Genomic DNA, 72,089 nt, shown 5'->3' on the forward strand with positions numbered 1-72,089 from the left:
AAAGGTATTGGCCCTAAAGTCTAGGGCCCCTTTTGGTATTTTTTTCATATCAATGCTTGAGCAAAGTACAAAGTCCGATGGTCCTCTTTGCTCAGTGCTCCCAAGCAAACCTGAGCCTAAGAGAGGTCTTGGCAGTTCTTATAAAAGCCTCAGGCCCAAAAGCAATACAGTGAAAAGCTTCATGTTCCAAAAGCATTTGGTCTCCAGTGCCAAAAGCTACTAGTGTAATCTGCAGCGCAATTTACGGGCGTCCGTACAGCCTACCATGTTAGCAGCCAACGCGATTTGCGTGCCTTGTTAGCAGCCCCATGCCAATTCATTATTTTTAATGTCTTTGCGTCCCCTAGGCCCCATCGAATGGGTCCCCCAACTTATAATTTTTTAATTTGTTAGTTTTCACTAGATCTCGTCCTGGCGGACATGCCACGTCATTATTTTGTGGCACAGACACCCATTCCATACCTTCCTGAGCCATGCCCATCTACAAGTAGCTTCTTTACCACTGAGATGGTAAAGACGACCATTGACAGGATGAATGTAATAGACTTGATCACCCCAAGTCGAGAATTTGATGCAACAAAGGTGAGAGAAACTGAAAACAACTTAACAACTCGAACAAAACTAAGAGAGAGACGACACGGCACGGCGAAGTTGCGCGCCCAGAGAGATTGGCCCCAAAGACCGGCCCTCTTTATGATTAATGCTTGGCAAAATACAATGTTTGAGGGTCCTCAACTCTACCGAGCTCTCACAGCTTCACATGGTCAGATTGAGGCCTTGACAATTAATTTTTAGGCTCATGGCCTTCTAAAAGCAGTTACATGAAAAGCAATAAGTCCAAAAGCATTTGGGCTCAAAGCCTTATGCCAAAAGCTGGCAGCACAGATTGCAGAAATCCATACTGGTGCCACGTCAGCAGTCAGCGCAAATTGCAGAGCTTCCATACTGCGCTGCTACGTCAAGAGTTCAACACAATTTTTAACCTCTATCGTCCCCTGGGCCCCATCAGATAGGACCCTATAAGTTTGAACAACTTATAAATTGAAATCTTTCATTTTCAATGGGGTTTGTCCAGTCGGCCATGCCATGTCATCACTTTGTGACATACCCCCTCTTGAAACAATTGTAATTGCCCTCGATTACGCCTGTAAAACCGACATAAGCCAGAAACCAGTTCAGTACACATTGACTCTAAGTAGTGACGCAGTAGATCTAACACTTTCACAAAGACGACAATCACTGAACATTCAAATCACATTCACATCACTATCCTCGTCGAGATCTTGGATGGGAATCATGATCTATTGTAACGTATTTAGCAATCGCATCCAGATCTCATTGATCTCTCGCGGATGTCTTGATTGACAAAATGTCAGTGCAGCAAAAGTGTTTAAGGATTTAGCTCGGATCTAGTACTCCGCACAAACACAAGGGACACTTTACTTCACTTGAAAGAATTGAGATACTGAAGGGTACTGCGGGGTATTGGTGGGTGCTGTGGGGTACTGTAGGTACTGATGGGTAATGTGTTGACGACAAAGTCGACGACGACAACGTACTAATGGGTTCTGTGTCGACGACGACGAGGCATTGATGGTTTCTATGTTGACGACGACGTGGTAATGATGGGTTCTGTGTCGACGACGACGAGTTATTGAGGGGTTCTATGTCGATGACGACCAGGTATTGATGGTACTGATGATCCTTGTGCTGAGCTAGGCAAGAGCCGAGCCAAGCCCAAGGGGTGCTAAATGTTGAGGTTTTGTGTCGACGACGATGACGACAAGGCTATGGCTGAATATTGAATCTGCTAGTGATGTCGATGGTTTAAATCTGCAACCATGACGAGGCTAAGGGCTGAATGCTATTGCCGAGGGCGACGACGGGCTGAAATCTGCTGGCTGTTCTGGCTGAAAACGCTGATGATCAAGGGCTGAAAACGCTGATCATAAACGCTGGGTCATGCTGAGAAAACGCTGGGGATCAGTTGGGTCATGTGGGTATTGCTTGGTGCTACTGCATCTCCTTGTCTTCTCTTCTGCCTTCTCCAAGCGCCCAAAGGTTGCCTTTATAGGTGCATAAGGCTAGCTTGAGCAGGGCTGGCTGAAACCCCACGATTTGGAATGCCAAGGGTCACTTTAATAAAATAAATGATGTAAGAGGCCGTTATTCCATCTAGGTAATTTGTGACAAAGGAGCGGAGTAACTCTCTTCTTGTGCAATCCCTGCTGCATCAGATTCAACCCGGTGATCGTCGGGAACTCTTGGAATAGTTGAAGCTAGACCAAAAGCCTCATGGTAAAGTTTCAAAATCTGAGGAGTATTAGCTAGGTCCTCCTCCTCCATCCACTTCGCATCCAATGCTGGATAGTTCTTGAAGTTAACTAAGAACCGCCGTAACATTTTACCTTTCACTTTCCTTTTCTTGTGAGCCAGTATCAGTTTTGGAATGAGAATCTCCTCGGTCTCTTCCACATCAGGTTGCTCCTCAGCCTCCCTGTCAATTGGCACCTCACCTTTGAAAGGTTTCAACAGACTTACATGAAATGCATTGTGAATCCTCCAAGTATCTGGTAACTTCAATCTGAAGGATATATCATTGATCTTCTCTTGAATTTGGAAACAGCCATAATATCGCATACTTAGCTTTGGAAAAAGCTTCTCCTTAGTCTTTCGCTTTCGTAAGGCATGCCTTCTCAAATCGTGAAAGCACCCAATCATTCTCCTTCATTAGTTGCAAGTCATGTTGATGCTTGTCTGCTGCCTTCTTATGCCGTGCTTGGGACTTCTCAAGAGCCTCACGCACCTTGGCAAAAGCAGTGTCCAGATGTCGTGTGTACCGATCTTCTTCAAAAATCTTATCTTTGGTGCTTAGAAAAGGTGGAACCTTCTTAGCACCCTCGATTACCTCAAATGGTGCCTTCCCCGTCAACATATGAACTGTGGTGTTGTAGGCAAACTCCACCAAGGGCAAATAATTTTCCGGCTGAGCCTGCTGATCCAAAATTTATGACTTCAACAAGTCCAAAACCATTGAATTGGCTATCTCAGATTGCCCGTCAGTCTGTGGGTGGAACGAGGACGAGAACTGTAAATGCGTGCCAATGTTCTCTCAATTGCCCTCCAAAACAAACTAGTGAATCGGGGATCTCAGTTTGAAACAATGGACTCGGGCATACCATGTAATTCGGAAAATTTGCGAGACAAATAGTTTGCCAAATGAACGGCCTTAACTCTCTTCTTTACGGGAACGAAGTGAGCCTGCTTATTGAATCTGAAAATGACTGTCCAAATGCCATCATGCCCACTTTGAGTCTTGGGTAGATAAAAAATAAAGTCCATAGTTGTGCTTTCCCATGGTCGAGAAGGTATGGGTAAAGGCTGTAGAAGACCTTGTGCCTTATACCTGTCAAACTTGACCTTTTGGCATACGAAACAACTACGAACAAACTCGTCCACATCCTTTTTAAACCTCGGTTAATAGAAGTAATGCTCGACACCTTTCAAGGTGGTATCAATGCCACGACGGCCCAAAAAATGTGGACAGTGGCACTTTTGTCATAACCTTTTCCCTCAACGGCTGTGTAACACACAACATTGTTTTCCGCATCAAGTAGCCTTCCCGTATAGAATAGCCTACAACTGCCTCCGCACTCTATATGCGGTTAAAGATGTTTGCAAAATAAGGATCGGTGGCGTACTGATCTACCTTATGCTCGAAGCTTCTATGACAAATCGCCAAAATAGCCAAAACCTATGGCTTGCGAGACAACGCGTCTGCCACTAAATTATTCTGTCCCTGAACATGGACAATCTGGAAATGAAAGTGTGACAAAATATTAGCCCATCGCATCTACTTTTGTGAGAGCTGCTTCTAAGATAGGAAGTAGCTTAAACTCTGATAGTCGATGAACACAGTAAAATCGGTTCCGAGTAGAAAATGTCGCCATTGTGTAAGAGCATGAATAACTGCCAAAAGCTCTTTGTCATAAATCTGTGCAACTCATTCACGACGTGAGAACATCCTACTCTCGTAAGCTATAACATGGCCCTCTTGCATCAAGACTGCTCCTAAACTGCGACCACCAGCATCACAGTAAACCTCAAAGGGCTTTCAAAGGGCTTTTGCAAGTCTGGCAAAGCCAACATTGGACCCATTGTCAACTTTTCTTTGAGAGTCAGAAAGGCTGCAATTTCCGACGGTTCCTAAGTAAAGGAAACCTTTTTGAGTCAACACATGCAATGGAGAAGCTATCTCTGCGCAAACTTTCGAATGAACCGCCGATAATAAGAGAATAAACCCAAAAAGCTTCAAACTTCATGAACATTTTGCAAATCAGGCCAACCACGAATGGTCTCAACTTTTGCCGGGTCCACCTTTACACCTTCCACTGAGACGATGTGTCCCAAGAAGTGAATCTCTTGCAAGAAAAAACTAGCTCTTTTTCCCATTTACTACTGTTATGTCCCGCTGTCACGTGCACACTTCACTTGCGCTACGTGGACATGCTTCTGCCATAGTCTAGCATGAATCTTAGCTTAGGACCGAGCCTGACACCTTTGTGAGCCTCTAGCAGGATGTGCATGTCCAGGCCGGTCGCACTTGCATACCCTCTCTTGCACATAACAGTTATCCCATCATGAGCATTTTTCAGAGCATGGAACCCTTTTTTCCACAGTACACATCTTTCACTTATTTATTAATAAGTGACTTTTGTTGGAAAAGTAGGTAGGGAAAATTGCCAAAGAATCTATAAAAGAAACCCATTGGGCACTCAGTAGAAGCAGAAGACAGAAGGAAACTGAAGTGCACAAGTTAGCCGTGGAGCAAATCAACTCCAATAGTGTTTTCTCAGCAATTTGGCCAGCGTTTGTGGATCCATCCTCAACGTTTTTCAGCCAGGAGTCTAGCGTTTTGCAGATCAGCCCAAGCCCCAGCCCAAGCCCGTGGTGGTTTGCAGATCCAAGTAAGAGCATTAGCGTTTTGCAGATTTCAGCCCAGATCTGCCAATATTAGTACTTTCAGCCCATAGCCTCGTCAGATTTGACCCGATCAAGCAGCAGATCCTCGCCGCAAGTCTCCGCGTGTTGCAGATCTACCGCATTCAGTTTTCAGTCCCAAATCAGCCTAGCGTTTTGCAGATTCAGGCACATCTGCCAGCGTTTTTGCATTCCCAGCCTTGCCTGCGTCAGTGGTTGCAGATTAGCCCCGTAGTGGCGTAGACATTGCAGATCAACAACAGTTAGACCTAGCGTTTTTGGATTTCAGCCCTAGCCTCACGTCGTCGTCATGGCGACATCGTCGTGTCCGTGACGATCGTCGTCGTCGTCGTCGTCGACATCAACATAGTACCTCCAGTCCCCAGCGTTAGTAGCATCAATACCCATTCGCATCAGCATCATTGTAGTAGCATTTGTGTAAGAATAAAGAAAATACTTTCTCTGGCAATAGAGCAAGGGGGTCCCTTGAGGGTTGGGACCCGACATCCCTGTGTCATCTCTTTTCTCTCTCTCTCTCTCTCTTGTCTCTCTCTTTCTTTCAGTTCAGTTCAGTTCTTTCAAGAGAAGTAATGTGTCCCTTGTGTTTGTGTGCGGAGTACTAAATCGGAGAAAATCCTTATTCTCTTCCGCTGCACCTGACGTTGGTATCAGAGCTGTGTGTGTGCTTTGGCTTCGCGAACTCAAGAGAAGAATTATCAAGTACGAAGAACCTCAAGATTCAAGAACCCCAAGAACCCAAGAAGAACCATCAAGAACCCAAGAACCCAAGGAACCTCGCCCAATTTTTTTTTCCCTGAAGAATCTTGGAGTCCCGACCATAGACTTACCAGATCCCGTCTTCATTGCCATGCCTTTGAAGAAGATCGACAACGGATACACGAAAACTTAGATCTTGAGTACCAAGATCTCCTAGCCTTGTATGCGGATATGGAAGGAGTTGGAGACAAGATCCCTAACCTCTTCTGCATTTGCATTCGCCCACTTCCATCGACAAGACACCATTGGATTTTTCTCCGAGCACCCTTACCTTTCAGCTTCACCCGCAATGTTTTCACGACAGGACTATTCGAGTGGTAGTGCTTGCTTGCAGGTAGAGTGAGCACGAAGGCTAGTATTCTGTGACAGTAGTAAGGCTACCTAGTAACTCGTATGGTCGGTGTTTACATGGCAGCAGTACCTACATCCAAGCCCATGGCAGTTTGTAGATCCCAGTCAGAGCATTAGCGTTTTGTAAGTTTCAGGCAGATCTGCCAGTGTTAGTACTTTCAGTCCACAGCCTCGTCAGATCCGACCCGATCCGGTAGCCGCAAATCCCCGCCTGTTGTAGATCTGCCGCATTCAGTTTTCAGCCCCAAATCAGCCTAGTTGCAGATGAACAACAGTTAGACCTAGCATTTTCAGATTTCAGCCGTAGCCTCGCGTCGTCGTTGTCGTCGTCATGGTGACATTGTCGTGTCTGTGATGGTCGTCAGCATCGTCGTCGTCGTCGACATCGACATAGTACCTCTAGTCCCCAGCATCAGCATCATTGTAGTAGCATTTGTGCAAGGATAAAGAAAATACTTGCTTTGGTAACAGAGCAAGGGGCCCCTTGAGGGTTGGGACCCGACATCCCTGTGTCGTTTCTTTTCTCTCTCTTGTCTCTCTCTTTCTTTCAGTTCAATCCAGTTCTTTCAAGAGAAGTAAAGTGTCCCTTGTGTGTCCATGTGGAGTACTAGATCCGAGCAAATCCTTATTCTCTTCCGGTGCACTTGACATTGGTATCAGAGCTATGTGTGTGCTTCGGCTTCGCAAACTCAAGGGAAGAATCATCAAGTACGAAGAACCTCAAGATTCAAGAACCCCAAGAACCCAAGAAGAACCATCAAGAACCCAAGAACCCAAGGAACCTCGCCCATTTTTTTTTTTCCTGAAGAATCTTGGAGTCCCCACCATGGACTTACCAGATCCCTTCTTCATTGCCATGTCTTTGAAGGAAGATCGACAACGGGTACACGAAAAGCCAGATCTTGAGTACCAAGATCTCCTAGCCTTGTATGTGGATATGGAAGGAGTTGGAGATAGGATCCCTAACCACTTCTGCATTTGCATTCGCATGTAGCGTGCATCCACTTCCGTTGACAAGACACCCTTGGATTTTTCTCCGAGCACCCTTAGCTTTCAGCTCCGCAATGTTTTCACGATAGGACTATTCGAGTGGTAGTGCTTGCTTGCAGGCAGAGTCAGCACGAAGGTTGGTATTCTGCGACAGTAGTAAGACTTCCTAGTAACTCGTATGGTCGGTGTTTACATGGCAGCAGTACCTACATCCGTAGTATCCACCTGTTTGGAGGAATTTTCATTGGTGATGCATCCACATCATCAAAAGCATTCTTCAGTCAGCATCAGAAGTACATATAGGAGTTAGGCAGTTGTGCCTCACTTTTAACTGGGGTGGATGTCACGTGCGCACTTAACTTGTGCTACGTGGACATGCTTCTGCCATAGTCTAACATGAGTCTTAGCTTAGGACTGAGCCTGGCACCTTTGTGAGCCTCTAGCAGGCATACCCTCTTTTGCACAAAACAGTTATCCCATTATGAGCATTTTCCAGAGCATAGAACCCTTCTTTCACTTATTTAGTAACAAGCGACTTTTGTTGGAAAAGTAGGTAGGGCAAATTGCCAAAGAATCTATAAAAGAAACCCATTGGGCACTCAATAGAAGCAGAAGACAGAAGGGAACTGAAGTGCACAAGTTAGTCGTGCAACAGATTAGCTCAGCAGTGTTCTCTCAGCAGTTTGGCCAGCGTTTGTGGATCCATCCTCAACGTTTTTCAGCCAGCAGTCTAGTGTTTTGCAGATCAGCCCAAGCCCGTGGCGGTTTGAAGATCAAAGTAAGAGCATTAGCGTTTTGCAGATTTTCAGCCTAGATCTGCCAGCGTTAGTACTTTCAGCCCATAGCCTCGTCAGATCTGACCCGATCCGGTAGCAGATCCTTGCCGCAATCCCCGCGTGTTGCAGATCTGCGGCATTCAGTTTCCAGCCCCAAATCAGCCTAGCGTTTTGGAGATTCAGCCAGATCTGCCAGCGTTTTTGCATTCCCAGCCTTGTCTGCGTCGGTGGTTGCAGATCAGCCTTGTAGTGGCGTAGCGACTGCAAATCAACATCAGTTAGACCTAGCGTTTTCAGACTCGCGTCGTCGTCGTCACGGCGACATCGTCGTGTCCGTGACAGTCGCCATCGTCGTCGTCATTGACATTATACCTCTTGTCCCCAGCATCAGTAGCATCAGTACCCATTAGCATCAGCATCATTGTAGTAGCATTTGTGCAAGAATAAAGAAAGTGCGAGAGCAAGGGGGCCCTTGAGGGTCGGGACCCGGCATGCTTGTGTCTCTTTTCTCTCTCTTGTCTCTCTCTTTCTTTTAGTTTAGTTCAGTTCTTTCAAGAGAAGTAAAGTGTCCCTTGTGTTTGTGTGCGGAGTACTAGATCCGAGCAAATCCTTATTCTCTTCCGTTGCACCTGACACCCGCTTACAGGAGAAAGGATCTAGTCTAAGACGCTGTCTGGATGGGCGTCCAATGTTCCAACGAACTAGGCCGATGTGGCCGGCCACTATTATAAAAGGGAGGCCAAGGCCTCATTTGTAGTTATCAACCCCCACCGGCAGAGTGCCAGTGGTTAGCCCATGAGGCTAGGAGTGCACGAGGTCACCGTGAGGAGGTGAGGCCGGGTGGTATGGGACGCTCGGTCGTACAGGTGCACGCCTACGTCCTCGGAGGTTGGCCCCAGCACTGGGGTGCTACCGGATGGTGGATATGGTCGAGCGATTCGTCCGGCGCGTGTCTGTAGGCGGCTTGTGTTGCAGGGAGATCCCCTCCGCATGTTCGTTTCATGGTATCAGAGGCGGCGTGGAGTAGGATGGACCACATGCACACCTGTGGATCGGTTCGCGTCGGATAACCTCAATTTTGCGTAATTTTTAGTGATTAATTATTGAAATTAGTTATTTTTCTTCTAGTTAGCATGTGTGCAGGTGAAAATTTATGTCTGCTAGCAAATTAGTACGTGGAAATGATGAAAATCGGAGGCTTTTTATTAATTTTATTGATTTTGGATGAAAATTAGTGAATTTCTTATTAATTTGCTGATTTAAGATTAAAATTCAGCATACAATATGTTCTTTAATCTTTCTTTGTAACCTCCTCCTCTGTGTGAAGCGCGCACACACACACACACACACACACACACACACACACACACACACACACACACACACACACACACACACAGAGAGAGAGAGAGAGAGAGAGAGAGAGAGAGAGAGAGAGAGAGAGAGAGAGAGAGAGAGAGAGAGAGAGAGAGAGAGTTACCTCTCTCTGCTTGGTTCTCGAGGAGAGCATACGTTGTGAATCTGCAGAGGAATGAGAGCGTTGGCGTTGGCGTTGTTGGAGTCCAACGTGGATTTTTACCCTGAGAGGGAACGTTACGTTCCTGCCAACGTCGGCATCGTGAACGTGCTCTTCCCAGTGTGGCAACGAGCCTTCGCATGCTTCGCACTGTTATAGACTTTGGCACCCTAAGTCGATGACACACGAGAGAATCACTTAAAATACTCACAATTTTATCACACTTTCAAAACAAAGTCGACATGGCCCGACATAAATCCGTGCCCAAAGGTATTGGCCCCAAAATTTGGCGCCCCGTCCCTTTTGATATTTATTTTAATCTTAATGCTTGAGCAAAGCTACAACTCCCGCGGGCCCTCTTCGCTCAGATGCTCATCAGCACATTGAGGGAAAGAGGGGCCTTGGGTTCTTATTTAGAGGCCCTTTGCCTCAAAATCAAAAGCAAGTACATGAAAAGCTGCAAACTCAAAAGCAACTGGCTCAAAATCAACGAGTGAAAATATCAAAAATCCGTACAGCCTGCCACGTGGTATGTCATCGCAAAACGCGGGGATCGTAGTGCTCATGGCAGCATGCCAACGTAATCTGTGGAAATTTGTACAATTTTGCCACGCATTGGGACTGCCACATCATGAGTATGTGACATACCCCCCTCTTGAAAGACTTGTATTGTCCTCAATTACGCCTACAAGATCAAACATAAGCCATAAACCAATTCAGTAGACAGTGACTCTAAGTATCGACGCACTAGACGACACAAATCGAGCAATTGTCTAAAGACGACAGTCGGATCACATCACATCACATCACATTCAAATCATATCACATAGAATCCATTCAGATCTAGGGCCATGATTCCTGGCAACGTATTTAGCAATCGCATCTAGATCCACATCGGACCTCACTGACGTCGGATTAACTAATTCATATTGCGATCATGTCTTAAATGCTGCAATCATTTCATAAATCATTCCATCTTTCAATCCTGCACTCAAACTCAATCACATGTGTGAGTAATCAAAAATCAGATTTCCGAGGATTCCAGTTCATCAATCACACATTGAGTTCATACTGAACAGAGTGTTTCAATTATGCAGTCTAGTCATCTTATGGTTGTGTAGCCATCTCATCCCTCGGGAATTCTTGATGCGCTCGCCACAGTTTTCAAACATATCATTTATCATCACATAAAATTCATGATTCTTATCGTTATCAGGTTCATTTTGGAGGTGTCGTTGCTCTCGATCATCTCATTCTCAATTTCATCTATTAGTTGTACACAAATCTTCCAAGCACATTATTATAAATCAAAATCATCTTCGGGAATTAATGTTTCAAAATTGTTCATTCATAAAGTCATAAAGTAGAAATACTGTCAACAAATTAGTTTTTTTTTTTGATTTTTCTATTGATTATGTGTTGTGGAGCGAGTATCTCCTCGCCGAGTTCTATTTCAGTATATCAATCGTATTCTTGTGCTTTTTGGGGCACCACGTAGATATGTCCTTATTGCCCACAGTCAAAACACTTTCCTGTCTTGAGGTATTATTCTTTCTGTTTCTTTGACGGTCGGGGACATGTATCTTCTTTTCTCTTCTTCTGTCATCACTTGTCGAAGGTTGATCTGTTGGATTAGTCAAGTTACCTGAATGCATAGCAAACCCTTGCTTAGCATGTCCCATCAATTGTTGTATGGACTCAGATTTCTGTAACAAGTAGTAATCTCGTATCTCTTTGGGTAGTCCACCGCAAAATCGTTCGATTTATTGCTTAAAACTGATCTTTTTAAAAGATGAGACAAATAGAAAAGCATTCCAAAATCTCTCGCAATAAGTATTCAAAGTATTTGCCTTGGCCATCCTAAGATGATTCCAGGCGCTAATATCATCACATTCGTACTCTTGAGTGAACCAAGAGAATAAAAAGTCCCTTAAACTTGAACCACTTTGTCAGACTTATTTTTGCAACAGTGGACCACCATGTGCGTGTATTTCCTTTCAAATAGGACTAATCTGGACTGCTTTGAGTAGCGGCCTCCAGAAAAAGCCATGTCAAACTGTTGAATTAAAGCGAGGGCCTTGTGTGCATCTTGAAAACTTGAAAAGGTATCAAATTTTATCGCTTGTCCGCCCTCCTTCAATTCTTTTGGTCTTCTTGCTCTCATCTTCGAGAATGTCGTATTGATTGGCTATGTAGAAGTGCTTCCTCTTATAATAAAACATGTGGACATTGGAGTCCAAACTCTCAGAAGAGGACGAATCCTTCTCAGAACTGTCATAAAATTTCCGAGATCTACGGTGGGATCTGCTTTTCTTGGCCTTCTTGTTCTTTCTATGTCTTTGGTTCTTCACAAGAGGAAGAACCGTCGGAACTTTCAGAAGAGGACGAGGATGAATTGGACACACCCTCGAAGCGTACACGCTTTTTGGCTTTTCATGCATTTGCAAACGAAGACTGTCGACCCAACTAACCAGGGTGATCTGTTCCCTTGTTGCGTCGCTTTGGAAGCTTCATGGTCTTCAAAATTTGGTTAACTCGTCGTTCGATCACATCATCAAGTTCATCTTCAATGTACATTCGTAGAGTAGGTGGTTTCTTTAGTGCAAACTTTAATGGTGAATCAATGGCTGTACGCCATTAGGAATGCACCTCATCAATCGAGCGTCGGGTCAAAAATTTCACGTACTAGAGATCCTCGAATACTGTAGCATCTGCTTGGCACATGCATCAACCTGCTCTTTGACATTGCATCTCCATTTGTTCATACTCCGTAGGCCGTGGAGGTTCGTACTCTTCTTCCAATTGCCCATTTGACTTTTTCGTACTTTGACCCGATCCGGAATAGTCGAGTGGGTTTTTCTGATTCTTGCGGGATTCATCACTTGAATCCATGTGTAATCTGGGGTTCTTTATGGATTATACCCTGTAAGGCAGAGCCATGAAGACGGGAGCATGCCCGATGCGCGATGCAGCAAGGGTGGGAGTCGCTAATAAGTTTAGGGTCGGGACATGAAGATCCTTTAAGAGAATTTCAAGTAAACTTTGGAGGACTGGTATGCTTTGAGAAAAGCACATGCTTGAAGCTCTAATACTACCGTTACAGACTTGAGCGTCCCAAGTCGAAAATTGGGCACGACACATGAGAGAATCACTTAAAATACTTCACAATTTTATCACACTTTTAAAATAGACTTGAAACGGCTCGACGTAATTATGTGCCCAGAGGAATTGGCCCCAAAATCTGGTGCCCCTTTCGGTATTTATTTTTATATTAATGCTTGAGCAAAGTTACAACTCCCTCTCTGTTGCCTTGGGTTCTTTTTTAAAGGCCCTTGGCCTCAAAATAAAAAGCAGTACTTGAAAATCCGCAAACTCAAAAGCAACTTGTCCCAAAGCAACCATCGAAAATCGTAGAAATCCGTATAGTCTGCCCCATGGGGCATGTCAGCGCAAAACGCGGGGATCCGTACTGTTGCCATGTCAGTATCCCAATGCAATCTGTGGAAATCCGTACACTTATGCCACGTCATCAAGACTGTCACCTCATCAGTATGTGATGCACAGCCAGCCACGTGCAAAAGGATCATCCTCCACGCAGCATCTGCAAACTATTCAGGGCAAGATCTTTTAATTTCTCCTCTTTAAGTGGCCTTTATTAAGTGTGGCCAAGGACACTTTGGATTAAAAAAAAAATAAGTTTGAAACGTGTAACTTATTAAGAATTCACTTATAAAGAGTCAAAAATCTGCAGAGGAACTTATTTTTAGGCTTCCTGCTTCTCTCTCAACGCTCCTCTCTTGCGCTCATGCGCTCTCGCCATCACTTGCCCACCTTTGAACGCTTGTGCCGATGCGTAGAGGACCTTAGAGATCAATTTTTTGCGACCAAAAAGTGCAAAAAAGGCTCGTTTTCGCTTGAAATTTCCATCTTTTACCGGATTTTGCCATGGATTCTTCCAGCTCGGGTGTGCAACATGACGATGCTCCAAGTAACATTCAAATTCCATTCACACATGCTTTGTACACATGGATCACAGACACTTTCGAGAGCCTCGACCAACGTATATTTGCTCTAGAAAACGCGAATGTTTAGAGGAACATTCGCTTGTCCTCTCTTGAAGGGACAGTGCAAGGGTTTAACGCCCGGATTACCGCTCTGGAAAATACGGCTCAGTCGATGACTGTGCGTATTTTTGAGAAGGATATCTATCTCCAGCAATTGCGAATGCAGATTGCTTCTTTTGGGCGCTCACAGGGTGGTCCTACCGCCACGATTACGTACGAAACCCCCAATTTCTCTGGGGAAGAGGAGTGTACGAAAATGGCCGTAAATAATTGGCTTCACTAGTGGACCACGTATTTTGATCTCCATGGGGAGCATGATGAACGGAGGATTCAGGCGCTTAGTTGGTGGCACTACATGACAAAGAAGCCTATGACGTGGGCCGATGTGTGAAGTTCAAGAAAGAATTCGCCAAGATGGATCCTTTGAAAGCCTACGCAAAATTGCAAAGTCTTTTGATGAAAACACCGCCTTTTGATAAATACACAACAACTTTCAAAGAAGCGCTCACCTTTGCAAGGTGGATTCCACGCATGCTGTGCACATGTATTTTCTTCTCATAGTTCGCTCCATTTATTAAATGGAACGTCTTGGGCCCTGGCCTTTGCCACTGCATCCTCGACATCAGTCAAGGCTTTATCTTTGATCAAGGCCCAACAATAGTCTTTGTGCACATGTATTTGTTGGGTGTGCACAAAGACTATCGTTGGGCCTTGATCAAAGATAAAGACCTTACTGATGTCGAGGATGCAGTGGCAAAGGCGAAACGACCTCGATTCTAGCAAAGGTCCAAATCGCCGTCGAGAACTTCTCAGGAGAAGAAGAAAGCCAAGAATGCTGCTATTGCTATTATTCAAGTTGAAAATCACTTAGTGCATAATTTGTGTACTAATTGTACTTTCAACACCAAAGTGTTTGATAAGCACGATCTTCTCCGTTTCCCCAAGAAGATGAATGGTCACGACGTGACCGTACTCCTTGATAATGGAAGCTCACACAATTTTGTGAATGCAAAATTGGTGCGAAAATTGCGCCTGCAGACTTGGGACAGTGACCACGAGTATCGCGTGAAGATGGTTTGACGAGGATACAGATGTGTGGAATCAGATGGTTTGTGATTTGACGTTCGAGCTAGTTGATTACAAAGAGAACCTGGCTTTCCACATCATGTGCCTGGACAAAGCAGATTTATTATAGAAATTCCACTGTTTTATGATAAACAAGACACGTTGTATATAGACTATGTCTATCACTGTCTTGTTTTTGTTAAAGAGGATACGCCTCATGTATTTTCGCTTTGTAATCATATTTACGTAATTAATGGTTTTGCAATACCAATTGTTATTGCTTTGGAAATGTTTAAGGATGTAAAGTCTTTTGATGTTGACTTTTATTAGTGTATATCATCTGCTTGGTTTGATTCATTAGTGCTTGATACTTCTGTCATTGAATTTTATAAACATGTTTTGTGTCCTGTTGAACTTCGGGATTCCGACGAATCCAACCTTATACGAGAAATCATGACTAATTTCAAGGATGTTGTCTCTGATGATCTACCTCTTGGCTTGCCGCCTTTGAGAGGAGTAGATCATGCCATTGAGTTGGTGACTGGTAGTCAACCTTTTTTGAAGCAACCATATTGGTTTAGTAAAACCGAAGAGGACGAGATTTAGCGGCAGCTGAAAGATTATCTCGACAGGGTGATTTGTTCGGCCAAATAAATCCTCTTGGGGAGCGCAAGTGTTACTTTCTCAAAATAAGGATAATACTATGCACTTCCGCGTTGATTACAAGGCGTTGAACAAGCTCAGTGTCAAGAATAAGTACCTGCTCCGGCGTATGGACGATCTGATAGATCGACTTCATGGAGCGTTGTATTTTACGAAGATAAGACTTGTGATCAGTCTATCATCAAAGACAAATCAAACTGGAGGATGTTCTTAAAACATGCTTGGTCACTATGAATTTTTGGTCTTGCCTTTTGGTTTGACCAATGCTCTAGCTACGTTTTAGCACATGATGAACGATCTGTTGGGACCGTTTCTAGGCAATTCCGTTGTTGTATTTCCCGATAACATCTTGATCTACAGTCAAAATTTGTTTAGCATTTAGTACATATGCGTGTTGTTCTTGAGGTACTGAGAGTAGAGAAGCTTCATGCTAAGGCTTCCAAGTGTGAATTCTTTAAGAAAGAGCTTCTGTATTTGGGTCATATCATTACTCGCGATGGAATTCGTGTTTACCTTGAAAAGTTGAATAAAGTGCGAAATTGGCCCATTCTGAAGAATGTGCGCCAAGTAAAGTCCTTGTAGGCTTAATAGGATTCTTTCGTAAATTTATCAAGGAGTACTCTAAAGTTCCTGCTTCGCTTACACAACTTTCAAAAGGAGGGGTGAAAGGACGCAGACTTCGGGTCCTCATTGTAAGGGTAATCGCGTCTCGACGAGAGCTTTCTGACACTAAATCACTTGGTGACTACTGTGCCAATATTGTATATTGAGGATCCTAGCAAGCCCTACTCGAAATAGATGCTAGTGATTATGCGATTGGTGCAATGCCGTATCAGGATGAACGTCCCATTGTGTTTGAAAGCAAGAAACTTTCTGACGTCAAGATGTGTTATCCAATGTATTAAAAGGAGCTTTATGCCGTAGTCCATGTCTTCACGAAGTGGCGGCACTATTTGTATGGCTCTACTTTTGTTGCATGGAGAGACCGTCACTCTTTGCACTATGATTGTGATCAAGGTGATCTTAAAGGCCAAAAGGTTAGATGGGTTGAAATTATGCAAGAGTTTGACTTTGATATCCGTTACAAAAAAGGATCAAGCAATCGAGCTGTCGATGCACTCAGCCCGATTCTTGAAGTTAATGTATTGTCTATGGCTGAAATCTCGACGAATTTCTACCTCTTTCTCGAGGGCTATGTTGTTCAGATAGCTATTTCGACAAGATATGGAACGAGGTCGAAGCGGGGCATGACTCATGTACAAGCTGGGGTGGTCAGGAGACCCAAGTGAGTCATGTTGGAGAGACGAGACAACGTCAATATTCCATTAGAGGTGGACTATTGTTTAGAAATGGAAAAGTTTGCGTGCCTAAAATTGATGAGGTTCGACAAAGGATTTTGCTCGAATGCCACGATGTTCCTAGTGCTGGGCACCTAGGCATCCAAAGAACTTTGGCATTGGTTAAACGATATTTTTATTGGCCAAGGATGCGCTCTTACATAGAGAGCTATGTAAAGAGATGCACTCAGTGTCAGGTCAATAAGGCAGAGCGTCTTAGGCCTGCTACATCCACTGAAAATCCCTAATGCCAAGTGGTAAAGTATTTTGATGGATTTCATCGTTGGTTTGTCAAATACTAGTCGGGGCAATGACGCCATTTGGGTAGTGGTCGATAGACTCACGATAACGGCGAAGTTTATACCAACAAAGTTGACAGTAAAAAGCCATGAGTCGGCGGTTTTATTTGTCGATCAGCTTTATAAGCTGTATGGTCTGCCAGAGGATATTGCCAATGATGGAGATACCAAGTTGACTGGACGATTTTGGCAAGACGTGTTTGCTTATCTATGAACGAAGTTGAGTATGTCGCTCTCTCATCATCTTGAGCTTGACAGACAAACTGAAAGGATGAATTAGACGTTAGAGGACATGTTGAGGGCTTACATCTCTCACAGGCAGTCTGATTTGGAAAGGTATCTTCCACAATTGGAGTTTGCCTACAATAGTAGCAAGCATTATGCTACTCGATTTAGCCCATTCATGTTGATGTATGGATCTGAGCCTAAATCTCCCATTGCTATTGGCTTAGAAAAGTCAAGGATCTAAGAAATGCTCGAATTGGCTAAGGATAGTATAAGAATGGCTCGTCATCGAGTTACTAGTTATGCTAATCAAAAGAGATCTCCAAGGACTCTGAAGATGGGACAATGGGTCTATTTGAAGATACCCAAGGATTCCAAGACCATGTAAACTGGAAAGCATTATAAGCTTTCAGCTAGATATTGTGGTCCATTCTTGATCACAAAGAAAATTGGCCAAGTTGCCTATAAGTTGGCTCTTCTTTCGGATGTTAGTGTACATCTAGTATTTCATGTCACTTGCCTTAAACAAAAATAGGCGAAGCCAACATTGTTGTGCCTATGGACGAAAATGTATGGCAAGATATGCAAACTGAGTATATTCCTCAAGAACTAGAGGATGTTCTGGATCATCATACTCGTCATTTGCGCCAAACAACCTATGATGAGTAGCTAATTAAATGGAAGGGTCAATCTGAAAGGTTTGCTACTTGAAAATCAGTTAGACCTTTGAAAGCTCAGTATTCTCACTTTATTCATGAGCAAATCAATAGTTCTCAAGGGGAGAAGTATGTTATGTCCCGCTTACAAGAGAGGCGATTAGGTCTAAGACATTGTCGGGATAGGTGTCCATTGTCCGGGCGGACGTCTGCCAGTGTGGCTAGCCACTATTATAGAAGGGAGACCAAGGCCTCATTTGTAGTTATTGACCCTCACACGGTGCTACTGGATGGTGGCTATGGTCGGGTGGCTTGTCCGATGCGTGTTTGTAGGAGGTTCGTGTAGCCGAGAGATCCCCTCCGCGTGTTCGTTTCAACTACCAATCAATGTTTCCGCAGTGCTTGAAAGACCTGTAATAGATGGTGTCTCGACTTTGCCTCACTATTGGAGAAGAGGATTATGTCGTCGAAAAAGGTACCCACAAATGATCTATATTCTCTAAAAATCTTGTCCATCATGCGATTGAATGTAGCCGGAGCATTTGTGAGAACAAAAGGCATCACCAAATACTCATATAAACCTGAAAGCGGTCTTGTAGACATCCCCAGGAGCAATTCGAATCTGACGATAACCACTCTTCAAATCAATTTTACTAAAGCAAGTAGATCCATGAAGTTTGTCTAGTATATCATCGATCCTCGGAATAGGGAATCTGTTCTTGATGGTGGTTTTGTGAGAGCTCTATAGTCTATCCACATTCTCCAAGATCCATCTTTCTTTAGAACCAGTAACACAGATGAACAAAATGGTTGAAGTACTAGGTTGGATGAGACCTTTGTCAAGAAGCTTTTTCACTTAATTCATTATTTCTTCATTTTGGGCTCGGCTAACTCGATAAGGTGACCGGTTTGATGGTGTACTTCCTGGAATCAAGTCAATCGTTTCATCTTCAGGACGTGAAGGAGGTAACTCTCCTGGTAGGCCTTCAGAGAAGTAATCAACTTTCTTGTTGTTCTTTCTCTAGGTTCTCGACGATCAGCACTGGAGTGACAGAGCTTGATCATCACAGCTTGAGCTTCGTGGCAACAGATCAGAGCGGTTCGGGGGGATCTGAAAAGGATCGGTTGCATCCGAAGGAGATCGGGTGGATCTCGAAGCCCAACACGCGCAACCCCTCTTGGACTTTGGGGATCTTGAGGATTCTCAACAAGGAATCTGTATAGAACAGAAACACTGGAGAGCTTTGCAGTAAGCTTGTGCCAAGCAGGTGAAAGAAGTCGAGTAGCAGCAAAAGAGCATGTGTATGCTTGTGTGCTTAGGCAAGCAAAGGATCGAGACAGATCTTAGTGGGTTGGAAACAAAGAAAATCGGCCAAGCAGGTCGAGCTTGTAAATTTGGAAACGGTGGAAGCCGATACAAGTGGGATAGAATCGCTCTTTACTTTTACATCAAGTACAATCTGTTTACCCTTCTCATTCTTCAAGGTGGCTTTTCTTGCCTTATAGTCGACCACTGCCTTGTTCTTCTGGAACCAAGGGATTCCTAAGAGAATGTCACACCCTTCCAAAGGCATGATGTAGAAGTCCTCGTGCCCTAAACACCTTGATAGTGCAACCGTAGTTTGTGAATGACAGTTGCAATGACAACATCCCGTCCAGGTGCTGCTAGAACTACCTCTGCCTGTGGTCCCGTTTCCTTTGTTGTAATTCCAAGTCAAGCTGCCCAATTCGGTTGAGATATAGGTGGCCTTGGCTCCTCCATCGATGAAAATAAGGGCTTTCTGGTCTCACACTGTGTCCCACGCTTTGCAAAGCTCAGTACTTTCGTCCATCTGATCAGGGTCGATCCCCACAAAATCTGGTACTAGTCCTACTTTTGTCTTCCCTTTTTGTGCACGCTCTTCTGCTGCTTTGGAATTCTCTAGCTTTTCATATGGCTTCCCTATGGGTGCCTTGTGTGGACACCGGACCAACACATGCCCAAGCTCTCCACAATTGAAACATTTCCCCTTCTTAAAATACTCAGCTCGCTGTCCTGCTGACCTTTGAGGGCCTGAAATTTTTCTTTTTCTGGAGCTTTCCTCTTCTTCTGTTACCATTGTTCCAATTCTGTCTAATTCTTCGTGTCAAGAGCTGATCAGTGGGATACATAAGAGTACCTGTGTGCATTACACCCTTGTTTGGCATGCCCTATTAGTTGTTGTATGGACTTAGACTTCTGCAACAAACAATAGTCCTGTATCTATGTAAAGGTGCACAATCTTCTCAGTGATTCATACAATGTGCACAACTGGACATTTGAGAGGGGAATATCTAAAACTGCTTGAAATAGAGATCTATTTGGGGCTTTATTCCAATTTAGTAGGATTTAGCTATTTCGTTTCTCATGCAATAGATACAAGGGATTTTGGCATGGGCATCCTTCGATACATTGTACATACACTTTAGTGGATGTAGGTCTCCCCCCATATGTCATTTCACCTTGTACCAATCAAAACCCTCAACATCTAGCTCTTACCTAGCTTGTCGGGCCTTAATTATCTCAAGAATACCGGTATGGTGGAATACCCAATTTTACACATTAAAATCATCACAATCAACCTCAAAAGTCCCCAACTAGCAAATGTTTTTCTCTGTTTAGACACTAAATTTTTTAGGGATTTTTTGCCCTCTCTAGTATCAAGAGCTCTCCTAATGAGGATTATTGGCACTCTTTCAAGTTTAACAAAGGTATTCTTAAGTAGAGCAATACTTGGGAAGGATATTTCAAAATTGGAAATGGACATTCCTTATGAACATAGCAGAGTCAAAGTTTTCAAAAATGCATACATTAACAAAAAGTAGTAAGGATCCGGATGGTCCAATTTTCTCTTGGAAACAACCTTTTGCAATATCCAACATGTTTTGGAAATTCTTACTAAAGAAATTACCAACAATTGACGTATACCCACTACGTATGTATCGGATGGACAATGTGGGATTCTCGAGGTAGAGTTCCCTGAAGATCTCAAGGTCAACGTGGGTAACACTTGTTATATTGGATGGAGTAAATTCATTAGGGAGTAGATAAAGATACCCTAACCCCAATCCCATTGTAGACATAAGTAATTCATTACGAGACTTGGTTTAACCCCCCCCCCCCCCCCTCTCTCTCTCTCTCTCTCTCTCTCTCTCTCTCTCTCTCGCGTACATGTGCGTTTTCACTGCATTGCTCATGGACCTAAATCCCTGAACACCAAGGGCAATGAGTAGCCATCATGGAAAATTTATGAAATGCCATAGACGATTAGGTAGGTATAGGTTGATGATCTATGGTACACCACCCCCCCAACTTAACAAGTCAAGAAGTGAAGGTGTACTTCATGAAGGCCTCCATATGGTAGAATAATGTTTGTTATGGAAAGGTTCGAAAGATAAGAGAAATTCATTCGATTTGTAATTTTTTTATGTTTGTGCTAGTCCAAATGTGATATAAAGTAGATTGATGTACTGTTGTTGATTGGTTAATCGTATGTGTTATGTTCTTCTTTCTCATGTATTGTTCCAGCAGTATGTAATGAGAATTCTTTGCGTTGATGTCTATGTTGATGATCACAGTGTCTATGTTTTTGTCGAGTATAAATAGAACTTTGTACAATGCTTCAGATAGTGATAATGGTTGTGATTAGAGGTGTTTGTAGAGAGAGACAATATTTATTCTATGAATACTTGGAAATGTGAATCTCTCTCTCTCTCTCTCTCTCTCTCTCTCTCTCTCTCTCTCTCTCTCTCTCTCGTGTTCATGACCTACATTCCTATAGGCTCCTCATCATTCTAATGACACAAAACATTTTCATTTTCATAAGCTAAAACTCCATTCATAGCCCCTAATTGTTCTTATCACACAAATATAGCTTATTTTGGTATGAATTCTCAATATAATAATTCATAGTTTGATCTAAAGGAGATCGGCTCACCACCCCCATGATGCCATTGAGTGTTAAAAAATGACACAGTTTTTGGTATGGATCATGTATTTATAGGTAATGGAGCCAAATTGCACTTTTCAAACGATTCCATTTACTATTTTTTGATCCCAACCTTCATCTAAAAATTCTAATACATCTTTTGTGTTTAAGTACTTAGCTGACATCATTGTTTGAAATACAAAAAATCTATAAAGACGATGGGTATAAAAATTGAAACTCTATTATGTATGTTGGCCCTTGAAAATTTTTAGATATCATGAAAGATCTTACACTATATTTCACTTGTTGTCAAGGTTGTTACTGACCACTCTCCACTCCTAAAATTAGGTAGTGCAAGCTTGGAGACACTCCTCAATCCTTCATAGATCTTAGTGAAAAATATAAATGAGCATAAAATAATACCCCTTCTCTATAAGAGACCCATAAGTTCTACCTTTGTTAAGGTCCTCCTCAATTGAGCTATGCCAAACATCGAAATTGTCAATCACACACTCCATCGGTTGCCAGTCTTCTATGCTCGAGGGATATAGGTATGTAAGAAGCATAGTAGCATAATAAAGCACAAAAACTACAACACGCATATAATCATAGTAGCACAAATGAACAAAGCAAAGTCGAAAGAATAACCAATAAACTAGTGTAAATATGTGAATCACTTACAGTTAGCTCTATGCAAAGGAAGCTTGGAGCTTCGGGATGGAGGTGAAGATCCTTGTCCATATAAACATGCCGTGCTAAAACTTTCTTCACTATCTTCTTAGCTCCCAAAATCTTGAAACCTTTCTCTCTTTCTATCCAATGTGACATAATTGTTTTTTTTGAGGAGGTTTTCATTCTCGTGCTCTGCTGCATTATTATCCAAAGTCCCTTGGTTATGGATTTGGGGATCCACCCAATTGTGTTCATCACATGTGCAAGAGGTGGTGATAGTTTCAATGCTATGGTATTTTGACAAGGTGGACTCCATTGCTTGAGGAAGATGTTACTCAGTAGATGAAGGTGCAGAGAGGATAGCAAGAAGAGAATTGAGAAGGTGGTGGGATCGCTAGGGATGTGGGAATAGAAAGGAAAAGAAGGCCATGAGAAGATTCAAAAACTCCTTTTGGTCGATGAAACATACTTTCATGAGGTAAAATGATGATATAATAATAAGTTACCTTAGACTATCTCTCAAAGAGAATTTATTTTAGAAATCCATTTTTTTCAAAAGAATGCAGGTTTTGTAACGGAAGCCCTTTCCCTATTGGCCTCTCTTTCTGTGTGTGTGTGTGTGTGTGTGTGTGTGTGTGTGTGTGCGCGCGCCTAAACGTTAAAAGGAAAAAGAGAGACCTTAAACTTCTCCTATTGTTTGTGAAATCAATCGGGGTGAGAAGAGGAAGCCACGTCAACAAATGACATGAATTTTGCATCAACAATATTTGCGCTATCAATAGATGGTAAATCATCGTTGCGTACAAAATATGTTTTTTTTTTTGAAAGCCAAACAAATGTTTACCAAAAATAGGTCGGTTTCAAGGATGAGCTGTTATCCAAAACCATTCATTATGACATCGTCTACATATAAAAGCTGTGCGTTATTTGTGCACATCTTCTATTTCTAAGTAAGTTTGTAATCAATTGTTTCGGACAAGGTTACATGCTTTACTTTATAATCCAAATAAGTGTATATCTTATGTCTGGCTGTGCAGACCATCCCGTCGCACTGCAAGGAGGATCGTGTTTTACATATACACCTTGTCCTTGACTGTGTAGATATCTGTGTCGCACTATAAGCAGGGTTGTGTTTTTTTTAAGAATTTTGTTTTGAATTATTTACATCAATTAAGGTCTTTTTATGTTTATGTTTAATTTCATTTATTTTTTAACATTTTCATGCATTAACATTACTTTTTACTTCTTTGATATGCTTTTCGGAATTTCAGCCATGGCTGTCACATGCTCATCGTAAAGTCATAATTGATGCTCTTGTACTCTATATATATCATGTTTTAGAGGATCATCTACGTAGAGGATTTAATCCACTTGCATGAAATTTTGAGGATCTCATTACCCAGCTTGTGAGACGTTGTTTTATTGATCTTAAAGCTTCATTTTCTTTGATGCAATTTGACCCAATCATAATGACAAATGGATTCATGCATGTAACGATCAAGAAACTATTGGGACAAATCGTTAGGACATTTGAGAGCATCCAGCATCTTGAGACCAAGAATCTCCCAACGATTCTAGATCGGATGCAACTAATTTCACAGCTCCATTCAGAGCTTAAGGATAAAAGCAGACAAGAAGAATCCTCCAAATGTCCAAGGACTGAAGAGGAAGGTCCAGTTGCTCATGGAGCAATTGTTGAATGTGTCACCCAAACTCCAGGAGCAGTCACATCTTCTACATGTCCCTCTATTACAGAGGCAATTGCTCTGGATGAAAGCCTAACCCCCCCATCCTTCAGTTGCTTGGCAAAATTTCTCTTTTTCACCTACAAGCTCCCCAACTCAATAAAGGTCTCTTTGTTGTTGTGAAGCAGGTGAAGGTAATGTATCCAAAATTCAAGGATGCAGTGTACGCGATTAAGATTTACAAGTTTATGCCGCATGACAAATCTCCCATACAGATGGTACTAGAAGAGCAAACTGCCATGACACTTTAGCATCGTGGTATGATCCTTGCAAAAGCTCTTGTGCGTCATAGCATTAAGCCAATGCTTATCTTTAGACTGTGGAATGGTGGTCACCTAGAGAAGTGGATACAAGCATGTCCCCACGATGGCAGAAAACCAGCCATAAGAGAGTTCCAATGCATCTCTAGCAGCTTGGAGTAGTTTATTGAGATCATTTTTCCAATCACGAATGCCCTCTTGCAGGCGCTAAAATTATTGCACAGCCATGACTTTCTACATAATAATTTGCATCTGTATGCTGGCATTGCTGATTGGAATCAAGCACTGTCGCAAACACTAAAGGGACATTTCCTCGCATAATGCAACTAAGCCCAGAAGTAAGAGCACAATAAAAAAGAGATTATCCATGGGCAGCTCTTGAAAATATTAGCACAACCCCCTCTCCTTTCACTAAGGCCTCTGATGTATATAGCTTATGTTGGATTCTTAGACGCTTGTAAGTTACTCTGGTCTATGACCAATTGATGATTGAATGATCAATAAATCACATGTTTTTTTTCCATTGTTTAAAGCGTGTAATGCTTGCTCAATTTAAGTCTTTAAGGCTTTTCTGAAAATCGTGCCATAAATTATTTCATATTTAGTTATAAAAATGTTCCCAAAGAAATTTCAAAGTTTGAGGGTCATGCACATTTTATGTTGCTAACGTGTGCGTCTTGCTATGCGTAGATGGAAAATGTACCTCAACATGTTGACACACCACCCCAAGCTGATGATACGCCTCTTGAGCAAGATGATGTACCACCCATCCTGATCAGAGTGCAAATGAATATCCCTACCTAAACCATGAATTAGCACAACAGATCTACCATGAAGAGGAGATTTGTGTAGCTAAAGGCAATCTAGTGTTTTGGCAAGGTCTCAATAGGACGAATCAGACAACGATGGAGAGCGATTGAGATACAAGGGATGCAAGAAATTGTGCCCAAATCATTTTGCATGGCACACACTTTTCAGGTCCTTTGGCAACGCAAAGGGGTCTCCTCCTTTAACACTAGAATGGTAACCTAACAGGACATAAAAGTTTCCTTTCAGGGTTTTGGGAAAAAAAGGTTGGTCCATAGTAGGTCCACTCATTTTGAAAAATCCTTTCATGAGCTTATAGTTCAATAACTACTACATATGGAAAAAATGAGAAACTTGTAATTTTTGTCATCCCTTGGTCACTACAAGCCTCCAAAGTGGATGGACCAGTGCATTTTGCCTAAAACAACAATTTCTTACGGTTGATTGCATATAAATAAGAGTGGGGATTTTTGTAGGACCTGAAATAAAATGCCCCGTTAACTTCAATGGATTGGTGACCAAAACATATGGTTGCTTTTACCTCACTAATTTTTTTTGGGGCAAAAAAAAAGGTGCAAAAAAGTTGCATTTTTGCCATTCTGCGGACCTATCATCAAAGTTTCTATAGTCACGCTCAATACAGATACTATATACATGTTTTATTAGTTCCCTTTGGGCCTTTGGATTCAAAAGGAGCCATGGAGCATGTCAAAAGGATAATGGATCTCTTACAATTGGAACCTTGGGGGCAATGATAAAGTGCTAAATACAGCAAGCAGGAAAAAACTGGGTTTGGCATTATGACCTCTAGAAACCCATATAAACTACTCAATATCTAGCCAAGTTTGTAGTCTATGATTAGATATGGTTACTACGTACAACATACACACAATTGACCTAAGAAACCAACAATATTGAGAAAGTTATACTTGCTACTCTAAAATGTATCGTATTCTTCAGCAATCAAAAAACTCAACCATCATCATATACTATGCTATATAGCATATTAGGTCCCCCAAAACTCAAGGAAGATTAGCTTTATGTTATACATTACACTTACACAATCAAAATTGAATTTGGATATCAAGAATGCCACCAAAAAAATCATAAAAGTGCTAATTTTGGTCAAAAAACAGGATTATGTAATTCTTGTAAATTGGTCATAACTTTCAATTTTAACACTTAGCTCTATCTACAAGCATCAAAACATGTTGAGAACTATGAAGGCCTAACCTCTAGCCATCTAAACCTCACAAACATGAAGTTTAGAGTGGTATAGTTGCCAAAAATTGAAAAAAAGCCAAAAACAGGACCCATTTTTTCACACAGTTTAGGTTCAAAAATGTTGTGCAAGAGTAAGGTTAATGGTGAGATCGATACTCCAAAAAAAATGCTAAGTTTTTTTCAGCTCATAAGGCAACTTTGTGGATATATAGCACCTCGAAATTCATTTTCGTACTCTTCAAATAATTCAAGCAAATTGGTCACTTAACAGGACACAAAAGTGTCCAAGGACATAAAAGTGTCCTGTTACCATTCTAGTGTTAAAGATTTCAAATCTGCAACACACGATACTGGTGCAGCACATGCATGCCACATTCTTACAGGTGTATCAACAAAATCCAAACAATAACCAAATAGCCATTTTCTTTGTGCAGCAATGCTATTGTTATTATATTTTTGGGCACAAAGGAGATTGGAATGACCGACCTAGCACGGAGGAGTTGGAAAGGGACGGCCGACATAATGAGTTCACGCTTAAGAGACAAATGAAGGAGAGCCTCCGTGCAAGAAGGGCTTCACTTACCTCCTTGAAGAGATAGCAATCCTTGAGCAATTGGCTAGCCAAGGCATTGAACTCCCCAACCAACAAGAGACTACACAATTATTGCGCGCTCGATGCGAAGCATTAGAAGCTGAGAATATTGGACTGGAGTAGAAATTAGCAAGATTGGACCCTTAGAAGAAGATATATCGCAAGCAGGGACAAGCGAATCCATGGGAACATATTTCACTTGTCGGAGATCTTCTCTATGCACATCCCATCCATTTTGAAATCATTCTTTTTGTAAAAGCCCACACTTTTAGAAATAACCAATTTAATGAAATTACTTTTTGTTAGAGAGAGAGAGAGAGAGAGAGAGAGAGAGAGAGAGAGAGAGAGAGAGAGAGAGAGAGAGAGAGAGAGAGAGAGAGAGAGAGAGAGAGATGTCAAGCACTCAAGAGCTTTCTTTGATTATAAAATTGATTTGTCACTTATACACCATATGAATTGTCAATCACATGCACCGAGTCATCTACTTCCTCTGCATTTGAACAATTTGGATCCACATCTTCAAGATCCCACTCAATTTCATCATCAGAATGGGTTTCATCTGCAATTGCTTCGTGGGTTTGAAAACATCCAAAGCTTTGCTCTGTAGATAGTGGGCTATCCTTTTTGACTTGTGCATTAGTCGCATATTGAAAAAGACGTATACTAGATATGCAGCCCGTTTAGGAGTTAATCAATTTCTTTTGTTAGTGTGTACAAAGGCAAAAGATGACCAATTCTGCTCACAACTTCCACTGACAAGACTCTTGAAGCCACATGTTGTAGCTCCACTTTCTTCCCGCCATACTCTTTCCACAAATAGGTGCACTCATTGTCTTGATTGCATCTATGTGTCATGGATCTCCAAACATTTCTTCTCTGTTGGTGTAAGCTATCTTTTGTGTATAAGCAACCTTGCCATCTACATGCATTGATTGACTGTGCATTTGAAACTTTGGATCCATCACAAAGCCTGCTCCATGTAACGAGGTGTGTAGTTGATCCCACCGTTTCTCAGCAAAAGAGACCATCATGTTTTCCTCTCTTACTGCAAAGGACATACTCTCTTTCAGCTTGCGAATAGCTTCATGCATGTACCAATAAACACGCCCAAATATGAACACATCTTTGACAACGAAGTGCACTAGATGTTTTTCATTCGGCAAGTCTTCTCTTTGCTTTGAGAGCCCATTCAGGAAATTTTTCAACGATACCTTTGGGGGGGTTTTTGCAAGCTAGCACATTTTTAGGTATTTTGAACACATTCTTTTATTCCATGTGCATTCTTGCTAAATTTGTGGCCACAAGACTCACACATCAACCTCGATGAGGTCTTTCCTGCTATCAATTCATCTACGTATCTCCACTCTTATCCTTTCACAATATTGAGGTCTGTAAGCATAACAAAACTATTTATCAACATTATATCTCAAATTAGTTTCAATCTATACAAATCAGTGCTATTCTATTTAAAAATCAAATCATCACCATTGCTTTCTTATTTAAGAATCAACAAACATCTACAATGTCACAAACGTAGACATTCTATAATGTATTGTTATTTACATCTTAAAAATTACTTTTGAGTGTGAGCTTTCAATCTACTCATGAAAAAGAATATTTTAATTTATATTTATATACCCTAAGTGTAAGTAAACTCTATACATAACATGGAATTTTCTAAATGCACCCTAAATGACCTTCAAGTGTGAGTCAATATCTACACATAAGGTATTTTTTCGTTACCCTATCTAAATCACTTCCAAATGTGAGTCAAACTCTACAGAAGGTAAGCGATGACTATTTTTCTTGCAAAAATGCCTCCAATGAGAGCATTGCTCTACACTAGGCATGCAATCACTAGCTAAGTCTACTTAAGTTACTTTTAAGCGTGAGCATGGCTCTACACAAAGAAGTAACTACAAAATTAAATAGAATTAAATTACTTCCAAGTATGAATTTTCTACACATGGTAAGCATTCACTAAATCTACTCAAACTAATTTATTTTACACAAAATATATAATCCAATTTATATAAATATCAAAATTTAAATCCACTTTAGTATTTTTTAACTAAAATAAGTATACTTCTAAATGAAAACTCAATCAATACAAATTTTTCTTTGATTTTGGTTTTTTAGAGTTCAATTTTAGGTTGAACTCAAGGCAACTAGTTCAATTAAGAAGCCTACAATGGAAGAGGGCTTGCCGTTCATGTAGATATAGAACAATTTATTTTGATTGAGCTATATTTCAATCAAAATAAATTGTTATTGAACTACTAAGAAATTAAACGATACGGTGATTTTTCTGACGTGGCATCATATAATACGTTCATTTAATTGATGATATTGTATAATACATCCGTTTATAGCGTATTTTACGTACGTCGTATAATGTACAATACTACAATATTACACGATTGTATCTTGAGTGCATCTCCAATATATCGTGCTACCATACATGTTGCCATTGCAATACCCATATAGTTAGCCTCTATGCTTGAAGAGGAAACGTCGGGTTACTTCTTGGTGCTGAGTGTGATAGTAGAAATCCCAAGTAAGAACATAAACCTAATGGTAGATTGCTAATCAAATAGACTATCAACCCAATCTGTGTAACCATAGAGCTGCACCTTCGTGCAAGCCCCATAAAAGAGTGCATAATACAAGGCAACACTCAAATAGGGCAATGTGTAACTCACCATATCCAAGTGTGGCTTCCTGGAAAGCTGCATAAACTGACTCTCAAGCCCAACTGTTGTAAAGTGTGAGATTTTTCCTAAAGTGCGAGTCAAGGAGAGAAGAGTGGAATTATCCCACATGCTGTGGAGCAAGACTGTAGAGCTACTTAAAGCTCATTTCATGAATGAATAAAAACAACTCTATTTTGCACTACATGCTTGTCTATGGTGAGCTTGTGCTAAGCTAAGTCAATACTCAAGATTGTGTTTATGAGTCCAAGCTAATTCTATCTTGGAACCTAATTCACTTGAGTGATGATCTTGCTTACACACACACACACACACACTTGCACTATGTTTCTCTTTAATCCAACCTGGCTAGCACGGTCCCGTTCCTAACAAGTGGTATCAGAGCATTAGGTTATGCTAGCTAGGTTCATTAGTATGCATTTGTGTGATCAGAATTCTCTAACTTCTATTTGCATTAGCTTAATAATCCCTAATCCCCAATCACCACTTGGGCACGAGCATGCTCCACTGCCCTTTGGTGATTAGGTGAGGAGGAATTCACTTTTAGCTTTGGTTATGAGTGCAATTTTTAAATTAGAGTGCATATTTTTGCATTAACTTTCGACACGTTTCGCATTAACATTACCCTCACCGTATTTTTCAATTGCTCACGCATTTCATGTGTGTACAAAGTGCTCATCAACACCATTTTGTAAAGCTAATGCATGCCGATTTTGCTCAAGGCTTGATCCTTTAATTTTTGAGTGAAATCTCTATGTTTTTAGCCTGTTATTATCAACTGCTTGATCACCCAAATTGGAGGACATTAGCCCCTAATTACCCCCCCCCAATAATAGGTGTGTGTGGAGTGGTGTGTGGATGTGTGCACTCTGTGGCCTAAACATAAGTCAACATAATCAGTTACATACAAATAAATTATTGCATACTGCAAGCCCCCATACAATCTCCATGGTTCAATCTCCAACTTTGACACACAATTAGTCAATAACTAATATTAGGCAGCAATGAATACCATTGTACAAGCTGGGGGGTCACCTATAAATATGTGAACATGGCACATGATTTCAACATAAGGGGTTTTTAAACGTTCAATTTTACCCTTATTTAACATACAGAAGGGTACCTAACAAAGGAGATGAGCACAAACTGAATAAGAAAGGGGTCCATTTTATCCATGAAAAATCTACAGATTAAGAAGTTTTAAAATATACCATGAATGTTGGGGTATAGGCGCCTGTGCCTTGCCCGACCGCCCAGAGTCTGGGCGCCCACTGACTTGTATACCTTATACATAGCATAAGTGTATAGGGGGCTGCCCACTCTTTGAGTCTCCCCACCCATATTTGTGTGTCGTGTGTCTCCTTCTCTCACACTCTCCGTCTGTGGTGCTCCCCGATCCCCTTCAATTGGTATCAAAGCGTAGGTGCGGAGGGAGCGCATGTGTGCACAGTCACGACGATAGCGGAGAGCCAGTTTCATTCCCGAAATCGCGTCCGCGCGCGAGCGTACTTTCAAGAGTGCAAACAGGGTTTCGACTTCGGCATCGGCAAATTCAGCTTTTCGAGAGCGTTTCCATCAGGCGTCCTGGCGTTTTACCCCCCTTTCGAACCCATTCGAGCCATCAAAAACTTCATTCGAGCTATGGTTGAGGAGCTGCATTTTCAACCCTCTTTTGGCAGTTTTTGCTGCGTTTTTGGGCCGAAAACAACGTTTTTTGGCATAGCTTTCACACTCGGACTCGGATACATGTGATCCAGGAGTCTACCTTGGGGTTTTGGTACGCTCCGGACGCGCTCGTCATATCAGAATTTTAAAAAATTCTGAACGCTGAATTTTCTGCACCAGCAGTTGTTTATTGTGTGTCGAGGATTCCACATATGGTTTGCTCTCAGATGTGAGAGTGATATTTGTTGCAAGTTTCCTCACAGGTGGGAGGATACGATGTATGCCTTATGTGGTTGATGCTCAGGGAGACTAATGTGATTGCATTTTGAGCTCGGCAATGTATGCCTCGAGCATGTTTTTGGGCAGTCAGAAGTAGAGCAGATATTTGTGTACTAGATTTGCAGGTGTTTGCAATGATGTATGCAAAGTGTGGAGATTGGTGCATGCATTTGGAGTGCGGTTTGATGCGCTTTGGTTGCTCATGGTTTTGAGCGTGCAGTCAGTTTGGTTACTGGTTTTGTGGCCGTTTTACTGACGAAACTCTGGCAAAATTTTCCAAGGAGTTTTATGCGTATCATTTATGCGATCTAGGTAGAGATTGCGGGTTGCACTCAGCTTTTGTGTGCGGTGTTCTCTGCAGGTGGGAGATTTGTGCGTGTGTATGCATCAATACCGCATAGTGTGGGCTTGGTGATTCGCTCACGGTTTGACAGGCGTACAGTTATCTTGGCACACTCACAGGAGTGAATGTTGTGATGTATGCTTGTGTGGCTACGAGCTAGGTGGATTCGAGCACTAATGACTTGAGGTTTTTTAGCAGGTTTCAGCTACAGGTTTACAAGTTTACAGGCAGGTTTGAGGGCTTATTTGGGCGTTGAATTTTCAGCCATTGTTTCCTCTTTGCAGGTGTCCATGTATGGCTCAGTTGTAGGCTGATCTGGGACACGTTTGTGACTTGTTTATGCAGCTGAATTTTGGGGCTGTTTTGGGGCTGATTTACAGCCATATTTGTAGACTTTTGTTGATGCGATTCGAGCCAGTTTAGGGCTAATTTGTTTGACATTTGCTACTCATTGTTGGTTGCTCTTTTGCGAGCATTATGGCTGATTTTTCATTTGACTTCCAGCGTTATGGTCTGACACAGTTTGATGGTGCAGATTTTGTTGCTTGGAAGGAGCATATGCTTGTTGGGGTTGTCAGTCGTTTGTTGACTGATGATGGCATAGTGCACGAGGGAGATATGCAGGTATTGCGTACATACTTGCAGTACGTGTGCGGTACGTTTGGTGGTGTATGGACTTACACGGGAGCAGGACAACCGGATGCACACGATCACAGCCAGCCAGTGGGCATCGGTTGAGAGCGGTTTTCTCTCACCTTTTGTAGTCTTTAGACTAGGTTCCCTTGCTTAAAGGCACAATCGCCTTTAAGTGGGAGGTTGTTGGGGTATAGGCGCCTGTGCCTTGCTCGACCGCTCAGAGTCTGGGCGCCCCTGACTTGTATACCTTATACATAGCATAAGTGTATAGGGGGCTGCTCACTCTTTGAGTCTCCCCACCCATATCTGTGTGTCGTGTGTCTCCTTCTGTCACACTCTCCATCTGTGGTGCTCCCCGATCCCCTTCAATGAATTCACGTGATATGGAGGGTTTACATATAGTGAACCTTGGCTTGTGGCGTATGACCCTTACAACCACGATCATGATGGATAGAGGACTTCCTCTCTTCTGTTTCTCATATCTGTACTTTGTGGAAACGGAGTAGGGTGTCGTGAACTGAACATGAGAATAAAGGAAGGTCATCTATCAAGTTTTCCCAATATTCTTGGGGTTGGGGACCTCACACAAGAGAATGAGAAGGGTTCTTGCAAATGAGGAAGTGAATCCGCATGGTGGATCTATGCCTACTAATATCGAGACTCCCTCTCATATCATATCTTCTCGAGAGTTGAAATCAAATGAAGAAGCTATGCAACACGAGAAGAATGGATGAAGAGCATGCAAGTGGATATGGACTCATTACATCACAACCAAACATGGGAGTTTGTTGAGTTGCCTAAAGGTAAGTGGGCACTGCCAAAAAAATGGGTGGATAACGTGAAGGAAGAAGAAGGTGGGAATAAAAGGCACAAGTCAAGGCTTGTGGTAAAAGGGTTCTCTAAAAAAGAAAGGTATTGAATTTAATGAAATATTTTCTCCTATTGTAAAAATGAACTCAACTAGGCTTGTCTTCAGCCTAGTTGTGTCTTAAGCCTTGTGACTGCTCATGACTTAAACCTTGAGCAAATGGATGTAAATATGGCATTCCTTCATGGTGACTTAGAGGAGGAAATTTACATGCTTCAACCAAAGTGGTATGAAGTAAACAGTAAGAAGAAAATGGTTTGCAGATTAAAGAAGAGCTTGCATGGTCTAAAGCAAGCATCAAGATAGTGGTACTTGAAGTTTGAGCGATGGATGTTTGATCATAGATTCACAAGATGCAACCCAGATCATTGCAGCTACACGAAGAATTTGGGAAATGGGAAGTTCATCATCCTAATGTTGTATATTGATGACATGTTGATTGCTAGTGCTAACATGCAGGATATCAAAGACCTAAAGGAGGAGCTATCTAAATATTTTTCAAAGAAAGATTTAGGTGCTGCAAAGCGGATACTCAGAATGAAGATATTAAGGGACATGAGGAAGAAGTTTGTAAAGCTATCTCAAGAGGATTATATCAAGAAGGTACTAGAAAGGTTTGCAATGCAAGATGAAAAATCCGTTTCTACATCTTTGGCTAGTCACTTTAAACTAACCAAGGATGAACACAAGATGAGATAGCCTATATATCTAAAAGTTCCATATGCTACAACTGTAGATTCTCTAATGTATGTTATGGTATCGACAAGGCCAGACATTGCACATGCAGTGGGAGTTGTGAGTAGATTCATGGACAATCTAGGTAAAGAGAACTGGCAAGTTGTGAAGTGGATACTTAGATATCTATAAGGGACAACAACAAATGCTTTGTATTTTGGAGGCACTCACATTTTCTTACAAGGGTATGCTGATGCAGATATGGTAGGTGACAAAGATACTCAAAGGAGCACTATTGGCTATGTCTTCATAGTTGGAGACACAACGAAAAGTTGAGTCTCAAAGCTGTAAAAATTGGTCTCGCTTTCTACCATGGAAGCAGAGTATGTAGCAATGATAGAGGTAAGCAAATAAATTTTGTGGCTTCACAGATTCTTGGAGGAGCTTGGATACAAGCAAGACATTTGTGCCTTGTACAGTGACCGTCAAAGAGCCATTCATCTTGAGAATAATTCAATCTTTTATTCAAGGACAAAGCACATTGAGGTGAGATATCAATTATTACGTACTCTTTTGGAAGAGGGACAACTAAATCTAGGAAAGTTGCACACAAGTGAAAATCGGACATGTTAACAAAGGTGGTCAACAAGGAGAAGTTGAGCTTTTTCTCATCTTCAATCATCATTCAAGGATAAGAAGCCAGCATGGAAAGCAGTCTCACAGGTGTGGTGTGGAGATCAGTCTCCAAGTGGGAGATTGTTAAGTATGGAGCTTCATTCACCACTTGTAATTTTTAGTCTTAAAAGTGCACATTTGTAAGGCACCCATTATGAGGAGAAGCCATCGTGCATAAGAAAAATTACTCGCCAAAAAACAAAAAATTCACGTCTGGAATATTCTCTTTTTGCTGGAATATTATGGCTCAACGACGGTCGAAAAGTGATATGAAAATGGCCGATCGGTTGGCCGATTGTCAGAAGTCAATGGCCGGGGGCCGGAAATCAATGGCCGATGGCCGAAAGTCAATGACCGGTAGCCGATGGGTGGAAAAGTCTTTGGTTAGTGGCCGATTTTTAGGCGGACTTGTCTTCTCAAGGACGGCCAGACATGGGTGCATTTGAGAGTCCAACTTGGATTTGTCTACACAAGAGAGGCTACACATGGTTGCCTTTCATGAGAGAGGGCAACCCTTTTGGCCTATAAAATGAGGCCTCTTCTACACACAAAACTACATTGTGAAGTTGATGAAGTAAGGTGTGCTAGGAAATAAGACGTAGCTAAATAGATTTTTGAGTAGATTACTTGATGGAGAGAGATAGATTTCACACACAAGAGATTAGAGAGAGAGAGAGAGAGAGAGAGAGAGAGAGAGAGAGAGAGAGAGAGAGAGAGAGAGAGAGAGAGAGAGAGAGTACACACGATATACGTGGTTCACCCAATGTGGGTTACGTCTACGGGAAAGCAGCCACTCAATGGCTTTATCACTTCAAAAGAAGAAGTAGTTTACAAAGGGATTAAACCCTTGATAGATCTCCCGCCTTGCTTCACTCTCACCACCTCACACTCACCTTGTTGCATCAACTTCACACTATGAAATGTGTGTAGAAATGGCCTCCTTTTATAGGCCAAAAGGGCTGCCCTCTCTTATGAGAGACAACCATGTGTAGCCGCCCTTGTGCGAATAAGTCCAAATCGGACCCTCCAATCCGCCAATGTGTGGCCGCCCTTGAGAAGACAAGTCCGCTTTTGAATTCGGCCACCGGCCACCGGCCATTGACTTCCGACCACAGGCCATCGGTCATTGACTACCGGCCACTGGCCAACCGACCGATTGCTTTCCGACCACTTTCCGGCCGCCGTCCGGCCATAATATTCCGGTGAAAAGGAATATTCCGGCGAAAAAACAAGTCTCGGGGGCCTCCACCCCAGAGGCCTCTAAAGTTGCCCCTGATTCTTGTCCGTGAAAATTTTGGTTTCCGGTGAGTGATTTTCCTTCACGCACGATGGCTTCTCCTCATAATGGGGGCCTTACAAATGTGCGCTTTTACCACAGAAAATTACAAGGGTAAATCACGCTCCATACTTGACAATCTCCCACTTGGAGACTGATCTCCAAACCAAACCTGTGACTGCTTTTTATTCTGGCTTCTTATCCTTGAATGCCGATTGAAGATGAGCAAAAGCTCAACTTCTCCTTTTTGACCACCTTTGTAAACATGTTTGCAGGATTTTCACTTGTATACACCTTAGGCTAGCTTTAGCTGTCCCTCTTCCAAAAGAGTGCGTATGAAGTGATATCTCACCTCAATGTGCTTTGTCCTTGAATGAAAGGCTGAGTTCTTTGCAAGATGGATAGCGCTTTGGCTATCACTGTACAAGACACAATTGTCTTGTTTGAATCCAAGCTCTTCTAAGAATCTGTGAAGCCACATAATTTCTTTGCTTGCCTCCGTCATTGCTACATACTCTGCTTCCGTGGTAGAAAGTGAAACCACTTTCTACAGCTTTGAAGCCCAGCTTACTGCTGTGCCTCCAACCGTGAACACATAGCCAGTAGTGCTCCTTTGAGTATCTTTGTCACCTGCCATATCTGCATCAGCATACCCTTCTAGAAAAATATCAGTTCCTCCAAAATACAAAGCATTTGTTGTTGTCCCTTTTAGATACCTAAGTATCCACTTCACAGCTTGCCAATGCTCTTTACCTGGGTTGTCCATGAACCTACTCACAACTCCCATTGCATGTGCAATGTCTGGCCTTGTCCAGACCATAGCATACATTAGAGAACCTACCGCTGCAGCATATAGAACTTTAGACATATAGGCTATCTCCTCTTGTGTCTTTGGACACATATCCTTCGTTAGTTTAAAATGACCAGCCAAAGGTGTAGAAACTGGTTTTGCATTTTGCATTGCAAACCTTTCTAGTACCTTCTTGATGTAATCTGCTTGAGATAGATTTATTGTCTTCTTCGTCCTGTCCCTTGATATTTTCATACCAAGTATCCTCTTTGCAACACCTAAATATTTCATTGAAAAAGATTTAGACATCTCCTCTTTTAGGTCTTTGATGTCCTGCATGTTAGCACTTGCAATTAGCATGTCATCAACATACAACATTAGGATGATGAACTTCCCATCTCCCAAATTCTTCGTGTAGACGCAGTGATCCGAGTTGCATCTTATGAGTCCATGATCCAACATCCATCGATCAAAATTCAAGTACCATTGTCTTGATGCTTGCTTTAAACCATACAAGCTCTTCTTTAATCTGCAAACCATTTTCTCCTTACCTTTTACTTCATACCCCTTTGGTTGAAGCATGTAGATTTCCTCCTCTAAGTCACCGTGAGGGACTGCCGTATTTACATCCATTTGCTCGAGATTTAAATCATGAGCAGCCACAAGGCTTAAGACAAGCCTAATTGAGTTCATTTTTACAACAGAAGAAAATATTTCATTGAAGTCAATACCTTTATTTTGAGAAAAACCTTTTACCACAAGCCTAGACTTGTACTTTTTCTTCCCGCCTTCTTCTTCCTTCAGCTTGTACACCCATTTGTTTTGAAGTGCCCGCTTACCTTTAGGCAACTCAACCAACTCCCATGTTTGGTTGCGATGTAGTGAGTCCATCCCCACTTGCATGCTCTTCGTCCATTGTTCTTTGGATTCATGTTGCATAGCTTCTTCGTATGATTCCGGCTCTCCAGAATCTGAGATCAAGAGATGGTTGAAGGAAGGAACAAACCTTTTTGGAGGTCTACTTGCTCTTGTAGATCTTCGGGGAATAGGTTGAGGCTCCTCATTTGGTTGACGTTGTTGCACATTGTCACCGTTTGCAGTCCTTGAGTCTTCACCGTCCTCAAGCTCCATGTACTCATCACCTGTTTCTTTTATTTGTTTTCTTTCCAAGTAATCTTTGTACATATTTTGTTCGTTAAAAATTACATCCCTACTCCTTAATATTTTACCATCTTTAGGATTCCATAGGCGATACCCAAAGTCTCCTTCTCCATAGCCAATGAAGAAACACTTTTTGGACTTTGCATCTAGCTTTGATCTTAGGCTTCTATCTATGTGCATGAAAGCCTCACACCCAAATACTTTGAGAAATGCATAATTCACTGGTTTACCTGTCCATGCCTCTTCTGGAAATCCCCCATCCAATGCCGTTGAGGGTGACCGATTGATTAAGTACACAGACGTACTTACAGCTTCCGCCCAAAGCTCAAGCGGTAGGCCTGCATGTAGCCACATGCTTCGTGCTCGTTCCATGATTGTCCTGTTCATCCTTTCCGAAATCCCGTTTTGTTGAGGTGTCCTTGGGGTTGTCCTTTGCCTCTGAATGCCATTGCTAGCACAAAAGCTTTCAAAAGCTTGGCTGCAATATTCGCCTCCATTGTCGGATCTGAGGCATTTAACCTTGGTACCTGTTTCATTCTCCACAAAGGCTTTCCACCTTTGAAATATGGAAAATACATCGGATTTATTCTTCATGACATAAACCCATGTTTTTCTAGCCGCATCGTCTATGAATGTTACATAGTACAATGAGCCACCAAGTGATGGTGTACTTGCAGGACCCCAAACATCAGAATGAACCAACTCAAGTTTTTTATTTTTTCTTTCATTTCCCGATTTTTGAAATTTTACCCTCTTTTGTTTACCATAAACACAATCTTCACAGAACTCTAAGTCCACTTCTTTCAAACCTGGTAGAAGCTTCTTTGTTTGAAGGATTTGCATTCCTTTGGCACTCATATGCCCAAGTCGGTAGTGCCACACCGCACAGTCAACTTCTGTAGTTGCTGCACAAGCTGAAGGTTGCGTACTAACAGTACACAAGTAAAGTGAACCGACTTTTTCTCCCTTGGCAACCACCAAAGATCCCTTTGAGATCTTCCACCGTTTGTTTCCGAATGCAATGTTGTGACCTTCATCGTCCAATTGTCCTATAGAGATCAAATTTTTGCGAAGAGAAGGAACATGCCTAACATCTTTAAGCTTCCATTCATTTCCGTTAGCAGTTTTGACAGAAACTGTATCTTTGCCGACAATCTCACAAGATTCATCATCTCCCAAGTATACATACCCAAAATTACCTTTGGTGTAGTCTTGGAAATGTTGCTTGTGTGGTGTCACATGGAATGAAGCCCCGGAATCTACTATCCAGGAATTAGACACATTGTCTAATGAGAGAATTAGAGCATCTTGCTCTACTTTACCTGCCACATTGGCCTCCGATGTTGGCTTGTTCTCTTGAGACTCTGTCTCCTTCTTCTTCTTGGACCAGCAATCCTTCTTGACGTGGCCCTTCTTGCCGCAGTTCCAACATTCAAGAACTGACTTTGTGCGTGACTTGCTCCGCCTTGAGCGATCACGACCCTTTTGGTTTTTGAACCTCTCCTTAGGCCTTCCTCTTGTTTCCACTGATAGTGCAGCACTTGATGATTCTTCTGTGCTTCTCCTTCGCATTTCCTCGCTTAGGAGAACACCCACAACATCATCAAACTTAAGAGTATTTGTGCCAGAAATAGAATTACTTACAGCCATCACAAGGCTGTCCCAACTATCCGGTAGAGATGATAGTATAAAGAGAGCTCGCACTTCGTCATCGAAATTGATTTTCACTGATCGAAGTTGACTTATGTTTGTGTTAAAGTCATTTAGGTGTTCTGCAACTGAACCATTCTCTGCCATCTTTAGATTGAACAAACGCTTCATAAGAAATACCTTATTGGATGCCGATGGTTTCTCGTAGAAGTCGTCAAGTGACTTCATCAAGTCCTCCGTGGTCTTCATCTCCAAAACATTGAAGGCCACTGTTGACACCAAGCTTAACCGGATTGTTCCTAGTGCCTTTCGATCAAGGACAATCCATGCTTCATCTGCCATTGTTGCGGGCTTCTTCGCAAGACCGCCTAGTGGCAAATAGAGGTCCTTCTGGTAAAGATAGTCTTCAATCTGCATCTTCCAATGTTGGTAGTTTTTGCTGTTGAACTTCTCAATCTTGAGCTTCCCTTCCTCTGCCATAACTCCCACTCAATTCAAGGAATCCTTTCCTTGAGATAATGTAGCTACGAGCAAACCTTGCTCTGATACCAGTTTTTAGGAAATAAGACGTAGCTAAATAGATTTTTGAGTAGATTACTTAATGGAGAGAGATAGATTTCACACACAAGAGATTATAGAGTAGAGAGAGAGAGAGAGAGAGAGAGAGAGAGAGAGAGAGAGAGAGAGAGAGAGAGAGAGAGAGAGAGAGTACACACGATATATGTGGTTCACCCAATGTGGGTTACGTCCACGGGAAAGCAGCCACTCAATGGCTTTAGCACTTCAAAAGAAGAAGTAGTTTACAAAGGGATTAAACCCTTGATAGAGCTCCCGCCTTGCTTCAGTCTCACCACCTCACACTTACCTTGTTGTATCAACTTCACACTATGAAATGTGTGTAGAAATGGACTCCTTTTATAGGCCAAAAGGGCTGCACTCTCTGATGAGAGACAGCCATGTGTAGCCGCCCTTGTGCGAATAAGTCCAAATCGGACCCTCCAATCCGCCCATGTGTGGCCGCCCTTGAGAAGACAAGTCCGCTTTTGAATTCGGCCACCGGCCACCGGCCATTGACTTCCGACCACCGGCCATCGGCCATTGACTACCGGTCACCGGCCAACTGACTGGTTGCTTTCCGACCACTTTCCGGCCGCTGTCCGACCATAATATTCGGGCAAAAAAAAAGTATCGGGGGCCTTCGCCCCCGAGGCCTCTAAAGTTGCCCCTGATTCTTGTCCGTGAAAATTTTGGTTTCCGGTGAGTGATTTTCCTTCACGCACGATGGCTTCTCCTCATAATGGGGGCCTTACAAATGTGCGCTTTTACCACAGAAAATTACAAGGGTAAATCAGGCTCCATACTTAACAAGGTGCATGTGAGGTGGTGAGAGTGAAGCAAGGTGGGAGCTCCATTAAGGGTATAATCCCTTTGTAACCTACTTCTAGTTTGAAGTACCAAAGCCATTGAGTGGCTCCTTTCCTGTGGATGTAGCCCACATTGGGTGAGCCATGTATATCGTGTTCTCTCTCTCTCTCTCTCTCTCTCTCTCTCTCTCTCTCTCTCTCTCTCTCTCTCTCTCTACTCTATAATCTCTTGTGTGTGAAAATTATCTCTCTCCATTAAGTAAACTACTCTAATATCTACTTAGCTATGTCCTATTTCCTAACAGTGAATGGTGTTCCACCAACACAAAAACCAAAGACATGGGTGTAGTTCTGGTATATCTTTTAGAAATAATTTTTACCCAGCAAAGAAGTACGTAAGAATTGGAATGCATGAGATAATTGTTACATACACAATTCTTTTATAACTAGTTATGTCTCCAAGTGTCATCGGATTATTCTTAAGTTGGATGGGTTAGACAATCTCCATAAAGTTCTAGGTTTTCTTCATGGTCTCCATCCTGATATCAAGGCTTCACTTACTCATTTGCATCCAAAGAAATTGGCAGAAAAAATCGGAGAAGCTTTGGTATATGATACACATGAGAAAGGTTTGCAACACACGGAAAATCTTAGTCATGGAATCTCTTAAGAGAGATACATGCTCTATGGATTCTCTATTTGTTGTTGACTTTGCACGAGCAAAGAGATAAAATTTGTACTCCCGTTGCTTGCTAGATTCACATACCAAAAGATATTTCCCTCTACCTTGAGCAATAGAGCAAGATGACAAACATAGCCCATATCATCAAGTAGAATCCTAGTAGTCATGGGATATTCCTCAAGTTGGCTAGTTTATTATTTCAATTTTGGCCATCAACCACATTCAAAATAGATCCTATTATTTGTAGAGTTTAACTAGATAAATTCTCATGAGATGTATCTATTTGCCTAGTATATAATCATTGTTTTACACTAAGAGTGTGCAACAAATTTGTTTTCATTTCATTTTTTGGCATCAACATTACTTTTTTAGAATATTATGCTGCTTCTATGGCTATGAGTAAGTACAAATTCTTCTATTAATTTTTAGTTTTTTGGTTAGTATTACTATTTTAGAGCACTAAGAGTGTGTCATTTGATGATAGCTTGGTCACATTTTAAGTCACCTTTTGCTATTCATGTTGGAATTTGGGTTGCAGGAGAACACACAGAGCTTGGAGAAGACGAAGGAAGCTCAAGACACACAACAGAGATTATATTACTTAGTGTGCAATGGAAAGATAAGTTAGCCCTAGAGTGATGGGTGTATATACAATGCACGGGGAAAAAACCTCCTTATGAGGTAAAAAATGCCCCGACGGTCCTAAGTGTGTTCACACACATCACTACAACATATATACGATAACAAACCCCCCCTAGGAGTGATGCGGTGAACGAGAGCTGGTACCTAGAGTAGAGGGAAGCTCCATGCCCTATGAGGACATGATCAGTCCACAAAGGGGAGTAAGCCCAAAGTTTTGCGAAAATATTTGAACTTCTCATGAGACAATGCCTTTGTGAAAAGATCTGCAAGGTTGTCCTCAGTATGCACATAAGCCAAGCTGATCTCTCCTATTAAGAGCCTCTCCTTGGCATAGTGTTAATGCACCGCAATGTGCTTTGTGCGAGAATGAAAAACTCGGTTCCTTGCAACTGCCAATGCGCTCTGATTGTCAGTGTAGATAGTGTTGGCAGTGTCCTGTCCAACACCCAAATCAACCCCATAAGATGTCTGAGCCATACACACTTAACCGTAGCTATGAAGACTTCCATGTACTCAGCCTCACAACTAGAAGTTGCCACAGTAGGTTGCTTCTTTATCAACCATGATATGCATGAGCTGTCAAGCATGAAACAAAAACAACTTGTGGACACTGCTGTGTCAAAACAACCAGCCCAATCTGAATCTGAAAAAGCATGTAAATCTGGTGGCAATGATCTCCCCTTGGAGTAAAACAAGCCAAGATGTAAAGTGCCACTCAAGTAGCGAAAAATCCTCTTGACAGCCTGCCAATGCTTAGACCCTGCGCTATGCATGAATTTGCTGACCTCTGAGACCGAAAACTGAATATCTGGTCTTGTGTTGCATACATGAATGATGCAACCAATAGCAGTTTGGTAAAAAGTGACATCGGTAGGAGACTCAACTTCAAACTTGTTTCCATGGGAGTGGAAATAGGTTTGCAATTCTCAAGTCCAAACTTACATAGCAATGTCTCCATGTAACTTTTTTGACACAAGGTAATACCAGTATCACACTACTTAAATTGTATACCCAAGTAATGATGCAACATCCCCAAATATTTCATCTTGAAAGTAGCATTCAAATCAGCCTTAAATTCAACAATATGTCTCTCATTTGGTCTAGTGATCAACAAATCATCTACATAGAGAACCACAATGAGAAGTACATCATCCTCACGCTTTACAAACAAGTACTTCTGTTTGAACTATTATGAAAGCCTCGTTTGACCAAATGAGTGTCAACCTTCTCATACCAAGCATGAGGAGATTGCTTCAACCCATACAAAGATTTCTTACATTTGCACACTTTGTCCTCTTGTCCTTTCTTGGCAAAACCACGAGGCTGCGTTACATAAACTTCCTCAAATATGTAGTCATTCAAGAAAATAGTAACAATGTCTGATTGATGTACAAATCAACCAAAATGAGTTGCCTATGCACATAGAAAATGCACAGTAGTCATACAACAAGTGGGAGCAAAAGTCTCTTCATAATCTATGCCTTTTTGTTGTGCATAACCTTTTGCAATAAGTCAAGCCTTATAGAAATCAATCTCACCATCTGGATTGCATTTCAACTTTTAAACCCACTTTGTACCACTGGCCCTTTTTCCAAGAGGCAAATTACATAAAGTCCATGTGCATTTTCTATAAGTGCATCATATTCTGATTGCATGGCACCCATCCAATTTTTTGAATTATGTGCTTCATCAAAAGATAGAGGTTCCTCAACATCATGTAAGCTTGACATAGCCAAAGCATAACAATTTGATGCATAAGATGCATGGCAAGAACTTGAACGAATACGACTAGACAAAGGTGCATCCAATTTACTGTCACACAAAGTATGCACCAGCCATTTAGACATAGCTCTAGCCTGCTCATTCTTAGCCCTTTCCTCATCAAGTACATCATGTATATCTGCATCGGTAATAGGCTGATTTGTAACATTTTCAGAAACCCCTATAGGCTATACATTTGCCTCACTGGAATTTACATTCAAACTTCCACCACTAAAAAGAGGCAACAAAGTGTCATAAATGTCCAATGAGCTTAAATTATTGTCTCTAGTACATGACAACAAAGGGTGGACAGAATCTTTCACAAACACAACATCCCGTGAGACCAAGATGCGCTTGTTTGAGGATGATACAACCTATAACCTTTGATTTCAGCACTATAACCAACAAAAAATACATTTAATAGCCTTATCATCCAATTTTTTGCGCTGTTTTTGTAGCACCAAAACATATGCCAAATAGACAAAAACACGCATGTGCTCAATAGAAGGCTTTCTATCATGCCATGCTTCATATGGAGTCATAGACTACAAAGCTTTCATAGGACACCTGTTTAGTACATAAGTGGCACACATGATGGCCTCAAGCCAAAACGAATGCGGCAAAGCTTGACTTTTGACCATACATCGTGCTATTTCCGTAAGTGACCATTTTTCCTTTCAGCAACACCATTTTGCTGAGGCGTAAAAGGCACTGTACATTGGTGTTTTATCCCATGACCAGCCAAAAATGCATTAAATTCATGAGACATATACTCTCCCCCTGGATCGGAACGGAGGGTTTCCATGGTACATTTCGAGACATTTTTAGCCATAGACAAAAATTGTTTGCAGCACATAAAAACTTTGGACTTCACTTTAAGCAGATATACCCATGCATTCCTGGAGTAATCATCAATCAAAGTCACAAAGTAAAGGTAATTGCCCAAGGACGGAGTTTGCATGGGCTCACAAACATCACTATGCACAAGCTGCAACCTGCATGTGGCCCTAATTGAACCATCGTTTGGAAACTTCAAATGCTGCATCTTACCCAAAATACAGCCTTCACAAACATGTTTAACAGGTGCTTCACGAGGCGGCAAAGAAGTAACCATATTAGATTTTTGCAAACGTAGCAAACTGAAAAAATTCAAATGTCCAAAACGCGCATGCCAAAGTTTTGTATCTGAAATAGCCTTAGAATCTACACCTGCATTTGCAAAATTTTTCCCACACTTATCATACAGAGTGAGCTTATACAGCCCATGACATAAAATGCCGAATACAACAATTTCATCACTGAAACTGAGATCATGTACGGTACATGTGTCATCCACAAATTTGACTACAAGAACAAGTCTAGCAAGTGCAGATACAAACAAAAGATTCTTCTTGATCCTAGGTGCATACAATGCATCAACAAGTGTGAAGGAGCTGCCATTTGCAGCAGTAAGGACAATCTTTCCAACTCCCTTGATCGAATAAGAGGCATTGTTGGCACAAGTGATTGAATTCCCATGAGGGACATCCTCGAGAGAGGTAAACAAGTCACAATGAGAGGTAATATGCTTTGTAGCACCACTATCAAAGTGCCACACATGAGCATCTGCAGCAACTAACAAATAGCATCATGGACAGAAGGATCATAGTGCACTTTGCACTAAAATCCCATCCTGCATCAACATCAGCATCACAGTCTCCTTTCACAAAAGACTCGACAATAGATGCATTTGTAGTGGAACCATCATTAGTAGTGAAACCAACCTCTTTCGCCTTGAACTTAGGATCAAGTGATCATTAGCTTTACAATAATGGCAACACATCTTCTTTTTCCCCTTATCACGAGAATTTCCATAAGAATTGTTGCTAACATAATCATAAAGAACATGTGATTTTCCACTCGTAGAATAACCATGAGAAGTGGCTGCATTGTTGTTACCACCTTTTTTTTTAGCATCAATAAAAGCTTGTTCAAATACACATTGTCTAGTCTTGTTTTTTTACGGAAATTGGCTCTTGCAACAACAATGTGCACAATGCATCAAACTTGACAACTTCAGGATTTCCTTGGGTCATAAGTCTCCAAGTACTAGCAAAAGTCTGGTAAGAATCTGTTAAGGCATCAAGAACAATCTGCACAAGGGAATTGTCAGAAATGACCACTTGCAGAACTAAGTTTCTCATTGATATCCTTGACACCACCAAGAAAAGTGTCCATATCATCTTCCTCATGAATAATATTCGGCTCCAGCTCTTTATGCAGCAATGCAAATTTTACCACATTGCGGCTTGCATAAAGACCAACCAGAATATCCCAAGCTTGTTTTGCAGATTTCGTTGAACGAATGTGGGAAGCAATAAAGCACTTCACAGACAACACAATCAATGCATGAGCCTGCGCATCTTTTACATCCCAATGAGCTTGCTCAACCGTAGGCAAAACAGCTCTAACAGCAGCAAGACCTACAAAATCCTCAACATCGCTTGTATCCTCAGAAGCTGGACGTACATCAATGCCTTGTACAATGTTCCAAACACCCTTTGACACAAGAACATGTTGCATCATATAAGCCTACATAGGGTAACTGTCCCCATCTATGTCCTCTACATCAAACATAGTAAACACATCTCTGTTGTTGTCAGCCAGATAAATGCCAACAAGAAGGGAAACATGTATTTTAGGGTTCAATCAAAGATGAACTTTTTATTGTTGGAAGCTTTCCATCTCCCACATGAGACACAAGTCTTTCAAGTGGTATTTCAATTACATGCCAATTGTTGATGTTGTTCAACAACAATAGGAAAGAAAAAGATTGCAAGTTTTAGGTTTGGTTACTTTCTAGTCGAATGACACTTTCCAAGAAACTTGAAATTTTGATGTGCATGTTAGGATGCAAACAAGGGGCTATGACCCTCTTGCTATACTACCATAGTAAAGTCTCAATGTGACGAGAATTGAAGATAAGGATACAAGAGCCAACAAGTCAAAGGGTGGAAAGGGAAAGGGTGGGAAAGGTGGAGCCAACTCTACAAAAGGTGCGTTTGTTATGCAAACAATGAGTAAAGCACTACAAAAATGATTTCAAGTTATCCATAGTTGTGACCAAACTGTACTCCCTAATCGAGATATGGAAGACCCAAATTGGGATCCTATTCTACACATTCTACTATCAAATGCACATGTGTGCACCCTTCATGCATGTTTAAGTATTCTTGACAAGTTGCTAATACTCCATGTTAATTATGCTTGGAGCATGGAGCCTTTAGAAAGAAAGGAAGAGTGTGTAAGAGAACTTGAAAGTATTCTATCAAGTGTCATATTCCATGGCGGTGCGATTGAGCTAAAAAGGACAAGAAGGTATCAAGAAGCACATGTGATCAGCCCAAACAAATATTTATGCATGGTAAGACGAGGCATTTGCTTATTGGGAATTTGGAGTAGCCAAGGAATAGAGTCGGAATGGAGCGCTCACTATCAAGCAAAACCAATCTTCTTCAAAAATACATGTCAAGCAATGTTGTGCATGAGATGTTCAGCTGGCTCTATAGAGCTTGAGCGGGAAGAGAGGAAGAAGTCTCAAAAAAATAGTTCTAGATGCAAAATCACAAAAGTGATTAACGTGACACAATCACACTCATATCATGCCTTAGGTGAAAGAGATTGTTCTAGCAGTTGTTGGAAACTAAGTAACAAAATGACAGACATTGAGCAGAAAAATAACAATTTTTTTGTCAAATGTACCATCTCTATTGTAAACATACATAGTAGTACCCAAGTGATTTTTTTTGCGGCACAATCTGTGGTTTCGTGTACAAACTATTGTCTTTTTTTAGTTTTTTGAAGTCTTAATAGTTTTATTAATTTATCATTTTTTTAAAATTTTAAGCATTGTATAAGTCAAAACTCACAATTTATAGTTAATTTCTCATTTGCACATTCTAAGCCACCCTCTCAAGCATACATGAGCATGCCCTCATCTCTTGCATGGCATGGATGGCACAGAGCACAAAATCGCTATGCATGCTAATGGCACCTTCACCCATCATACCACAATAAATTTTGGGGATCAACCCAACTTGGGCGGCCATTATTTGCGAACTCTTTGTAATGCCTCAGAAGGCTTGAAAACCTAAACGCATAGTCTCTTTCATTTTTGGCGCATGCTTGTATTATCCCTTGCTCTTCTCTGATGTGTCGAGTCTATGTCCATTAGGAAGGCCGTTGCCATCCCAATAGATGGTATCAAAACTATGGTGGAGGAGACGAGCTCACCAACACCCAAGGTAGACACCAAAATCTCTCAAAATGCCATGAAAAGCGGCCCTACTATTGTTGCTTTGTCACAGACTCCATAGGTTGGTATCTCAACTCGTAATGTTACATCTCAACATGTCATCGCTACTACTATAACACCCAAGAACATTGGAGCCACTCAGCTTCTTGAGACAAGAGGGAGATTGCAGGCCGCAAGGATCCGATTGCATCTTGAGATGCACGAGCAAGGAGGAAAGGCTTCTCTCAAGTGGAATCTCCAAATAGGCAACTGCAAGGCACTTCTCAAAACAATGCTTCATCCACCGTAACTTGCAATTTGTGCATCTCAAATCACTGAGAGATTGCACCCTTTTCCAACTACGACATTTCAAGATGCAACCCAACACAAGGCAACATTTTAAAAGGCATTACTCACTTCCACTCAACTTGCATCTCAAAATGATGTTGCTTTTTGCCTACCTCGTACACATGGAATATCAAAATGCCACCTAGATTATTAAATAATCCGATACTGGTTCTTCGTCTACAATATCACATCATTTCAAGCATAGTGAAACGCCTTCAGCAACATGGCATCTCCAACAAAGATTCTTGAGTTCATCGGTTTATAATAGTAGATTTCATAGAATCAAGCCTGCCTAAGATAAATTAGATCTCAATATATTTGTTTTCATGTTGTTCGCCAAACCTCTATTCAATTAGTTGTAAATGGGATTAGACATTGTCCCAATTAAGGAACTAAGAGATCATAGTTAAGACCTTAATCCCAATGTGAAGCCCCACTTATGTTGCCACCCAATGAGGTTATTGGGTGAGCCTAAACCCAAACTTTTAGAGTAAACCAAAAGTCTCGTGTGATGGCATCTACGTTGACCTACACCCTATGTGTTTAAGGGGGAGGTTTTGTGTGGTAATAGCAAGTTTTTGGTATAACTAAAATCCTTAATTATGAGAAAACCTAAAATTCATGATTTTGAGTACACCAAAAACCTCTATGTGTCATGAGTGTGACAAAGTTTAGTTCAAGGCGACAAATGATGATAATAGTTGGAAGAATGCCAAGTTTGGCTAAAGGGGTAGTTGTTAGGGATCGTCCCACCTTAAGCAGCCATTACATGTAAACTCTTTCGAAATGCCTTCAAAGGCGTCCCCCCCCCCCCCCCCCCCCCCCCAAAAAAAAAAAAAAGCTGGCCTATTCCCCGTGACACCTTCCCCAAAAATTGCCTGAGCAGTCACACATTCAACGATAGTTTTGGATGCATTGATCAGTGTGCCAAGGAAGTGATGGAATGGACGGGAGAGAGCAGAGGAGGAGAGAGAGAGTAGAGAGCGATTGCCAAACTTGGGCTTTCGAGGTGAAAACGCCTTACGTCAATCGTGGAAAACTGCGCTGTGTTTAAACCGAGGTGGTGGTGAGATCCCCAAAGCACATAACCGGGCCACGCGATGCAACTGCACAACTTTGGGCTGTAGTTGGCTTACCCCCCCTTAAAATTACTGATCGGATTTTTTTGCGTGTGAACGAAGCTACGTTCGTAATCTTTCTGGATTACGGATTAGCCCCTCCGTGTGGGGGAACCTAAAGTATTTCACAAGCACCTTACCAACGAGTGCTAGCTCAGTTGGTAGAGTCATAGCCTATGTGCTTAAGGTCTTGGGTTCAAACCCCCCTTGGCGACCGTAAGACATGATCTAAGTCCTTAGGGATTGTTCTCATATACGGGTGTGTGTGTGTGATGGGATGCCTCCCTTCGTGTCTGTGAAGCCGATGTACATAGGGTGTGTGCGTGTGTTTCAAAGTTCTTATACTCTCTATAAAATAAAATAATAATAATAATTAAAAAAACTGGGCTATTGCCATGATAAGTTTGCGTTTTACCTGATCTTACAGTTTTACGGAGTACAATTTGTTGCCCACCACCTCGCGACAGTCTCTCTCTCTCTCTCTCTCTCTCTCACACTCACACACACACACACACACACACACACACACACACACACACACACACACAAGGCAAGGGCTCCATGGCTGATGAGACCCGTTTCGAGCTCACAAGAACAAAACAAGCAGGATATGGAGAGGGCAGAGGAGACGGCAATGGACGTTGTGGCCGTGCTAAAATCTTGTGGAAAGACAAAGGATTTGCACCGAGGTATCAGAGCACATGCCTCTCTACTGAAGCGAGCATTACTTGAAAGGAGATCCTATGTTGCCACAGCTCTCCTCATCATGTATGTGAAGTGTGGAGCATTGCACGAAGCTGAGGTTCTACTTACAGAATTTTCTGTGGCGTGCTCGATCGTCTCGTGGACTGCGCTCATTGGTGGATATGCCCAAGTCGGTAAAGCAGAAGAAGCTTCAACTGGTTGGAGCGCATGCGTGCTGAGGGCATTTCCCCTAATGCAGTGACTTATATTTACATTTTGAAAGCATGTGCTAGCTTAGGAGCAGCTGACAAGGGGGAGAAGATCCATGATGAGATTACAAGACAGGGGTTGCTTACAGATAACCCTATTCTTGGCAATGCTCTGGTGCATATGTATGCTAAATGCGGTGCTCCTCAGAAAGCACAAGGGATACTTGATGAGATGCGTTTTCGGGACGTCATCTCTTGGACTGCAGTAATTGCAGGATATGCACAATGCGGCCAATGCAATGAAGCTATAAAATGTTTCGAACGCATGCAGGGAGAGGGTGTTTCACCAAATAACGTGACCTTCCTTTGCATCTTGAAAGCTTATAGTGGCTTGGGAGCAGCAGACAAGGGGGAAGCAATTCATTATGAGGTAGCTAGACTAGGGTTATTAGGAAAGGATGTCCAACTTGGCAGTGCTTTGGTGGACATGTATGTCAAATGTGGTGCACTTGCAAAAGCATGACAAATGCTTGAGGAGCATTGTGTGCAGGATGTTGCCTCGTGGACTGCCCTCATCAATGGATATGTCGAACACGGTCAAAGTCAGGAGGCCTTAGATTGTTTTGACAGGATGCAAGACAAAGGTATACAACCAAATTCAGTGACGTATACTTGCACCTTAAATGCCTGTGGAAGTGTAGGTGCAGCTAACAAAGGGGAAGAAATACATGGTCAGATTGCTAGGCAGGGCTTATTAAGAAATAATTTTGTGCTCGGTAGCGCATTATTGGACATGTATGCCAAGTGCGGTGCTCTAGCAAAGGCATGAGAAGTGTTTGAGGAGCTTCTAGTGCGGGACGTCATATCTTGGACCTCACTCATTACAGGTTATGCTCAGGTGAATGAAGACCAGCAAGCTTTTGACTGTTTCATACGGATGAATGATGAGGGTATAACTCCAAATTCGATGACCTTAGCTTGCATTCTAAAAGCTTGTGGAAGTTTAGGGGCAATTAGTGAGGGGCAAAGAATTCATGATGAGATTACTCGACAAGGGCTACTAAGAGTACTTGGAAGTGCTTTGGTGGGCATGTATGTGAAATGTGGCATGCTTTCAAAAGCGAGAAAAGAGATCTAATCTGAGTAAAAAAAAACTCGGTTGGCTTTTTTTGCAGATCTGGTAAGTTGTTGATGAGGATTGTAACAAACCCAGTCAGTAAAGAGGGATTTAAAATTATGTGTGGACCCTCGATTGGATACTGCTGCGTTCACTTAAATCAAATGATAATCATGAGATTCAGATTTTTTCTCTGCAGGTTTTGTACTTGATGTAAATAAAAGAAAAATGTAACTAAAACAACTTGAGTAGCTAAAAGAATTCGATGAGTTTTTGGCGCAGTACATGATTTGTTTTGGATGATCTATTTTGGATGCTGGCATACATAAGGCCTGGCTGGATTTGCTGACTTGGTTGCTCCAAAAAAAAGGGGATAAACTAGACTTAAAAACAAGGCAGCTTGATATTAAAATCTGAAATGTTTAAAAAATGGTTATGATTTGAAGTCTTAAAATAGGAAGTGGTTTTTGAAAAGTTGGGACCAATGGCTTGAGACTTCCAATGTAGGTGGTCCATTGAAAAAAAATAGGGTAACTAGAGATAACCTTCAAAGGGCTTTAAGTAAATGGAACGGAGAGGTACTTCTCGAAAAGATTCTTCCACCTTTACATCATTCTCCTCTTTTAGTATAGGTTAGAGTGACATAGATGACAACTAGAGTCACTTCAGTTACTTGTAATATTGTTTGGAAACTAATCTATTGATTGTTTTCTTACTGTGGATGCAGGTAAGGGTGCTCTGTGTGTGTGTGTGTGTGTGTGTGTGTGTGTGTTTTATAAAGGAAGGACGTGCTATCACTTTTTCCTTTTCTCTAGCAGGACGAAGAGAAACTAAGTTCTTCCACCTTCACATCATTCTCCTCTTTTAGTATAGGTTAGGGTGACATAGATGACAATTTGAGTCACCCGAGTTACCTGTATTGATTGTTTTCTTATTGTGGATGCAAGTAAAGGTGCTCTCTCTCTGGATTTGTTAAAGGAAGGACGTGTTGTCACTTTTCCCTTTTCTCTAGTAAGACCCAGAGAACCTAAGATCTGCCCTGCACATTAGACAGATGTATCTTTTAGTGTGAATGATTAAATAGATATGTTTACTTGAAATGGATGTTGTGGTTTATGGTTCTTGAATTTATATTGATGTCTCATGTGCTATTTTAACCTATGTAGATAAGAAAAAAAAAATATATATATATCTCTCTCTCTCTCTCTCTCTCTCTCTCTCTCTCTCTCTCTCTGTGCACGCGCACGCGTGTACACGCGTGCTTGAGCAAAGAAAGATGTCCATTTCTAATGCTTAAAAAATCCTCAGAATGCCAAAATGGTGCCAATGTGAGGGCAACTACATCACTGATTACAAAGTGGCCCGAAGGTGATAATCTGGAAACTATGAAAATTCGATACAACTAGCCACATGGCAAGCTATAGAAAAACTGAATGCCAAGGTAAAAAACCTTTCCTAAAAAGAGTGAAAAGTGCCCTGGCAAAGTAAGTAGAGAAAGAATGACAACAGTCTCTAAAAGATAGGCACTTCCATCAAAAGCTTTCTTTGCTATTGCATATGTAACGGGAGGGCTGCACATGCCAATTGAAAAGAATAGACTTTTAGCACTTCAAAACAACTTAACATAGAGAGAGAGAGAGAGAGAGAGAGAGAGAGAGAGAGAGAGAGAAATGAAATGATATGGAATGTAATATTAAACGTCTTCAAAATGCCAAAATGACCTATGTGACGAAACTGATACAATCGTGGTGGATCTATTACAATGTCCGGGTACAAAATAAATTGAAGTAAAATAAAAGCTAAAACGAACATTAGTTTTCAAGGATGTCCATCATCGAGCATTGTCCAAGGATGTACTACATCGGTTGCTGAAGTGCAGCGGCAATTTCCACCTGTGTAAATAGTCATACTGACGTCTCCCATGTCATGCTAGAATAGTCTTGATCCTTTGATGGAGCCTCTGTTGATGTTGTAGTGGCTCTTGTAGACGTGGGCATCTAGCTCTCCCAATGGCTTTGTCAATCAATATACCTCTGGTATAGGTAGACTCTAAAGTCTGCTGTGAAGCTTGCTCATCTGATTGTCGAGTCTTTGCTCTAGAGAAGTTAGTGATCTCTCTCTATGAATGTCTCCCATTGTCTAATCTCCTCAAGAGACTGTGCAGATCTAGCAAAAACAACCTGAGGCATCTCTGATCTTGATATCTCATGACTCTAGCCAGTGGTCCAAAGTCCTCTTTGAATAGATAGTGAAAGCAACCTCCTATCTCATAGTATGCCGGACAATTACATATGTGATGTAACCCTATCTCTGGCTCTATATGACACAATTGGCAAATCTTGGCCTCTGTTGGTACTCTCGTAAATCTGTCAGTCTCAATCTCTAGCTGATGCGATGATGTGCGCATGTGACCAATAGCACATCGTATCCCATGGGATAAATGAGTGTCCATATAGGCAGGTCTAATCACATATTCATCCTATAGAGAAGATGCTCTTTGTAGAAAGCCATCTTTGTGCCAAGCTCTCCGACGGGAATTGTACTTTGCTCAAAGATTAATATAAAAGAAATATCGAAAGGGGCGATAGTCTTTAGGGCCAATCTCTTTTGGCAAGGGCCGTTGGCACGGGACGTGCCGACTAAATTGAACTGTGATTTTAAAGTTGTGAAGTAGTTCAAGTGAATCTCTCTCTCTCTCTCTCATCACGGACAAATCTAGACTTGGGTGCCCAAGTTTGTTATAGTGGTATCAGAGCATCAAGTGTATGCTTGTTTCAAAGCATACCGATCCTATCAAAGCACTTGGGTGCTTTGTAAATTGATATTGAAGAATCTTCGTGTCCCGACCCCGGACTTATTGATCACTCCCACCCTTACCTCATCGTGCATCGAGTGCGCTCTTGTCTTCATCACTCTGTCTTATAGGACATAAAGCCATTAAGAATCCCATATTACACATGGGTTCTCGTAGAGAATCTGACAGAGATAACACCTCCCAGTTGAAATCAGGCGCGGGAACTAAAGAAAAGAATGAAGATTTGGGAAAAAATTGGTGGAGAAGTTTGCCAGAACAGAATACCAATGTCCACTGCACGTTGACATGGGTGTGAGAAGATTGATGAAGTACTCTAGAGACTCAAAGAACGGATGAAAGATGAAAGGACAACGAGTGTGAAAAAGCGAAAGCTTTACTCGCAGGAAGAGCTAGAATAGAATTTTTGACTAGAAGATAAAGTACTGGCAAGGACATTGAAAGGGATATTGATGTACTCACAATCTACTTGTTCGTGACAGATAACCGGAAATAGGAGCGAGGAACTCACATCTGTATGGATTGGGAAGCATGGAGCTGAACATCCATTCTTTTGCATGCAGCAAGGTGAGCCATCTCCTTGTCTACTTTGCAGGTGAAATCAAGGATGAGAGGGTGAGATCGAGAGCAATGACAGCTCAGGAATGAATCGGATATCCTTTCGATTCAAAATAAGAATGATGATTTTGAATGAATGAATGATGACGCGCTTTGAATGATTCTAGTGCATTAAGGTTTCCATATGAATGAGATGAGTGGATATTGTGGTGAGCGCGTCAATTCTTGTGGGATGAGATGGCTACACAGGAATCTAGGTGCATCAAGACTTCTGGACGGATGAGATGACTAGATGATTAAAACATTGTGTTTAGTATGAACTAAGTGTGTGAATGAAGAACTTTGAAACATGAATTTCCCAAGGTAAATCTCAGTTATATAATATGATATTAATGTTATTTAGAAGAACTTGCTAGTTGTGTGCAGATAACAGGTGAAATCAATGATGTTGAATGCAATTGGGAGCAATGACCTCTCCAAAATCAATCCGATAAGTATCATGAATTTTGAATGAAAATAATATTTTATGAAAGAACCTACTATTTGTGAACAGATAACAGGATTAAGAATGAGATGATGATTTTGGAGCAGTAAAAACTACCGAATGAACCTAATAATTGAATCATGACATGCGCCGGCCTTTTCCAAACATGTAAAACAAAGTTCACACTTAAATCTTCTATGTTATGCTAGAGCTATCCACGTCAAATCTTCTCGGTAAAGTTTTAATCCTAGTTTAAACTTAGACTAAGCTACGTGAGTTATAATCCCTTTGTTCCTAGTTCATTTTAATATTTACTCAAACAAAATTTTAAGAAACAACGAGTCTCTTGGGAGTTAAGGTTTTGACTCGACGCAAGTTTTAAGTTGACCCCATTATAAACAAATTCCCTATGTTTTCTTTGCATCACTTGCCATCCATGGGACATCTCCATAGACACGATGGGAGTTTTATGTTCAAGCAACACGGTCATCATTTTTGCGAATCTACCGTCTTACTCTCCCTATATCGCATTGCAAAACAAAATTGAAATGAATACGAACTTGAAAAGAACAATGTATATGCTCTTTATGATGAACTTTGGAGTGCACAAACTTACAATTGTAACCTTCTTTTGAGTGATTATGCAAGAGTCGATGCTTGATGGTGTAAGAATAGAACTCTTCAAGGAATGATAGTGTAAGAGTGAAAATGCGACATTTTTAAGAGTGAAAATATTAGTGTAGTGAGAAATGCTCATGTAATAGTGTATAAATGATTAACAAATTCTTCTTTAAGAAGAAATTTGGGCATACCTTTGCTACCGTGGGAAGGATTAATTATGTAGCTCTAGGAGAGGTTTCAAAGTTTGGGGTTTTCCAATTGGCAAGAAAGAGATAACCTTACTTGGAATGAGAATCCTCTTACAAAAGAAACTCCCTTGTTTATGATAGAATTATCCTTCGTAACTCAACTTCTTCTTGAGAGAATTAGATATTAGTTTAAATATGTCACTAAATATCTTACGTATATACTTTATAGAGAGAGGAAAAAAAGATTCTTTCTTTATTTAAATTTAATGCATGAAGAAAAAGTGGTGAGCCCTTTTTATGAGATAATTTCTTTTAGAGAAATTATATTGGAAAACTAAATTTAGCTCCAAAAAGAAATCCCAATATTTAATTTCCTTTGATTTATGACATTTTATCTATATTAAGTCATTTAAATAAGAGTAACTTTAAAAAACAAGAGTAAGAGAGTAACTTAAAAGTCGATCAACAAAATATTTGAGGAGAATTAGGGGTAATTATACATATTAGTCACCATTCATCATACATACTATTTAGTTAAGTATGATCTCCAAGCACCTATCGATAAAGAGAGTGCTTTCTACTCTCTCTAGGCCATATACATTGTAGTTAGTGATTAGCAACATTGTTAGTTAACAAGAGAAAATTACTAATTTGTCCTTTTAAGAAAGAGGAAAGTTTACTTATGTAAACATGAGAGCTTAAGCATGAATAAATGTAGAATGAAGAGTAACCCAATGTTTAAGGTGCACAATGGCATGAAGATGACAAGAAAACAGTTACCTTTGTGTGTGTATGGTAAGAGTCTTGTCCTTGCTTTGGGTGATTGAAGAAGCTTGTTGACGTAGTCGACTCTCGCCCTCTTCAAGACCACCAATTGCGCTACTTGGAAGGAGAGAATAGAAAGTGTTGGGGTATAAAGCCCAATGTGGTCGCCCAGGTAAGTGGGCGGGCTGCCAGGTATGTACACATATTCTTTTGTAAAAAACCTAATAAGAACTCACTATGCTCTACACATTACAGTAGAGCGAGTTCACCATATCGTCGTGATCTTCTTCTCGCACTCTCTCTCGCGTCGCACTTCCGCTCGTACTCCTTCAACTGGTATCAGAGCTCAGATCGAGGCTCGGGGCAGCACTGCAGGAGGCTAGAGTCACCAGCTCAGATTGGAGTGAAATTCGACAGGCGAAGACACGGCCCCAAATCTCGTGGGAGAACCCAAAGGGCTTGGTGTGCTCAGAATTTCATTCTGAGGTCATCTCGGTCACCGTTCGGCTTTGACAAAGGTCTGCGCAGGCCATTTTCGACTACGTGGTCTCAGCGGGTGCAGATCCGACTCTGCAAATTTGGGGTTTTTCGGCCTACGACTGCAGGTGCTGAGGATATCGACACTCCCAGAGTGTTGATTTGTGGCTGTCTACACATCGAAGGACAGCTCACAGTTCTTGGAGGCGTGTCACATACGACATGTGTGCATCTACACACAGACTGTAGGCGACATCCACTAGTTCATCAGGTTGATATTGGTTCAGAGGTCAGTTTACAGGGGAAACTCTGCCGAATTTTTCCCAGGAAAGTAAACCACTGTGAAGCGTAGCTATGGCTGGATCACAGGACACTGCTCTTTACAATATCAAGAAGCTGGATGGAACCAATTTCCCATTGTGGAAGAAGCAGATTTGGCACGTGTTGGTACAAAAGAAGCAGATAAAACCTATAAAGCTCAAGGGGATAAAACCAGAAGATATGGACGAAGATGAATGGAACGAAATGGATGAATTGGCACTTTCTACCATTATGCTGACTTTGGCAGAAAGCGTTTACTTCAATGTAGCAGACGAGATGTTGGCTTATCAAGCATGGTTAAAGCTCAGTGATCTTTATGAGAAGCAGAGTGAAGCTTCACAGGTATACTGGCTTAAGAAGCTTGTTGGCTTGAAGATGAAAGAAGGGACACCTATGTCCAATCATTTGAATGAATTCAACACAATCTATAGTCAGTTGTCAGCTCAAGGTGTCAAGTTTGATGAACCTGTTAGAGCTATGTTCCTGTTGATCACATTGCCAGAAAGTTGGGACACTTTTCGCACAGCTTTGAGTAATTTTGCACCTCCAGATGGTTTGAACATAGCAGGTGTAGAAGGAAGTCTGCTTACTGAAGAAACCAATAGAAAGACAATGGACAAAGGCAAAGGAACAGCCTTAGTTGTCAGGGGAAGGACCAAAGAAAAGTACAAAGGTGGAAAGAGGAATCAGTCTCGTAGCAAGTCCCGCAGTGCTAAAGGCAAGAGTGACATAGAATGCTACCATTGTGGCAAGAAGGATCACATGAAAAGAGACTGCAGAGAATGGAAAGCTGAAAAAGGCAAAGAGAAAGCTGAAGACCATGGTGAGAAGAACAAGTCCTCAGTGAAGATTCAAGAAATAAATGTGACAAACACTGTTGCAGAGGATGACAGTCTAGTGTCAGGAGACATCTACTTCTTGAAGAATACAATGGACTCAGCTCTTCTTACAGCATCTGATGGAAATGCACTAAGTGACTGGATTATAGACTCAGGGGCATCACTTCATGTGTCTCCAAACAAGGAGTGGTTTACCTCTTATGTGACCACCAAAGATCATGTCGGCTAGGCAATGGGCAGACATGTGAGATCTTAGGTGTTGGAGATGTTCAATTGAAGTTTCAGAATGGCTCTTCTTTCACGCTGAAGAATGTGAGACATGTTCCCGCAATTACAAAGAGCTTGATCAGCACAGGTTTACTTGATGATGCTGGCTACGCCACCACTTTTGGACAGAACATGTGGAAGATATCCAAGGGTTCTATGACAGTAGCACATGGAGTAAAGTCTGGAGGACTTTACATGATTTATGTATCAAATGTCTCTAAAAATGTAATCAATGTAACCGAGCAGCCGAACGTTTCTTTGTGGCATAGCTGGTTAGGACATATGTCCAAGAAGGGAATGGAAATCTTGTCTCGTTCTGGTTATTTGCCTGGCTTTTCATTTAATGATTTTTAATTCTGTGAACATTTTCTATATGGTAAGCAAACACAACAGCCACATAAGCATAGAAGCAGTAGAAGAGATACACAGTTGGCACTTGTTCATGGTGATTTGTGTGGACCTATGCCTAACCTATCTCTAGGGGGAGCTTCTTACTTTATGACATTTATAGATGATTACTCGAGGAAAGTATGGGTTTACTTTCTCAAGCACAAGGATGAAGCGTTTAGTGTTTTCAAAACGTTTGTGACACTTGTGGAGAATCAGAGTGGCAAGAAGCTTAAATGCTTACGCACTGACAATGGTGGAGAGTATGTTTCAAAGGCCTTTCAGGACTTTTGTGAGTCAAAAGGTATAAAACGTGAACTTATTGCTCCTTACAATCCTCCTCAAAATGGTGTTGCTGAGAGGATGAATAGGACCATACAAGAGAAGGTCAGAAGTATGTTGTCTACTGCACAGCTGCCAAATGGGTTTTGGGCTGAAGCTGTATCAACAGCTATTCATCTTGTAAATAGATCTCCTAGCAAGGTTTTGCAGAAGGATTCAGTGCCGGAGATGGTATGGTCAGGCAAAATGCCCTCATACAAGCATCTCAGAATCTTTGGTTGTGAGGCATATATTTACGTTCCAAAGGAATTTAGGAACAAACTTGAGCCAAAGAGTAGAAAGTGCATCTTTCTAGGCTATGGTAATTCTGGTGAGATGGGGTACAGACTTTGGGATCCCGAATCCAGAAAGGTTGTCCGCAGCAATGATGTTCACTTTAATGAATCCAAATATCATTCTAAACCAGAGAGGGTTGAGGAGATTAGAAGAGTTGTCTTCCAAGAAGATGGACCTGCACGTGCAAGACAAAACATCAGGGCTCAAGAGGAGCAAGGACAGGATAGAGTGGAACCACATGTTGTGGCTGAGCCTGAGCCACCTATTGTGCGTAGATCTGGACGTGACACTCCTGATAGGTTTGTTCCATCTATGAACTATGTCATGTTGACTGATTGCAATGAGCCTTCATGTTACAAGGAAGAAATGCAAATGAAGGACTCCGGGAATTGGCAATTGGCCATGCAGTCAGAGATGACAGCTCTGCATAAAAACAAAACATGAAAGCTAGTTAAATTACCACATGGCAAAAAGGCTCTACCTTGTAAATGGGTTTACAGGTATAAGATCACCACTCATGATAGTTAGCCAAAGTACAAAGCAAGGCTTGTTGCCAAGGGCTTTAAGCAAGAACAAGGCATTGACTTTGATGAAGTCTTCTCTCTGGTGGTCAAGATGACTACATTGAGATGCTTTCTTGCATTGGTTGCCATATAAGATTTGGTGTTGCACCAAATGGATGTCAAGACAGCATTCTTGCATGGTGATTTAGATGTGGAAATTTACATGCAGCAGCCAGAAGGGTTTGTTGAGAAAGGCAAGGAAGATTGGGTATGCCAGTTGTTAAAGAGTCTTTATGGCTTAAAACAATCACCGAGGGCATGGTACCATAAATTCCACAAGTTTATGCTTTCTCAAGGCTACAAACGTAGTGAGTTTGATCACTGTCTATATACAAAGAGAAGGCTAAGGATGGCAATTGGCTGATCCTTATTTTGTATGTGGATGACATCTTGATTGCTGGCAAGCACTTGGAAGAAATTTCAGCTTTGAAGTCAAAGATGGCAAAATCATTTGACATGAAAGACATGGGTGAGGCAAGTCATATACTTGGTATGCGCATTGAGAGAGATAGATCAAAGAAGTTGATTTGGTTATCTCAAACAGAGTATATTGACAAAGTTTTGCAACGTTTCAATATGGAGAAGGGAAAGGCACTGAGTGCTCCATTGCCACCATATGTGAAACTTAGCAAACAAGATTGTCCTGTGTCTGAGGAAGAACAGGCTGAAATGGATAAGATTCCATATGCGTCTGCAGTGGGTAGTTTGATGTATGCAATGATTGCTACTCGCCCAGACATTGCATTTGCAGTGGGAGTAGTAAGTCGATACATGTCAAACCCAGGCAAGAAACATTGGGAGGCAGTGAAAGGAATATTGAGATACCTGAAAGCTACAAAGAGTATGCGTATATGCTATGGGAGTCAGGAGCTAAGTGTAAAGGGTTTTACAGACTCAGATTATGCAGGTGACTTAGACAACCGAAGGTCTACATCAGGGTATGTCTTTACATTGGCTGGTGGAGCAGTATCATGGCGTTCTAGATTACAAGATTGTGTTACTCAGTCTACTACAGAGGCTGAATATGTTGCAGCATCAGAGGCATGCAAAGAATCAATTTGGCTAAATCGACTAGTAACAGATTTGGGAATCAAAGAAGAGATGCCTGTGTTATATTGTGATAGTCAAAGTGCTATACAATTGGCTCGCAATCCAGTTTATCACTCAAAGACAAAGCATGTGGATGTGAAGTATCATTTCATCAGGGAAATGCTCGAGAATAAGCAACTTCAGCTTGTCAAAGTTCACACCACAGAAAATCCTGCTGATCTACTTACAAAAGGACTTCCCTTAGAGAGCTTTGCGCATTTTCGCAAGCAGTTAGGTGTAGGGTAGTACATCACTTCTCTACATCTCTTGTATATTAGCTTGTATAGTAGCTTCTCTCACACTTAAAGTACCACATTGGACTTTAAGTGGGAGGTTGTTGGGGTATAAAGCCCAATGTGGTCGCCCAGGTAAGTGGGCGGGCCGCCAGGTATGTACACATATTCTTTTGTAAAAAACCTAATAAGAACTCACTATGCTCTACACATTACAGTAGAGCGAGTTCACCATATCGTCGTGCTCTTCTTCTCGCACTCTCTCTCGCGTCGCACTTCCGCTCGTACTCCTTCAGAAAGAGGCAAGAGAGATTCAAGCTATGGAAAGCTTAGGGGTTATGAGAGAGTGTAATGGGAAGAAGGAGATCAAGTTATAGGAAGCATTGATGCCTTGCCAGACTCTTACCAGACTTTTGCTAGTACTTGGAGACTTATGACCCAAGGAAATCCTGAAGTTGTCAAGTTTGATGCATCGTGTACATTGTTGTTGCAAGAGTCACTTTTCAACAAAAAAAAAACACGACTAGACAATGTGCAGTTGAACAGGCTTTTATTGTTGCTCAAAGAAAGGGTGGTAGAAACAATTCAACCACTTCTTATGGTTCTTCCATAAGTGAAAAATCACTTGTTCCTAATGCTTCTGCTGGCAACAATTCGTCTGGAAATTTTGGTGATAAGTGAAAAAAGAAGATACGTTGCCATTATTGTAAATCTAATGATCACTTGATCAAGCAATGCCAAGTTGAAGGCCAAAGAGGCTAAGAAGAAAGAGGGTCGTTCCACTGCAAATGCTAGTTCCACTACAAATGCAGCTATTGTTGAGTCTTATGTGAAAGGAGACTGTGATGCTGATGTTAATGCAGAATGGGATTTTATTGTAGAGTGTACCTATAATCTTGCTGTCCATGATGCATGCATGTCGTTAGTTGCTGTAGATTCACATGTGTGGTATTTTGACAGTGGTGCTACAAAGAACATTACCTCACATTATGATTTTTTCACCTCTCTCAAGTCTGTCCCTCAAGAGAATTCAGTTAATTGTGCCAATAATGCCTCTTATCTGGTTCAGGGAGTTGGAAAGATTGTGCTTACTACTGCAAATGGTAGTTATTTCACACTTGTTGATGAACTTTATGTACCTAGGATCAAGAATAATATTTTGTCTGTATTTGCACTTGCTAGACTTGGTCTTGTAGTCAAATTTGTGGATGATAGATGTGCAATACATGATCTCAGTTTTGGGCGATGAAATTGTTGCATTTGGCATTTTATGCCATGGGTTGTATAGGCTCACTTTGTATGACAAGTGTGGGTAGAATTTTGCAAATGCAGTTTCGGATTCAAAGGCTATTTCAGATATAAAACTTTGGCATGCACTTTTTGGTCATCTGAATTTTGCCAGTTTGCTGCGCTTGCAGAAATCTGATATGGTTGCTTCTTTGCTGCCTCTTGAAGCACATGTCAAACACGTTTGTGAAGGCTGTATTTTGGGTAAAATGCAATGTTCTAAGTTTCCAAATGATGGTTTAGTTAGGGCCACATGCAAGTTGCAACTTGTGCATATTGATGTTTGTGGACCCATGCAAACTCCGTCCTTGGGCAATTACCTTTACGTCATGACTTTCATTGATGATTACTCCAGGCATGCATGGATATTTTCACTTAAAGCGATGTCCAAAGTATTTATGTGCTTCAAACAATTTTTGTCTATGGCTGAAAATGTCTCAAAATGTACTATGGATCACCCTTCGTTCCAATCGAGGGGGAGTGTATATGTCTCATAAATTTAGTGCATTTTGGCTAGTTGTGGGATAAAACAACAATGTACAGTGCCTTGTATGCCTCAACAAAATGGTGTTGCTGAGAGGAAAAACAGGTCACTTACAAAAATGGCACGATATATGGTCAAAAGTCAAGCTTTACCGCATTTGTTTTGGCTTGAGGCCATCATGTGTGCCACTTATGTACTAAACAGGTGTTCTACGAAAGCTTTGCAGCCTATTACTCCATATGAAGCATGGCATGATAGAAAGCCTTCTATTGAGCACATGCGTGTTTTTGGTTGTTTGGCATATGCTCTGGTGCCACAAACACAACGCAAAAAATTGGATGATAAGGCTGTCAAATGTATTTTTTGTTGGTTATAGTGCTGATATAAAAGGTTATAGGTTGTATCATCTGTTGAGAAAGTAATGTTAGCTCACATGACATTTATGACACTTTGTTGCCTCTTTTTAGTGGTGGAAGTTGAAGGTAAATTTCAATGAGGCAAATGTACAGCCTATGGGGGTTTCTGAAAATGTTACAGATCGGCCTATTACTGATGTAGATGTACATGATGTACTTGATGAGGAAAGGGCTGAAAATGAGCAGGCTAGAGGTATGCCAAAATGGTTGGTGCACACACTGTGTGATAGTAAATTGGATGCACCTTTGTCTAGTTGCACTCGTTCACGCTCTCGCCATGCATCTTATGCATCAAATTGTTATGCTTTGGCTGTGTCTAACTTACATGATGTGAGGAACCTCTGTCTTTTGATGAAGCACAAAATTTAGAAAATTGGATGGCTGCCATGCAATAAGAATATGATGCACTTATAGAAAATGACACATGGAATTTATGTGATTTGCCTCCTGGAAAAAAGGCCATTGGTATGAAGTGGGTTTACAAGTTGAAACGCAAGCCGGATAGTGAGATTGATCGCTATAAGGCTCGACTTGTTGCAAAGGGCTATGCACAACAAAAAGGCATAGATTATGAAGAGACTTTTGCTCCCACTTGTCGTATGACTACTGTGCATTTTCTATGTCCATTGGCAACTCATTTTGGTTGGGATGTACATCAGTCAGACATTGTTAGTGCTTTCTTGAACGATGACATATTTAAGGAAGTTTATGTAATGCAGTCTCGCAATTTTGTCAAGAAAGGATAAGAGGATAAGGTGTGCAAATGTAAGAAAGCTTTGGATGGGTTGAAGCAATCTCCTCGTGCTTGGCATGAGAAGGTTGACACTCATTTAGTCAAATGATGCTTTCGTAATTGTCCAACAGAAAGCACACTGTATGTAAAGTGTGAGGGTGATGTACTTCTCATTGTGGTTCTTTATGTAGATGATTTGCTGATCACTAGACCAAATGAGAGACATATTGCTGATTTTAAGGCTGATTTGAATGCTGCTTTCAAGATGAAAGATTTGGAACTGTTGCATCATTACTTGGGTATACAATTTAAGCAGTGTGATGGTGGTATTGCCTTGTGTCAGAGAAGTTACATAGAAACATTGCTATGTAAGTTTGGACTTGAGGATTGCAAACCTATTGCCACTCCCATGAATACATGTTTAAAATTGAGTCTTCATGATGTTGGTGATCTTGCAAATGTCACTCTTTACCAAACTGCTATTGGATGCCTCATTTATGTATGCAACACGAGGCCGGATTTTGAGTTTGTAGTCTCACAGGTCATTAGATTTATGCATAGCCTAGGGTCTAAGCATTGGCAAGATGTCAAGAGGATTTTTCGCTACTTGAGTGACACTTTATATCTTCGCTTGTTTTATCTCAAGAGGGGATCATTGCCGCCAGACTTACATGCTTTTTTGGACTCAGATTGGGATGGTTGTTTGACACGCGACTGTCCACAAGTGGTTTTTGTTTCATGCTTGATAGTTCATGTATATCATGGTTGAGCAAGAAGCAACATATTGTGGCCACTTCTAGTTGTGAGGTTGAGTACAGGACAGTCTTTATAGCTACAATTGACACTACAAGAGGTTGTGTGCTCTTGTGACGCTGTTAGCGACGGAAATACACTGGGTTTTTATAACCCCCGGCGTCGCTAATAGCGTCGCTACGAGAGCGTCGCTATATGCGACGCTATAGGCATCGCTATAAGCATCGCTATATAGAGACGCTCATAGCGACGGTTATAGCGACGGTTACACAAAAGTCTATAGCGACGCTTATAGCGACGCTCCAGAGCCATAAATAGCGACGCCCGAGAGAATTTTTTTTTGGTGACAGGGCATTGAATGCCCTACCACCCATCAACCATATTGTACTTGATTCACTTTTTAAAAAAAGTGCAAGGGTAGATAATAGACCCAAAATAGTCACCCACAAGACACATTGTTTGCAAAATTGACAAGCGTAAAATTGACAATTGCACACATCATAGGCAAAATGAATTGATTGGCAAATGTAATAATGACAATTGTACAACATCATAGGCATAAAGAATTGATTGGCAAAATGAACTGCGGTGACAAATGTAATAATATACATGGTTCAAAAAGACGTATAAAATCCGTCTCATGATACATAAGCTATGAGAAACCCTAAACTAATGCTATCTAGCTACGGCTAAACTGACGTCGTCTAGTCAGACGTCTCATCACGTCCAAGCGGCGTATCTGTCGGATTCTGCAAAAAAAGACAATAAGACAGCTTTCAGTAAGTATAAACATATAACGACATTTATAAAACAATACAAAAAATAGAAAAGAGTAAACCCTAATACTAACCATGCTACCGCGAGAACTGAGAATTTCCATCAGGGCGTTTAAGCCCTTCCTGCCTGCGTACTCGCGCTCGTACGGTGTGGGATCACGTCCTGTCATTGACCACTGTCAAAACATACAAAGATTTCATTATGTTAGAATTAAAAAACTCATAAACCCTAAACTATAGAACATAAAGAGCAATGCAAAAACACTTACAAAATCGGCCTCAAATGATGCCCATCCACCGCTCCCCAAGTGGTGGGAGCTCCCTGCCTCTACTCGCGCTCTGGCTGCATCCTTTTGTTGCTTCCACTTGTCGGGATTCTCGCGCGCTGCTTTCTTCGCATTCTTCCAATCTTCTTTGGCCAGCCAATCTGGCCTGTTCCACCCATGCTTGATTGCTTTTTGCACTTCAAAACGCTTGTGTTTGCAGTATTCGCGCATTCGAATCTTCATCAGGTCTTCATTGAAGCGCTGATCCCGTGTTGGAATGGGAAACACATCATGAAGTATGCTGATGACTCTGTCTTTTAAATCACTTGGTACTTCACTCCATTTGTTTAGTATGTAGTGTCTAAACAGCTGAGAGCAAAGACCACGCATGCGCGAGATCACCTTCTTGCAGTCATCATCCATGATGATGCCGCCGCTGAAGTCGACGGAGTAAGGCAAGCCCTCTGGCCGGTGACGCGTGAACCTGGGTGTCCCGGCAGGGGTCTCTAGCGGCGTGTCGATGGGGGTACGGACGTAAGATGTCTCCACCGGCGTCTGGGCCCCGAAGCGAGGAGTGTCGAGTGGGGTGGCTCCTGGCGGAGTAGGTAGAGGTGTGTAGCTGCTAGGAACAGTCAGCCGTGCAAAACCTGGCGTAGATGGTGATGCTGTGGCTGGTGTGGGGGCAGGCAAAGAAGGGGAGGGTAAAGAGCCTCATCGAACACGAGGCGGTGTGGAGGCATCGGCGGCGGAATCCCCACAACAACCGCAACCGCCACCACTAGAGCGCCGGTGTCTAGATGAGTGTGAAGATCGTCTCGTCGACACCGAAGCTTCGGAGTGCGCCAAATGCTCCGAAAGAGAGGGAGATGCGGATGGAGTAGGAACGCGCGATGATGCGCCAGAGCGATGACGCTCCACGTACCACTGTCTCTACTGCGGTGACAAAGAAGAAAGAAACTCCTCATCATCCATACCTGCATTAAGCACACGAATATTTAAACTTAATATTGAATGAATAGAGTAGACAATGACGCAAAGACCATTAAATACAATGACGTAATGACGCATATAAATACAATGACACAATGAATTGAGTGATAGAAGAGGCAAGTCGAAAACTCAGAATTTTCAATCAAAAGATGTGAGCGCGAGTAGAAAAGAGCGTTATACACCATGGAAGGTACTTAGAGAGACAGAGCTTTTACAACACGGAGCAAAATTGTTCAAATACAATATTTGTGGCTTTAAGAGATCTCTCTCTCATCCTCGCATAACTCAGCATAACTTCCTATATCTATATAGAGCTCTCCGTTTAAACACATATCCTCTGTTTCATTTTGTAGCTCCTCTGCATGCACCCCATATAGAGTAGTAGCATCTTGATGCTCGTCTGGCACCACCGCAGCGGCTTCTGATTGAGCATCTTCTCTGATCTCCTCCATTGATGCCGTTGTGATTGGCACATGGTTTTCATACGTCCTTGCACTACGAGGGGCTACCTCTATGACGTACCACCAGTTTGATGTAGACTTTGTAGGATGAAATATTACCTGCCAGAGCCACATAACTTACATGGGAGCTTTCAAGCACATAACTTGTAAAAGGGGGATGTTAACTATTTACATACTTACTTATTCACAATGCTCGGGTAGTACGAAAGTGTCTCTTAGGTCAGTCCATTTCTTAGTAGAATCCACCTCAAGAAAACCAGACTCTCCTCTACGCACAATAGCGTTGCGACCCTCCATGATTATCTTGAACCATTGCACGTCAAACAAGTCGACAAAAAATCCTCTGTAATCGATCCTCAAAATCTCTTGTAGCGTGCCGAAGCAAGTGAGTTCCGCCACCACAGGATCTGCATCAGAGGAACGTCGTCGACTAGACTGTTCAAATTTTGCCATGATTCCACAATCTTGAGTAAAACGCTTTTTGTCGATCCGTTCCACCCTAAAATGTCAACCTTTACACCATGCTGCTGTGTATGACTTATACTACAACGAACAAAGATTATGAGTGGCCGTTCAAACGTTTAGAAATAAAGTCACTAGCTAGTCGTACATTGCAAACTTACCTTGGTCGCGCAACCCCGAGAGTACTCCCACTCTTCCTCAGTCACTTCGTCACCGCATTGTTGTGCGCTTTTCAATTGGTTGTGCAACCATCTTAAGCTCATGAATGTTGGTAGGCTCTCCAGACCCGTCGGATAGTGCATCGGTGGTCGTCTTCCCCGTCTCCACTCGATTCGTGCCCTTTGTCGCTCTTGCTTTGCATCCTCATATTGTGAAATCCACTTTTGCATCACTGGATTGTGAAGCATGCAAAATCGGTTGATTTTAGCCTCTAGATCTTCCGTCATCTTCTTCTCAACACCGAGATTGCACATGACAATCCCAGATATGCGCTCATCATCTATGGTTCGCCATAGCGTGTCCCGGGCTTTATCAAATCCGTCTAGCCACTCTCCAATCTACACTAGGGACTCTGATACCAACCAACCTTCTGCCATGCTACCCTCCGGACGCGCCTTTTGACGCACATATCCCTTAAGCGTTTTCATGAAACGTTCTAAGAAGAACATCCATCTGGAATGAACTGTGCCAGCTATTTCCACCTCATCAACTATGTGAACAAGAAGATGCACCTGAATGGTTAGCATGGTAGTAGGAAAATGTTTCTCAAACATGCACACAAGCTCCGCAACATTTAGTTTGGCGAATGGTATATAGTCTACGTTGATCTCCTTTTGTGAGATCCATTGCACCAGCTTTGCAAGTTTGTAGATTGTGTTACGGATGTCGAGAGACAAACATCCCTCAATGTCAACCGGTAAAATAAACTGTAAAGTATGTGCAGCAATGATATTAAAGTCCACATTTTATGCAATGATATTAAAGTCCACTATGAACGTACCTGACACATTTTATGCCAATCGTGTGACTTCAAAAAGGTAAGCTTTCCTTCTTTAGTAAAACACGTTCGGAGCCAGTGGGGGTCCGCAAAGATCGAATGGTCTCTTTTACTTTGCGTTCTTGGGCTCCTGTGAAAATCCATGGTGCTTTAGGGAGTTTTATCGATCCATCAGACGCTGTTTGCGTCCAATATTGCTCCATACGATCCACATTTCTAAGGTCAACTCTGGCTCCCAAAGTATCTTTCTTGCCGGTCAGATGGTCCCATAGTAGATTACCCACATTCTTGAATGTGCATTGGATCGAGCAAGTGATTGATCATGAGTCGGGGCCAGTATGGTAACTCGTACCATAGAGATAGTCTCTTCATCCTTGGAGGCAATCCGTCATCGCACATCTCCTTCTGCTCTAACCATGCTTGTGCAGACATCCTTGGTGGCTCTCTTCCCAAAAAGCCGTCGCGTAACACATGATTCTCTGGAAGATACACTTGATGACCTTCGTAGATTTGCTTCTTCAGTGAGGGCGCCCTACGTGCATTCAGTCTAGGTCCACATGTGACACATGCTCTGTATCCGCTTGTTTGAAGCCCTGCATGTATACACATGATAATAGATCAACTATGGGAAAAAACAAGATTTACAGTGTCTGAGTGAGGAGTGTCAATAGATCACTTGAGCATTCTGTTAGCCCGAGATAGTCAGCATGGTCCACATTAGAATGTCTCTGATCAAAGCATTCCGTCGTCTTGTGTGTCGGCTCATATCCACCACCTCTATGCCAATCCACAATTGTTGTAGCTCTTCCAATAGTGGACGAAGATACACATCCATATTCTCCACTTTATATCTCCCTGGCACAATCAAGCTTAGCCATAGGTGCCCCTTCTTCGTAGTCAACCACGGGGGAATGTTGTAGTTGACGATGACAACGGGCCATACACTGTAAGATGTTGATCTTTGACCAAATGGATTTACGCCATCCATAGCCAGGCCTAAGCGCAAATTTTGAGCTTCCCTGGCAAAATCCGACCATGTTCCATCTATATGTTTCCAGGCTGCGCAATCTGCAGGAATTCATAGCACACCATCCGAAGATTTATTCTCCTCATGCCATGATGCTAGGGCGGCCATGGACTTACATTCGAAGAAATGCTTGATGCGAGGAAGCAGAGGAAAATGTCGCAAAACCTTTTGTGGAATTTTTGTCCCGTGGAGATCTACTCGATATCTTTCGGAATCACATTTTGGACACTTCTCCATGTCTATGTATTCCCCTCTGAAAAGAGTGCAGTCATTAGGACAAGCGTGGATAGAATTGTAATCCATCCCCAAGTTTCGCAAAATCTTTCTTGTTTCATCTCGGGAATCTGGCATCACATCAGCTGGTAGTATGTGCTCTTTAAGCAATCTACACAACATAAAAATACGATACAGTCGTGTAAAAATCTATCAGATCATTATACATTTAGAGTTTTATTAAAATAAACTAATTGTAATAGATCACCTGAAAAGCGCTGTGACGCTAGTGTCACTCCATCCAAAATTTTCCTGCATGTTGAGAAGAACCAGGAGTGCTTTCAATCTAGACATACGTGCTCCATTATACAATGGCGTATCGGCTTCACTTTTCATATCATCATAGATAAGCCTTTCTGAATCCATGATCGTCTCGATCATTTCATCAATCTCGGGCTCAAACATTGCCTCGTTGGGAATGTGCTCTGCATGATCATCCCCCGAGCTGTCAGAGGCTACATCTTGTGGCCTCACATATGCTGCTTGACCAAAGCGCCTGCGAACACGTCTATTGGGTTGCAAGATTGCTGCTTGTTGGCCAGCGTCAGAGTCCGACGAGTTATAATTGGCAACAACTCGATCTATAATAGATGGATCGAACTCGCCAAATTCGCGAACGTGCTGCAAGGAAACACGTCTTGTCCGTCGCACAGCATGCTTGCATTGATTACAAGGACATAAGACCCTCGTTGAGAGATAGGTGTTTCGGTTGGACGGTCCCACATTCTCGTCACTACTCATAATGAGGATAAAAATCTTATAACCTGGACAAAAAATTTAATATTCTATTGGCATTCTTCGTCTTATCTCTCTCTCTCTCTCTCTCTCTCTCTCTCTCTCTCTCTACCTCACATTCTCTAGTCATGTCCAATCCCCGAACAACTCCGTCTAGAGGTGCACGGAGATCAGAACCACCGGGTTATAATCTCGTCTTTATTGGTCAATACCTATATTTGTGGGTACAAGAAATCTACAGACCCACGTCTACATGATACTGCATGTAGTGGACAAAACCCCTTTGCCTCTTCTCTAGCTGTAGCACTTCACAGCATCTTAACATCTTTTCACA

General features: G+C 41.8%; 1 protein-coding gene across 1 annotated transcript; it reads left to right on the forward strand.

The window, feature by feature from the left end:
- The first annotated feature begins 50,473 nt into the window (after positions 1-50,473).
- Positions 50,474-52,107, forward strand: LOC147455039 (pentatricopeptide repeat-containing protein At2g03380, mitochondrial-like). Its single transcript, XM_086517104.1, has 7 exons — positions 50,474-50,765; positions 50,807-51,186; positions 51,307-51,400; positions 51,458-51,579; positions 51,655-51,848; positions 51,932-51,936; positions 52,073-52,107. Exons 1-7 carry the CDS (start codon positions 50,474-50,476, stop codon positions 52,105-52,107), a joined length of 1,122 nt encoding a protein of 373 aa, XP_086373230.1.
- Positions 52,108-72,089: the final 19,982 nt, after the last annotated feature.

Source organism: Adiantum capillus-veneris, chromosome 7, assembly GCF_014529385.1.
Source record: "Adiantum capillus-veneris isolate H3 chromosome 7, ASM1452938v2, whole genome shotgun sequence".
NCBI lineage: Eukaryota > Viridiplantae > Streptophyta > Polypodiopsida > Polypodiales > Pteridaceae > Adiantum > Adiantum capillus-veneris.

Coding starts and splice junctions, on each gene's coding strand:
- LOC147455039 (XM_086517104.1), top strand. CDS start 50,474: ATGGAGAGGGCAGAGGAGACGGCAATGGACGTTGTGGCCGTGCTAAAA. Junction 50,766..50,806: donor AGCAGAAGAAGCTTCAACTG/GTTGGAGCGCAT, acceptor CCCCTAATGCAG/TGACTTATATTTACATTTTG. Junction 51,580..51,654: donor AGTGCGGTGCTCTAGCAAAG/GCATGAGAAGTG, acceptor GGTTATGCTCAG/GTGAATGAAGACCAGCAAGC.